This window comes from Phragmites australis, chromosome 9, assembly GCF_958298935.1.
Source record: "Phragmites australis chromosome 9, lpPhrAust1.1, whole genome shotgun sequence".
Lineage (NCBI taxonomy): Eukaryota > Viridiplantae > Streptophyta > Magnoliopsida > Poales > Poaceae > Phragmites > Phragmites australis.
In genome coordinates this window covers 31,354,935-31,425,492 of record NC_084929.1, presented here as the reverse complement: position 1 = coordinate 31,425,492, position 70,558 = coordinate 31,354,935, and the positions used below count along the sequence as shown (strand labels likewise).

General features: G+C 47.6%; 4 protein-coding genes across 10 annotated transcripts in view; 2 read left to right on the top strand and 2 right to left on the bottom strand.

The window, feature by feature from the left end:
- The window catches only part of LOC133929154 (uncharacterized), a 2,497-nt gene extending 512 nt beyond the window's left edge, over positions 1-1,985 (bottom strand). The window contains exons 1-6 of the mRNA XM_062375792.1: positions 1,546-1,985; positions 1,369-1,452; positions 1,115-1,255; positions 679-744; positions 374-541; positions 1-271 (exon numbers count right to left, since the gene is read on the bottom strand). The exon at positions 1-271 is cut by the window's left edge and continues 59 nt beyond it. Of these exons, the coding sequence (XP_062231776.1) occupies positions 1-271; positions 374-541; positions 679-744; positions 1,115-1,255; positions 1,369-1,452; positions 1,546-1,854 (1,039 nt within the window). The 5' untranslated portion in view covers positions 1,855-1,985. The remainder of the gene's footprint in view (positions 272-373; positions 542-678; positions 745-1,114; positions 1,256-1,368; positions 1,453-1,545) is intronic.
- A 1,179-nt stretch (positions 1,986-3,164) lies between these two features.
- On the bottom strand, positions 3,165-8,532 carry LOC133929153 (putative E3 ubiquitin-protein ligase RING1a). Its single transcript, XM_062375790.1, has 10 exons — positions 8,022-8,532; positions 7,802-7,898; positions 5,747-5,805; positions 5,233-5,314; positions 4,969-5,089; positions 4,831-4,872; positions 4,179-4,709; positions 3,950-4,057; positions 3,655-3,855; positions 3,165-3,558 (listed from the first exon to the last, which is right to left on the bottom strand). Exons 1-10 carry the CDS (start codon positions 8,245-8,247, stop codon positions 3,526-3,528), a joined length of 1,500 nt encoding a protein of 499 aa, XP_062231774.1. The 5' UTR covers positions 8,248-8,532; the 3' UTR covers positions 3,165-3,525.
- Positions 8,533-34,323: 25,791 nt separating this feature from the next.
- LOC133929152 (zinc finger CCCH domain-containing protein 36-like) lies at positions 34,324-50,162 on the top strand. Of its 7 annotated transcripts, none has more exons than XM_062375788.1 (9): positions 34,324-34,692; positions 36,803-36,989; positions 37,173-37,369; positions 37,437-38,866; positions 38,952-39,090; positions 46,794-47,160; positions 47,628-47,719; positions 47,815-47,914; positions 49,793-50,162. In XM_062375788.1, exons 1-5 carry the CDS (start codon positions 34,554-34,556, stop codon positions 38,979-38,981), a joined length of 1,983 nt encoding a protein of 660 aa, XP_062231772.1. In that variant the 5' UTR covers positions 34,324-34,553; the 3' UTR covers positions 38,982-39,090; positions 46,794-47,160; positions 47,628-47,719; positions 47,815-47,914; positions 49,793-50,162. The 7 variants fall into 7 exon arrangements, with proteins under 7 accessions (XP_062231772.1, XP_062231771.1, XP_062231769.1 ...); XM_062375787.1 differs by having other exon boundaries at positions 47,585-47,719; XM_062375785.1 differs by having other exon boundaries at positions 47,368-47,719.
- Positions 50,163-60,973: 10,811 nt separating this feature from the next.
- On the top strand, positions 60,974-62,160 carry LOC133929151 (ethylene-responsive transcription factor 11-like). Its single transcript, XM_062375782.1, has one exon. The coding sequence runs from the start codon at positions 61,147-61,149 to the stop codon at positions 61,846-61,848; it is 702 nt and encodes a 233-aa protein (XP_062231766.1). The 5' UTR covers positions 60,974-61,146; the 3' UTR covers positions 61,849-62,160.
- The last annotated feature ends 8,398 nt before the right edge of the window (positions 62,161-70,558 follow it).

Here is a 70,558-nt window from a genome sequence, read left to right as displayed (position 1 = left end):
TGTCTTCAACCAACTCCAGTAAGGGATTCAGAAGTATATTTGCTGCAACTATGTCGTGTGAACCTCTTGAGGGCTGCAAGTCAACGTTATTGGTGGATTTGTTCCCTTCGGATTTGTTGATGGTACTTGGGAAGCATGAAGGCTGGGCATTCTTTGGGACCAAATAAACAGGCATTTGGTTGGAGTGCAAGCCATTCAGCAACAAGTTTTCAGAAGCTGAGGTTACTGCTTGAGGGTCTATGTCTATCCCAGTAGATTGAGCAGCGCCCATCTGCATTCATAAGCCAACAGTGAGTGTATGGAATAGGGTAACACCGCCTTCTTGCAATGACGCTTGACAGCAGTAAACGATAAACACACAAAGACATGACACCTTCAGAGCTGCAATCCCCAAAACTCCGGTGCCTGTTCCATAGTCCATGAAATATTCACCCCCTTTAATAACTTCTCGTAGAAGTACAAGGCACAGCTTTGTTGTCGGATGTTCCCCTGTCCCGAAAGCCAAACCTGGATTGATGATTATATTTGTGGCCTGTGGATCCTGTGGATGGAAAAGGATGAGAAGAAACATGAGTTAATTTCTTAGTTCAACTAGATTATCAGCATAGGAAAAAAATCAAACAACCTCCTTAAGATTTCTATAAAAAAAACTAAATGGAAATAGATTTGAAGGCATACAGGGGGAGTTCTCCATTTAGGAACAACCCAAAGACCATCAGCCACTTCAGTGGACTCGTATGTTTCCTGCAGACCACAAGAGTAATATTTTCAAGTAATCGTGCACCCTATGTAAAGATAAGCAAAAATTGATTCGATAAACAGGTTAGAGCCATGCATCTAGTTATACAAGTCAAAAGTATGTTATTCCACAATTTGAAATATAGATACCGAAAGGATACAATCGTAAAACGGTCTAACTTAGATTGTTGCAAATTTTATGTATTTTGGCCCATTTTCCCCCTACCCAAAATATCGATCCATCTTTTGAGAATAATTGATGAGTGGACAGTTTTTTTTCTTGACTGTGTGACAATTTGGGGACAGAAAGATCGACATTGTACTTCGTAGGCCATGAGCAGGAAAAGTGCACACTGTACAGCATCCAGATCCTAACCTGCACAGTTGCCACCCAATCGCACTGCTTCCCCACAGAGGTTTCATACACCGGGCTGTAGTCCAGACCAGCTGCGCTTGCCGCATTTGAAACGCTCGAGCCCACGTCCTCCCCATCGGCATATATGGAGGTTATGGAGATCTGCAGAATTAACATTTTTGCTTCAGCTCAATTAGCCTAATCGATTGCAGGAAGATCATCTGACAGCAGCGTAGTCATGGGAATTGCGAGTCGCACACACAAAAGGGACTCACTTCATCGAGATTTCCAGCATCGGCGATGTCATCCAGAGTCACGGAGCTAGCACCGAAGCACAAGAGCGCCTCGGAGAGCACTTCCTGGTTCTCGATGTCACAGTTGAAGAAAAATGTGTGAAACTACTCGCGGTAGGTGGAATGGAAGAATCGAAGTGGCCATGAATTTATACTGACAGCGTCCTGCCTGCGGCATCGGATGCGGACGGAGAGGTAAGGCGCGGAGAGGTCGGAGCCGGCTGCGGCGGAGCTGGAAGACGCCTCATCCCCGTCTTCGACCGCGCGGGCGTAGAAGCTCAAGCCTCGCCGGGCGCCGCTCGAGCCGTAGCGGAACGGCGAGGGGCGAGTGTAGAGCGGGAGGTTACTGCCGCCGGTGCCGCTGCTGATGCCGTAAGGGACGCGAGGCGCGAGGGTTCGGGACGAGGATAAGGTGGAGACAAGGCGTCGGAGAGGGGCGCGGCCAGCGCGCACCAGCTGTGGCAGCATCTCGGCGCCGGCGGCACACTCGCGCGCCGCACAGGCCTGAACCGAAATGGGCGGCTCAGTGCGCAGCGTGGTGTGTCGGAATATGCCTTTAGGCTTTTTTTTTTCCCGTTTCCTCAGTTTTTTTGTGTGTGTGCTGCAACGTGTGGCTTTGGCGGCTATATATACGGTATCGTAGTAGAGATATACTTGCATCAAGGATCATTTGCCCTTCATTCTCATTGGGAATTTGGGATAGGTTAAACCATTTTTTTTTTCGAACAATGAGAAGGAACACTGCTTTTTCATTTAAGAAGAAGTTTTGATACGCTGGAAGATTGGTTTTTCTTATTTGGAAGTTGAAATGAAACTAAGTAAAAGTTATTTTTGATAATTTGAAAGGTGGACTCTAATTTTCTTATGGGGTTTAGAACTTTTTCAACAAAGTTCAAACGAATTTGTTCAATAGAAAGTCGAAAGTGTTTACTTTAGAGTTGAAAAGCAGGGGGAGGAGAAGGGGGGTGATAACCATGCTTTCATTATCGTTTTGTTCATTTGTTGCATCTGTTCGGGCTAGGGTGTAGTTTGCCCAGTTTCAACAGGTAAGGAGTTTCGGATGTCTAGTTAATTTATTCAAGATTATTTTTTAAACTTGAAAGTTTAAGAATGTAAAAGTGGACTTTTTTCTTATTTTCTTAGCTGGGCCTAGGGAGGATCCTCCTGCCTCCTGAAGCCAGCTAGAAGTCGGCTGGTGGGAACCGTGACCTGTGCGGTACCTGGCTCCACCGGCAGTTTGAACTTGAGCGTGCTGACCTGTTGACCAAATGAAATGCGCGTAGCAACACCGAAGGAATGCTAGTGGACTGCGCGAGAAACGTGACATGTTATACTCTGTCAGCTTCGCACAGGTCAACTACGACCGGTGAACTTTACTACTCAATATGAGCATATTTGGCAGAGCTTTGACTCTTATATTCAACTTAAATCTAATGTTTATCTTAAATTTGATGTTTGTAAGTAAATATACAATAATTTAAGTAAATATTTTTAGTTTAAAATGACTCATCCAAATATCCATAATGTATACCCAACTTTAACTTTACGAATTTCTAAAGATACAAATATCTTACTTAAAAAAAATTAAAGCTAGAAGGACTCTACCAAACAACCTCCGTACTACTACTCGACTTAAAAACTAATAATTCCAATACTGCCCCCACTAAAGTTGCAGATATTACCATCCACACCTATCTGTGTACCAGTATCAATCTTAACAACTGATTCTAATCCACTGGCACGTGCAGCGATACCATGGATTACGTGAACGCAGCACATAAGATGACGACAGCAAGTCACAAATCAGTTGGGAATAGAGTTGCTCAGTTACTACTAAAAATCAGTTCAAATGGGACACCACCAATACAGAAGGCATAACCAGACATGGCTCGTTTTGCCTGGTTTCAGACTGCCGCTACTAAATTCCATACATTTTTAACCAATGAACCGGGTATACCTCACAAGATATCAGAGCAAATTGAAACAAGTAACAGTAAATAAATAAAAGGCTATTTTGTGCCATTTTCTATATCGAATGCCTTATGTACAAGCTTTCACCAGATGTAGATCCCCAGACCATGGTATTCGAGGCAATTGATCAAATTGATAGTGAAGGAAAGCCGGTGCAACAAATTTGATCTACCCTTGTGCTTTCAGAGAGTACAACAATTCCTGGGGCAGATAGGAAAACAATGCAGTAGCGTCAGAAAAGAAGCAACGGTAAAATAAATATAAGTGGTTGGACAGTCATTTGGAGATTGAGAATACCAGATCGCCTCGACCAGTGGCGAGCAGAGGGTACAGGTCTGAAAGAGATTTCTCTTCCCACAATCTTTCTAAGCCATTAGATTGATCCGGTTTTGTCTCATCTGTACGTGTGTTATTGGTCGCCAAACATTCATCCATGGAGTTTTTCCTGATATATATTTCGACTTCTTTGGGTTGCCGAGACAACTGAAGAGCAACAAACTGCAAAGACGCAGAAGCAGAGCCTTTGCTTATTCATCTTGAGTCAAGCAAACTAACATTGCTTAAGACTAACAAGTTGGCAGATAATGCTCACCTGGCAGAGATGCTGGACAAATAATGTTGGCTGACAACTGAGATAAAGCTTTTCCAATTTAGGCATACTTTGTCCATCAAGTGGAAGCAGAACTAGATACAAGTTGAACTGCAAGAAAGAAAATTCAGCTAACCAAATTGATTGAAGACATGGACTTCTTGTGCAAGTTCTGCTAGCTCAGGGGCACACATATTTAAATACCATTGTATGTGATGTACTTTCTTTTTACCTTACTATCAAATTCATCAGCATTACGGAGGTGGTCCACCAACTTGGCAACACGTCCACCCTTGGCCATCCTTCCACTGGAGCCACTGGCATTGCCATGTCGAGTTTGACTGCGGACGCCATTTTTCCCCCAAGCAAGCATCTCTCCCCGCAACGGAGAAGTAGTCAAGATATCTCTAGCACCTCCTAAGTCTTCATTATCCTCAAAGCTATTATCGATACTGCCAGTGGCCTTAGAAGGGGAACGCCGTGGCACAGGCCATCTCCGAGCTCTTTTGTGCCTTACATCTGGGGAACGATCATCAACAGAAGATGACCCTTTGCTTCCATCATTGCCATTTTCTTCTCTGTCCTCATCATCAAAATCAGTTGGGACAATATCAGGAGAACTAGTTCGCCCTCTTCTCCTCCTTGGCCGCATATTCACCCGAGTCTTTCTTGAATAAGCTGAATCTGTTGCTTTTGCAGTGGAGCGCTTCTTCACAAGTGCTTCTGTTTGTCTCTGAAATGTCTCAGCAATGGATTCTTGAATCTTCCATGAGAAATGAAGCTAATGTCAGTAACAATAAGAAAAAATGAATACCAAATGATCAGGGGACATCATTTCCCTACAGACTTAAATGAATTGCTGATTGGCAGCTAGATAAACCTACCTTTTTGTTGCGAGTCCACTCCTCTTCACTGAAAGCAAGTTCCTGTGGTACTAAGTAAATTAGAAGTACTGCACCAAAACTAGAATGAAAGCTAACCAAAGAAAGGAAAGTGCGATAACTGGAGAACTTATGCATCACCTCTTCCTCATACTTATCAACATCTGGATATAAAGCCAAAATCAAAGCGTCATAGTTAGGATCATCCCTCAGGGAACGTCTACTTGCACAATGAGTGCGGCATGCTGGGCATTCATTATTTCTGCAAAAACAAAGCATCACTTAGATTATCATAGAAAGAAAGTGTACTTTTGGCTCTTGAGACTGCAACCAGGTTAGGCCTCTACTTTTTGAAAAATGACACTGAGACAAGACATTTTAGACAAATAATATCTGGTACCATACCCAAGCCTCATGGATTTATCTATGCAATCCCTACAAAACCGGTGCAAACACTCCATAACCGTCCTTGTCTTCCGAATAATGCCTGCAGAATAGGACCATAAGAGAGGCAGATGGTCAGATATGCACATTTTGCAAGAGATGCTACATACAAATTCAAAATGAAAACCTTACTCAACCTAACTTCTTAATATAAACCACTAATACAAACTTTTTGTAAATATGAGATTATGAACTTGACTTTATGGCTTTTTTCAAAGGGAAAAGGAGAGACATATCCACAGACATGTCCTTATTTATCCTAAGGCAATGACAATTTGCACACTTTGCATACATGAGAGTTTGTGCAATATTGAATTTGCTAGTTTCACCTTTTGTAGTAAATAGTAACTATAACCTCACATCTACATAACAACAGCATCAAACTCCAGTTGCAAGTGAAGTTGTCAGCAGAGAGACTGTACAATGTAAAGAGCAGCTCTGAATCTGAAAGCAAGTAGACAAAGCACATTTGTACCTAAGCATATAGGGCACTGCACTTCCTTCCGAATATCTGTTAATTTCACAAGTATAAACCTGTATGAAAAAACAACATTTAGTTACCGTTCGAAGCTTTTGACTAAAATGAGGATAAATCTATTATTTTTCCTTTCTCACATCAATTACTTATCCACAATTTATGGAACACAAAGAAGTCCATAAGATAATTTACATAGCCAGGACATGAAGAAGGTGATGTTCACAATGGGACAAACCAAATTGAAATTATCAACATTTTTTTCCGCAAACAATTGAAATTATTAGCACTGAAGAAGTGATTGGACACCAGAAAGGGCTCTTAATCTTGCTGGCTCATATTTGACAACCAGAAAAAGAAATAAATACTAGAATATATAGAGTGGCTGAAAAGTTTAGTGGACTCAATAAACCAACATGATCTGAAAGACAAAAATACGATATCTGCAAGAAGTGTGACTACAGAATTATCTGGACTGGATGATGTGTAGCAAAAGAGCTTTGCTAGTGACCAACATTCTCTCCTAATTGGAAACTGTATTGATCTAACAGCAATTGAGGGGCTGAGTTGCACCTACTAACAAGTATGAAATGCAGGACATGGAAATGCACAGTATAAAAGAGAAAAAGAAAAGTAAAGCAGTGTTACCTACACGGACACGGATGTCAGAATCCGACTCGGATTTAGGTGTCCGATTCAGCAAAAAAAAATTGGACACATAAAATACAACTCGGAATCTGACTTAGATTCGGAATATCCGATTCGGCAAAAAAATTGGGCACACGGGTGTCTGATACGGTGAACCTTAAGACATTCGGCTGCAAGGGAAGACATACAAAAACAGGTGATGGGAGGGAGATCATATGCTACTCCATATCACAAGAACAAGAAAAGTTGGTGCACGGTGCACCAAACTGAGATAAGGCCGAAACAGGGTAAGACCTATGGCAGTCATGGAGGTCAGGATAGCAACCGTAGAACAATATACCATAGATTCAGAGCTTGACGGCACAATCCATGACTACGAAAACTGCAACCCTTCCCATGAACAGCTGGAAATACGAAGAACAGATCCCCAGTACAGATGGCACCAGTGGTATAATTGATACCCCCGGCGCGCGCGCGCGCACACCACCACCCACCCACCGGAAGATCTTACATGGGATTGGAATTAGCTTGAATTACACTCCTGAACCATATGTTAAGAGAATGGCTCTCCACGAACCATTCAATATGACGAACACGGCTGCACGGGTGGCAGACTGGCAAGGGGGGCCGTCGCCTGCGCATGTAAGACCATTTTGCGATCTTGTAGGTGAGGCCAGCAGCAACGAACCGGACACAGGAAAGAGTTCGCCGTCGCCGCACAGGATTCAGGAACAAGAAAAATAGCGAGCTGTTCCGATAGGCCGATAGGCAGCTGAACCAAGACGAACAGGAGTGCCGATTCCGCTATGGCTGGCGGCTCCGGTGGAATAGCTTCGGCATGCGACGATCCACCGTGGATGCCGCCCCCCGGCATTTGCCGTCACGAGCACGGCGCCTCCGGAGCCGTGCGACATGACGAAAGCATGCATGCTACGGAAAGACCCCAGGCCTTGGCGGTGATAGGAGCGCTTGTGCCGCCGCCGCATGAACGAAGCAGCCACCGCCAGCGCCGCCGGCTCGACAGAACGAGAACAACTCAAGGTGGCCCGCCGCCACGACGAACCTGAGCCAGCACGAGAGTCGCGATACCACGAAGATCCCATGCCTCGCAGGCGAAGGGAGCGCTCGAGCCGACGTCGCACGAAGAAAGCGGCCGCCACCAGCGCCAACGGCTGGGCCAGACACCTCCCGACGGCGCCCTCCACTACCACCCCCTGAACCAGAGCTAGCGCACGGGGACGCGATGACACGACGACGCCAAATCGCAACGGGAGGCAGAGCAGGAGACGGAGAAGGACATGGGAAGAGCGGAGAGGAAGGAAGGGAGGGGAGAGGAAGGAAGGAAGGGAGCGGAGAGAAGGACATGGGGCGGAGAGGAAGGAAGACGGCGGTTCACGGTTTACTTACTCGTCCATCTCGCCGCCGCTCTGCAACGACTGGCTGTCGCAGTCCTCGTCGCCCCCGCCCCCGCCGTCGCCTTCCTCCTCGTCGTCGGCATCGGAATCTGCCAAGCCCATCAAACGCACACGCCGGTCAGCGAAGCCCATACAGAAACACGCACCGCGATGCGTACGCGCATCGCGAGGAGATGGCGTCCGCGGGCCACGCGTCGTCAAAAGCTCAGTACCGTAGCGCCGGTCCTTCGCCTGCCGCGGCCCGCCCTCGTGCTCCTCAGCCGCGGCGGCTCCGTTCAGCAGCAGCTTCGGGGGCAGCCCGCCGCTGTCATCCGCGCCAGGAGCTTCCTCGACGTGGCCGTCGGGGCCTGGAGAGGCGGACGATGGGAGCGGGCGCTTCTGCGCGGGCATTTCCGCCGCTCGCTCGTCTCGGCGCGCGCTGCGGCGCGAGGCGTTCATGCCGGGAGGGGCGAGGGAGGGAGCGAGGAGGACGAGGGGGGAGGCTGGGTGGTGGGTGGAAGGAAGCGGCTCGAGTCGAGGGAGGCGGAGAGCGAGAGGAAAAGAAAGGCAAGGCAACGCGAACGCGAGGCAGGGGGGCGCAAGGGGGAGGAGCCCTGCCTCCGTGTCGTGTAACTTCGGGTTGGTGCCGATGCGCGTGGCCGCGTGCGCCGGATGCCTCTGGCTCGCTGGCTGGCGCCGCCGCTCCCGGTCTTCTTCTCCGCCCGTTTCTCGTTTGCCTAGTGCGCGAGGTGGGGCCGGGGGCCGCCGTCTTACTGGCGTGGTTCCGATGCTCGTAACCGTCTGATGGAGCAGGGGCTCCTTTGGACCGAGATCCAGCGGGCGCTTTGCATTTCCTCCGCCCGGTGCGGTGTCGTTCCAAGGCAAGAAGCTTGTCTCCGATCACGTGCGTCGGTGCATCTTCGGGTCAACGGGGACGGCAGCGACGGCGTGCTGAGTTTTCAAGGATTCAAGGAGGAAGCGCGATTTTACACGGGGCAATGAGCGGGGAGCATATTTTGTTTCGGATGCTGAAGCTATGACAACGTTTCTAGAATCTAGATTGCAACTGCTGTCGCTGTAATGACTAGATTTTTTTTAACACCGCAGAGGTACGCACAGACTCACACAGCGTTTATGAAAAAACGGAGATGTAAAACTTGCAAATTAATAGAATTACCGTAGACATCTTGCTATCAACAAATACATCATCTATCACTGGAAAAAAAAACTCCATATAATAAGACGTAAAGAGTAAACATAGAGTTAGTTCATATAATAAAAATATAATAGACTCCATTAACCATCTAAACTAAGATTTGATTCTATTAATGACTAGATTAGTCATGCTTGAGTTTTGTGCGGTTGCGTCCTTTGTGTCAGAGGTTTTGTTCATCGTTTATTTGTGAGATACCACTGTACAATGTGTCAGAACTACTGTGCTACAAAGATTTGCTCTTGATGATGTTATGTGCTAAAGGCACCAAAGAATCAAAAATGGGTTGCTACCCCTCCGTTTTACAATATTTTATTCATCTTTCTCGACAGGATCGACGTGACTTAGTGTTTTTTAGCCTGTGTAAACTCGGGCGTCATGATTAAATATTACATACGAATGAAGGAAATATCTTTATAAATGAATCTCCAGGACCTTCATCATATTGGAGCCTTATATCGAATTCCCCTTCCCGCATTACCTATAAACTATCTTGATAATATAAACACACTTCTTAATTTTCATATGCCTCAAATTTAGGAGGTGCAATCAGCGATCATGTGAACATATGTGAACATGTGACGGTTGTCATGGTTAGAGCTCTAGGGTTTGTGACGACGGCTTCCCGACGGAGATTTATTTGCTGTCAAGCGTAGAGGGAGGTCGGCGGGCGACAGACCAACTCAGCAGAGGAGATGGGCACGGGGGCAAAGCGATGACAAGGCAGGGCCGCCACTAGCTACGAGCGACAGAGGACGAAGAGATGGGTGGTGCTCAGGTGAGGGCGAACAAAGAGGGCCCGACGAAGCCAGGTTAGCACAACGGTGAGGGTGCCACTGGAGACAGGTGAAGGAGGTCGGGAGGTGGAGGCGAGTATGTTGGGGACAAGAGGTCAATGCAGAGAAAGGAGGCATGAGAGAGTGGGGGTTTGAAGAAGAGGTCGATTGAACGATTGAGGACGTCGTCTGAAAAAAAAGGGAAAAAACATCGGTCTAGGATAGCATTATTGTATGGCAGGGTCTAATGCGATGAGATAAAATGATTAAAAAAAATTGTGCCTATAATCTAAATAGTATTGCAAAATACACACCAACATGGTTTTTGATTTCTGATATGCTTTTACGGTATGTAGGATCGAGCATTTTTTTAGATGAAAGCAGATATTTTATTCATTTGCTAGATTAGTGTTTATATTCAGAAAAACAGGGCATACAGTGAACCACAAGTGACGGCCAACACTCAGGGAGCAAGCACATCTAGCAAGACTATAAGCTTCCCTATTGGATTCCCTACGTTCGTGCCTAATTTGTACATAATCAGAAGTCTTTACTCTCTCCTAAATGTCTTGCAAAATCATCATATAGTTGCATTTTGGCAATTCTTTGATCTTTCATACCACACTTAGGCAATCTGAAGCAACTATCAACTTTTGAATTCCACAATCTTTTGCAAGTGCCAAAGCTTTGCTGAACTCCATTGCTTCTAGTGTCTCTGGATCGTTCAATCATGTACAAATTACAGCACTTACAGCATGAAAGGATCGAGATGACATCTAGATGGGATAAATAGGCGTTTCCTTAAAAATCAAACAAACTTGCAGTGAATTAGTTAAAAGCGGAGTCTCCGCAAATTTGCGGATTCTCCGCATATTTGTGCGGACCCTCCGCACTTTTGCAAATCTTTCGTAAGAATAGAGGAAACTTGAATGTAAACTACGTCTAATGAGTACGCATAACCAAATATATCTAATAGAAAGTACAAATCAAAGCAAGAACTCAAAAGTAAACAAACCAAAGTGAAGACACAAAATTTTGTTTCCCGAAGTTCGGATTCACCACCGTGAATCTTACGTCTCCGTTGAGATAGCTCCAAAGAGCCGGATCTCTTTCAACTGCTTTTCTCTATCCACTAGCTTGATCTCTTCTCTTGCGGAGGCGAGATCGACCTTCACAAACTTTCCCGCGGCTCACCACAAGCACGGGAGCTCGTCGGGCGACGCCTAGCCGTCTAGGAGGTTTCACCTCCAAGAGTAACAAATGCTTCACGAATTTATTGATGAAGCCCACAAGTGCTAAGGATAGATTGCTCTCTCTTGTACTCTCAAACACAAATCTCTCAATCCAACTATTAGGATTTCTCACAAATCACACACACCTCACAAAGAGGGGTTAGATAGAGCTCTATTTGACTTTGGTTTGGTTGTGGATGTGAGAAGCACCAGCAGCCCCCTCCAAATGAGAAGGATGGGGGTAGAAATACCCCCCCCCCCACACACACACACGCGAACTAGCCGTTACAGTCGGAAAAATGCGAAATCTCTGCAAAAATATGCAGAACCTCCGGACTTTTGCGAAACTAGCCGTTAGTTCAGAAAACTACCCGTTAGACCTGGAATTTGCAGACCTTCCGTAAAAATGCGGACTCCCCACGAAAATATGCGAGGACTTCGCAAAAATACGAACTCTCCACCAAAATTTGCGAACAATCCGCAGTTTAAAAAACAGCCCATGTCATCATATTGAAAACACCATAACTTTTTGCTACGAACTCCGATTTTGATGTTCTTGGACTCTACGGAAAGCTTATTCGGAGGGCTATTCATCCCAACAAAAAACAAGCTCTAAGTATACCAGGTGAAAAGTATTATGACATGTATTTCTCTCAAGTTAGCACTTGGGTTTAATTAGTTTGAGTACCGAGACTTGTCAAACCATTCTATGTCGCATCCCTCTTGATAGAGCGGCATACCTATACTCAAGGTCAAATATGAAATCTATTTTAACCTCTTTAGTTTAGTCAACTTCAACTTTCCACTTCTTTTCAATTTCACTTTATGAGGGTGCAACATTTCCTTGTCTCTTCTTGTTGAACACATCCTCCTTGAGCTTGTGACTTGTGATTCTTCAACACATATGATCAAGAATCAACTTGATATCCTCAAGCCACCTTAAACCTTATAATTCAACAATGATTTGATGCTTGATAACATATAACTACTTATGGCCTTGATCGGTCCTTCGGTGTTTGGCCAACACTAGCTCCTTCTCCATCGCATGGGTTCCTCGGTGCCAAGCATTTTGCTTGCTCTTCTCCACTCGCATGGTCCTTCGTAGCCAAGTCATTACCACACCTTCACCATCTTACCATCTTGAGTCACACATAGCTTTGCATCAACAAGATGCATTCATTGAATTCCATTTCCACAACAACATGATCCTTGCTTGCACCCCTTTCAATATTGTGATCAAACAAGCTTCCATGTTAACTTTCCCTGAATTGCTAAGCCCTTGATCAACTTTCTTCTTTCTTGATTAAGAATACTATCTATGTGACCGAGCAACCTATCATTGTAATTCCCTTTGATTCACCATTGCTCTTGATCATATATCTCTTCATCATCAATATGCACTCATGTATTCTATTTCTTCATTTCAATATCTTTCTTCATATTGATGTTGTGACCAAGCAAGCTTTCATATAAACTTATCTTGATTAACTAAGCCTTTTGATTACTTGTCTTCTTTATTGATGAAGATACCAATTTTGTGACCAAGGAATCTCTCAACTAAATCTTCCTTGATTTGCAAAGCTCTTAAAATACTAAGCCTTTGATCACCTTTCTTCTTAGTGTTGCAATCTTGATCAATCTTTTATGCACTTTCAATTTCCTTTGATTATGCAAGCAACCATATAATTACACTTGCATCCTTTTCTCTTTTACCATTTTTAATCTTTACTCGTCATTTCTTCATTTTTGCATACTTCAGATGACATAAGCTTGACTTTATCATTTGCAAGTAAAAACCTATTCGAGCTCAACAAACTTATTAGTCCTTTAATTGTTTTGCCATTCAATTACAAAAACTCACTAGAGGACCTAGATGCACTTTCACAGCAGCTTACTCACCTCGATCATTTTGGCAAACCACCGCGACTAGTCCTATATGTCTTGAATGAGATACAACAACATCAACGTTAATTTTATACATACCCGGCGAAGGTGGAATCCATTCATGGTATTTAGGAGCATAGATTTCATTTCCTCTCCTTTTTTTTGTTTAAAACAATCAGCCACCTGTAGCTCTTCCATTAGGTTATTGACAATACCAATAGTCCTGAACAGGCTTTGAAAAACTCCTTCATGTATAGCTTTCCTCCTGACCTACCAGATCGCCTAGCAAGTAATTAAAATCCTCAAACCAACCCCTTTAGGAATCTTCTGACACATGTAAAAGACCCAGTGTTGCTGGTCAGATATTTGCAGCGAGGCTATAACATCTGTAATATCATCATCTAACAGAGCCCACACGCATCTGGACATACTGCGATTCAACAAAGCAGGTTCCCATGTATCACCATGTACTCCACAAATTATGCAGGCACTTGATGTAGACATGTTTCTTTTCTTGAGCATGCTAGCAGTTGGGATTGAGTTCAGAGCTAGCCACCAACAAAAAATCTTTATATTTGATGGTAATTTTATGTCCCATAATTGTTTCCAATCCTTATTCCTTCCTGCTGAATCAGAACATGTTGCACGACCTTAAAAATAATCTTCTCTACTTAGTTTTGACTGAATTAGCATGTGATAGGCTGACCTTACTGTAAACATCCCATTCTTCTCATGGTGCCCGGCCCAACAGTCTTGTTGCTTTGACCAACCTAAAGGAATCTGAAAAATAGCTTCACTATCTATCTCAAAGAAAAAATTGTGCACCATATTAGCTTTCCATGTCATTGTGGTGTGGTAAATTAATTCACAAACCTTAGTAGGTGGGTTCTGCTCTCGTGGGCATACAGGCCGAAGCATACCAGTCCTAGGCAACCAGTTAGTGTTCCAAATACCTGTGCTTTCTCCATCACCTATTCTCCTTATTAGACCTTGACTAAGTATTTCCACACCGTCCCAAATTGCTCTCCATGTCTTAAATGGGTTATTACCTAGATTGACAGTAAGAATATCTCCAGTTGAAAAATATTTCGCCTTAAGCAAATGAGCACAGAGAGACTGGTCTGATCAATAATTTCCATGCTTTCCGGGCTAAAAGAGCTAGATTAAAAATTTCAATATCCCAAAAGCCTAGTCCTCCCATATACTTCGGTTGTGTAATCTTGTACCATGCAACCTAGAATGTCTTCCTTTTTCCCATTTTCACTTCCCCACCAAAATTTGCGAAGTAAGGAATTAATATGATCACAAAGACCTCTTGGCAATCTAAAGCACCCCATTGTGTAAGTTGGAATAGCTTGTGCCACTGATTTTATTAACACTTCCTTTCCACCTGTCGAAAGTGTTCTCTCTAGCCAACCTTGAATTTTGTCCCAAATTCTATCTTTTATGTAACTAAAAACACCATTTGTTGATGTACCCACATCTGTTGGTAGGCTCAAATATCTCTCATTCAACGATTCATTTTGCACATGTGTTATAGCCTTTTTTCTTCTTGGATGCTCTGAGAGCAACCCTTGCTGAAAAAAATAGAAGACTTTGCAAGATTGATCATCTAACGTGATGCCTCGTAGAAATGTTTTAAAAAATTCTGAATTGCATGTGCATTATTTGTTGCTGCCTGAAAAAACAAAATGCTATCGTCAGTAAACAAGAGGTGGCTTACTTTTAGGGCTGAGTGTGCTATCTTGATTCTCTGAACATTGCCTACTGTTTCTTCTCCCTTGAACATACATGAAAGACCTTCTGCAGAAAGCAAGAATAAATAAGGAGATATAGGGTCCCCTTGTCTAATTCCTCGACTCAATTTGAAATCTTCTAATCTATCACCATTAAAGAGGATTGAAAAAGAAGCTGAAGTGACACACTTCATAATCTTTTTTACCCAACAATGATTAAAACCAAGCTTTAGCATCATTGCTTCAAGATAATTCCACTCCGCCCGATCATAGGCCTTCACCATATCCACCTTTAAAGCACAAAAAAGCATTACCTTTTGATCAATTTGTACGCATATGATGTAGACATTCATAAGTAACTAGGACATTGTCTGTTATGATCCTTGCAGAGACAAAAGTTGATTGTTCTTTGGAGATGGTATCCGGGGGCACCTGTTTCAACCGATTTGCCAATGCTCTGGAGATAATTTTGTAGACCAAATTGCAAAGGCTAATGGGACGAAACTGGCTCAAGGATAGAGGGTTCTGAACCTTTGGACTAAGAACAATGAATGTACTATTAATATCATTTGGTAAGTCATCTTCATTGAGAACTTTTAGCACTATCCTAGAAAGATCTTCACCGCAAACATCCCAGTTACGTTGGAAAAAATGAGCTGGAAAGCCGTCAGGACCAGGCACCTTTGTTGGAAACATTTGGAAAGCGTTGTCTTCACTTCTTTCTTATCAAAAGGAGTACATAAGAAGTTATTCATATCATTTGTAACCTTCCTACGTATACAATTAAGCACATGAGATATATTTGTTGTACCCTCTAACTGAAAGAGATGTTTGTAAAAATCAGTAGCCATACCATGCATTTTATACAGGTCTGTGCATTCAGAACCATCTGCCCGGTTTAGCTTAGAAATTCTATTCCTAGCTCTTCTTCTATTCGCCCATTGGTGAAAAAATTGGTGTTATTATCGCCTTCTTGGAGCCAAGAAATACAAGGTCTTTGTCTCCACATGATTTCCTCCTAGTAATTTAGCAAAATAATGTATTCCACATCTTTCCTTTCTTCATTAGATATCTGTATTTGGGTTGGATAAGAATGTATCCTTTGAAGTTTTTTCTTCTACATTCTCAGCTCCTTACGAACTGCACCAAAAGTATTTTCTCTCCAAGAATGAAGCTCTTCTCCGAGGTGAATCAACTTATCATTGAGCTCCTTATCTGTATTGCAATGTTGACTATTTTTCCAGACTTATTGAATTAAAGGATCTAAACAATTATTTGTCTCCCACATTAATTCATAATGAAAAGGTTTACCTCTCCCGTGGAGTGGATGACTTCTATCCTCTAGTTGGAGTGCAAGAAGAATAGGACAATTGTCTGATTTAACTGCTGTCAAGTGATGAACAACAGCTAACTAAAAATGAGCACATCACTCCACAGAGTCCAAAGCCCTATCTAGCTTGACACGCACAAGATGACCACCAGCAATTTTTTTCTCAAAAGTCCAGTCCAGGCCAAAATATCCAATATCACACAACTGGCACACATCTACTGCTTCCCGGAAGCCATCCATTAGGTAGACCTCCCTCTCATTAGGTCCCAGTTGTTCCTCTCTCCTGAGAATTTCATTAAAATTCCCTATATAGAGCCAAGGTAGATCTGAGTCACCCTTTATTTGTTTCAAAATGTCCCAGGTGCGAAATCTCAAAGATCTATTTTGTTCCCCATAAACAAAAGATATCCTCCATGGAAGACTCCCTTGTTTCCTGATTTCTGCATCTATGTGATACTTTGAGAATTTCATGATGGAAACATCAAAACCATTTTTCCTGTAGGCTTGAGCATTTATGCGGTGTGGACATGGTTTGATTGGGTTAAACCTAGTAAGGTAGTTGGGCTGGCTAGACTCCTAGGCCCAAGTTATTTGTTTGTTCATTCTATTGACATGTTCTAAATTGCTAGGCCTTGCCTAATATCAAGCCGGTCCGCCTATTCAGACGCAGACAATTGATCAGCTCAAATTGCGAAGTAAAACATGTCGAATAAATAAGAACTTATTTATTTATATATTTTTATTTTTTAATATTTGCAAAAATACTCAACTATTTTAAAATATTGCACATCTAAGCTAATGTCGCCCGTTGGATGGGCGACAATAAGGTTGGCCAATGAGCTAGCTCATCTCGTCAGCGAAACAAGCAAAAAAACGTCAGCTCAGCTCAACTCGTTAAAAGCTCGAGCTAGCTCGTTTGGCTTGTGAGCCATTTTCCATCTACGCTCTTTCGATACGCCCGCGAGCAGGTTGCTGCCATTTTCCATCGCCGCCAGCCAAGCTCGTCGTTGTCCAAACCAAACCAGAGAACCCATGTGTAGCATCGAGCTCACTTTCTGAGCATGCCATCCGTGGCCTCCAACCACCTTCCATACCATCTAGCGCACCGAGGAAAAACATTTGGATCTAGACAAAGAAAGGAGAAATTTTTGCAAAAAGGGAATGAACAATCCATCCATGCAAACAATACCATCCTCTTCTCACAAAGAAGGTGTGCTCAATTGACGGAGCAAATCGAGCCTGCTTGCTTGTCGGATAAAGGGTCGATTCGATTCGTCTTGTAGCTCGGGCTTGGTGGAGATGGCGTCCACCCTACTTCTTGCTGCTCGGGTTGGGTAGAGACAGCTCAGAGAAGTAGATTCATCGGCGGCATCAGAGGAGCTCAGCAGCAGTGTTGAAGAAGATGGGCACTATCGGTGTATCGGAAACCAGGGGTCCCTGAGTCCCGAGACCAGGCCGGCCGTCCGCCACGTGTCACCATCCCGCGAGGTCCCCCCTGCAGGATGAGAAGAACCTAAGTTCCGGGAGAAGGTGCTCGGGGCCGTAGCCTCTGGTTCCCGAGCACCCCAGTTCCCCGATGACCCGCAGAGTCCAAGTACCGGGAAGAAAGTGCTCAGAAGGGTTCCCACTCACCCCCGAGTACCATAGTCCCCCGATGATCCAAACAGCCAAGTGCTCGGGAGAGAGTGCTCGGGGCTTCACGTGGCAGCCCCCGAGGACTCGGTTCCCCGAAGGTCCTACCGAAGTGCTCGGGAGAGAGTGCTCGGGGCTGCACGTGGCAGCCCCCGAGGACTCGGTTCCCCGAAGGTCCTACCGAAGTGCTCGGGAGAGAGTGCTCGGGGCTGCACGTGGCAGCCCCCGAGGACTCGGTTCCCCGAAGGTCCTACCGAAGTGCTCGGGAGAGAGTGCTCGGGGCTGCACGTGGCAGCCCCCGAGGACTCGGTTCCCCGAAGGTCCTACCGAAGTGCTCGGGAGAGAGTGCTCGGGGCTGCACGTGGCAGCCTCCGAGCACTTGGTTCCCCGAAGGTTCGCGCAAGATCTCCCAACGACCCGAAGGGTCCCATCGGCGGGGTGTCAGCCAGTCAAAGGTCCAATGCCGCATTTAATAGGCACGCGCGGCCTGACATCCTGACATCCTGACATTCTCAGTTGCCCACGCCCTAGTGTCAGACCCTGCCATGCTTTAGCAGGGGGGCGTGGGTCCATTAAATGCACGGGTCCCGTCCCGTTTCATCCGGGTGCCTCGGGATAACGTTGCCAGGATCGAAGCGCTCCGCCTGCCACCCTGCCCTGACAGAAGAACAAGACAGGGTGGGCGCACCGGGCACCTCTATGGCTGCCCAGTGGGCCCTCTTAATGGCACCGGAGGACGTCCACAGTGGCGGGTGGTCGGATGCGCGCCGCATTTTCCCACCGCCCCTGTCACTTCGCCAATACGGAATGATGACGCCTTTCTCCGTGGCGCCTTGCCACTCGCGCCCCCTCTTTCCCATTTCAGGATAAGTCGAGGTCGGCGCGTGCCTATAAAAGGAAAGGATGGAGAACACATGAAGACCAAGTTCAAAAAAGCTCACAAGAGATACGAGACGAGACATAGAAGAAGCGCGACGAACACGATAGAAAAGGAAGACAGTGAACAAGAACATCGAAAACAAGCTTGAGCAGAGCTAGAACACGGGAGCCTCAAGCTCTCTGTAGGCAACACACCCTTGTAACCAGATACATCCTTGAAGAATTCCCTTCAAGGAAAGATATAGCACTCACACAGGAGTAGGGTGTTACGCCCCCGTGCGGCCCGAACCTGTCTAAACCCCGGTGCATCTATCTCCTTTTTGCACTAGGTCGATCATCCCCCACCACCAGCCGTTGCATTTATTTCCGTTTCCATTTATTTCCCCGACGAGCTCGTTCAGGATCATCCCCCCGGCCGAATCTTTAAAAAGGGGTCTCTCGGGATCCCTGCGACAGGAGTTCATTCTCCGACAGCTGGCGCGCCAGGTAAGGGGGAATATCCCTGGATTTGTTCGTTTACTTTTTTCCACAGGAAAAGATGGCTGGTGGGCACCGTCTCCAGCGTTCCGGCTCCACTTCCAGTGACAGAGTGCTGCCCGACGCCCGGGAGAGCCCAGTCGCTGCTGCGTTCCAGCAGCAGCCGCTATCCACGTGCGCGGTTTTTCCCGCCCAAGGGGATCAAGGCGCTGGGCCCAGCAGGGCCGCCGCCGCCGCTGCTGATGCACTTTCTGACCCCCAGCAGGAGGTCGGGTCCCCGGCCGCTAGGTCCGCCTCTGGACCTCGTCGGGTGCCACTTCGGCGCAGGCTCGCGTTCAGCGAGGCCAGCCCGGGGAGCGCGCTGCTTGCGGCGCATGCTCTCCTCAGGCACCCGCCCGTTCAGGCCACGCCGAATACTCCGGAAGGCCGGTGGATCCAAGATGTCGTCGCATTGGTTGGCACTGCTCGCCGCCAGGTGCAGGCCGGGAGTCCTCGCACCACCTCTCAGCGTGGCACCACCAGAGCCGGCTCCTCAACGGGCAACATCCGCACGGGCCGAGTGGTCTCCAGGCGGAGTGCCGTCCCCCTGGCCGTGTCCGAAGCCCGGGACCTCCGTTTGCGTCTTGACGAGCGGAGGGGCCACGAGGACGCCCGAGTTACTCTCGAGCGCCAGCGGGAGACCCGGCAGGAGGTCGGGGCAGAGGACCAGGCTTCCTCTCTCTCGGCCCAAGGCCACCGGGAATCCCCGGCTTGCCGCCACTCGCCACCAAGGACCCCCGCTCGCACTGCGGGGTACGGCACCGGCTGCCGTGCCTTCACCGCCGAGCTCCGCCGGGTCAGGTGGCCTTCCAAGTTCCGCCCCGAGCTGCCGGAGAAGTACGACGGGTCCATCGACCCCGTCGAGTTCCTCCAGATCTACACAACGGCCGTCCAAGCGGCCGGAGGCAGCGAAAAGTTTGTGGCCAACTTTCAGGGCACATTTACGCGCCCCGGCTTGGAGTGCGACCTCCACGCCGTCCAACAACAGGAAGGGGAGACGCTGCGGCGCTTTATACAGCGTTTCAGCCAGGTTCGCAATACTATTCCGCGAGTGGCCCCCCATGCTGTTATTGTTGCTTTCTGGCAGGGCGTCCGCGACGAGCGGATGCTCGAAAAGCTAGGTACGCACGAGATCGAGACCACTGCGGAGCTCTTCGCACTGGCCGATAAGTGCGCCAAGGCTGCGGAGGCCAGGGCGTGGCTGCTCCTCACCCCGCCACCGACCAGCCAAGTTCTTTCCGCTCCGACAAGTGGGAAAAGAAGAAGAGAAGGAAGCGCGAGGCCGCTCCCGTCGAGCCGACCTAGGGCCCCGCCCATAGGGCGCCGCAAGAGCCCGACCGCCGGCAAGAGCACCGACCGGGCGTCGACCGACGTCCCGCAAGGGCCCCTGCTAGGGCTCCTCCTCGGGCCCCCGTGCCCACGAGGGCCCCGGCACCAGCTAGGGCCCCGGCTCCCGCAAGAGCCCTGGCCCCCGGCCGGGCTCCTGCTCCAGCGAGGGGCCCCGCTCCCGCGGGGCCTGAGCCAGGCAAATGGTGTCCCATACACCAGACCAGATGGCACGACCTCACGGAGTATCGTACGGTCAAAGGACTCGTGGAGCAGCGCCAGAGGGAGCGCGACGAGTCCCGCGGAGGAGGCGATGCTGAGGTCGCCCCCGACAACGCCGAGCTCGGTTTCCAGGAGCCCGAGCACGCCGTCGCCTTCATCGACGGAGGCGCGTACACACCTTCCTCGCGCCGTGGCATCAAGGTCATGCGACGCGAGGTGTGCTCGGCAACCCCGAGCGAGGAGGCCGCTAGGCCCCTGAGGTGGTCGGACGCTCCGATTACGTTCAGCATGGCTGATTACCCCACAAGTACTGCAGCCGTGGGACGACTACCCCTGGTGGTGTCCCCCACTGTCTGCAATGTTAAGGTCGGCAGAGTGCTGATCGATGGTGGTGCCGGCCTCAACCTCCTCTCCAAGGTGGCTTTTGAGAAGCTGCAGGTGTCCTCCAGGCTCCTAAAGCCGTCGCTCCCCTTCTGCGGAGTGACCCCCGGGCACTCCCTGCCCCTCGGGCAGGTCGAGTTGCCGTGACGTTCGGGAGCCGGGACAACTTCCGCACGGAGTGCGTCCTCTTCGACGTCGCGGAGCTCCCTCTCCCCTACAACGCCATCCTCGAGCGTCCGGCGCTCGCCAAGTTCATGATGGCCGTGCACTATGCATACCTCACGGTTAAGATGCCGGGCCCCACGGGCCCCATCTCCGTGATCGCCGACTCCGGCGGCGCCATCTCCTGCGCTGAGCAGTCATATACGGCTCTGGTCTCAGCGCAAGCTGAGGTCGATGGCTCTACAGGGGGCCCGGGACCCTCTTCATCCAAACCCCGACTCGCCGCCGATGCCTCTGTTCCAACGAAGGAGGTCGTGGTGGGCGAAGGCGCTACCCAGGTCGTCCGGATCGGCGGTGACCTGGGCAGCAAATAGGAAAGCACGCTCGTCACCTTCCTTCGGGCTAACGCAGACGTGTTTGCCTGGCAACCGTCCGACATGCCCGGGATCCCTAGGGAGTGATCGAGCATCACTTGGCGGTGCGTCCGGACGCCCGCCCGGTGAAGCAGAAGGTCCGGCGGCAGGCGCCTGAGCGCCAGGAGTTTATCCGCGAGCAGGTCAGCAAGCTCCTCGACGTCGGATTTATCCGAGAAGTCCTCCACCCCGACTGGCTGGCAAACCCAGTCATCGTCCCGAAGGCCAACGGCAAGCTCCGCATGTGCGTGGACTACACCGACCTGAATAAGGCTTGCCCTAAAGATACCTTCCCCTTACCTCGTATTGATCAAATTGTAGATGCAACTGCGGGATGCGATTTTTTATACTTTTTAGATGCAAACTCTAGGTATCACCAGATTCGCATGGCCGTAGGGGACGAGGAAAAAACTGCTTTTACCACTCCGGCAGGGACTTATTGCTACATGTCAATGCCTTTTGGCCTGTGCAACACTGGATCCTCCTTCCAGCGCGCTATTCGTATTACCCTTGACTCGCAGGTTGGTCGCAACGTCGAAGCTTACATCGACGATCTTGTGGTCAAAACCCGAGACCGCGCCACCCTGCTCGAGGACCTTGCCGAGACTTTCAACAGTCTCCGCACTACCCGCCTCAAGCTCAACCCGGAGAAGTGTGTCTTCGGGGTACCGGCGGGCAAGCTCCTTGGTTTCTTAGTTTCTGGCCGAGGAATCGAGGTCAACCCAGACAAGATCCGGGCCATTGAGCAGATGCGACCCCCGGCTCGACTCAAGGAGGTCCAGCGTCTCGCCGGCTGCATGGCAACCCTCGGGCGCTTTATCTCCAAGCTTGGGGAGCGCGGGCTCCCCCTCTTGAAGCTTCTGAAGAAGTCCGGTCATTTCGACTGGACGCCGGAGGCCGAGCAGGCCTTCCGCGATCTGAAGAAGTACCTCACTTCGCCACCCGTGCTGGTGTCTCCCTCCGAAGGTGAGCCCCTACTGATCTACGTTTTGGCCACTCCCCAGGCCGTGAGCATGATGCTGGTGGTAGAGCGCGATGAGTGTTCAGGGCCAGGTGCTGGGTCCCAGCTCCCAGAGGCCCCCGAGCACTCACCTGTCCTCGCGGCTCCCCCTGGGCAAGGGGTCGAGCCCGAGCACACTGCTCCTCCCAGCCAGGGAGTCGAGCCCGAGTGCCCGGCCAGCCCCGACCATGCCGCCGAGCCTGGGGGCTGCAGCAGCCCCCCGGGTGGAGCCGCCGTCCGGGCCCGCCGGGTACAGCGGCCGGTGTACTTCGTCAGTGAAGTCCTCTGGGAAGCCAAGACAAGATATCCCCAGGCTCAGAAGCTGCTCTATGCCGTGCTCGTCGCTTCCCGGAAGCTGCGCCACTACTTCCAGGCGCACAAGGTCTCCATGGTTACCACGTATCCATTGGGACCCATTCTCCGAAACCGGGAAGGCACCGGGCGCGTTGTCAAGTGGGCAGTGGAGCTGGCGGAATTCGACCTGCACTTCGTCAGTCGCCAGGCGATCAAAAGCCAGGCGCTTTCCGACTTTATGGCAGAGTGGACGCCCGTCCCCTACATCGTCCCAGAAGAGATCTCTGCCTATCCCGGGCACGTCGTGCCCGGGTACTGGGTCATGCACTTCGACGGCTCCCTCTCGCTGAAAGGCGCAGGGGCCGGAGTGGTTCTCACCCCCCAACAGGTGAAGAGCTCCGGTACGTCGTACAGTTGCAGTTCCGCGCATCCAACAACATGGCGGAATATGAAGGTCTCATCGCCGGCCTCCGGGCTGCAGTGGGGCTCAGGATTCGTCGCCTCCTGGTCAAAGAGGACTTCCAACTGGTCGTCAACCAGGTATCCAAGGAGTACCAGTGCACGGATCCTCAAATGGCGGTGTACGTGGCTACGGTCAGGAAGCTGGAGAGGTGCTTCGATGGCCTGGAGTTACGGCACATCCCTCGCCGCGGCAATACTCTGGCCGACGAGCTCTCCCGCCTGGCCTCCTCCCGTGCGCGCGTCCCTGCCGGAGTCTTTGAAGAAAGACTCGCACGGCATTCCGTCCTGCCTGCCGAACAGGATGAAGGGGAAACCTCGAACTCAATTCAGGGGACCCCGGCGGTGCCCTCAGTGGGAAGCCCCGTCAGGGCGCCGCCGTCCGGCGAGTGCGCTGCGCTCGCCGAATGTTCTCAAGATGCCTCGTGGATGTCTGACATCTGAGGGTACTTGAAAGAAAAGTTCCTACCTGGGGATGAGACGTCTGCCGAAAGAGTTGCTCGGCAGTCCAGACGCTATGCCATAGTAGATAGGGATCTCTACCGGCGTAGCGCAGGAGGTATCCTCCTGAAATGCATCTCCCGGACAGAAGGCGGCGATCTTCTCGCTGAGGTCCACGAGGGCTAGTGCGGTGGCCATTCATCGTTCCGCACGCTGGTTGAGAAGGCCTTCCGGTAAGGTTTCTACTGGCCTACAGCTCTACAGGATGCTTCCGAGCTGGTTCGGCGCTGCAGGGCGTGCCAGTTCCATGCAAAGCAGATTCACCAGCCAGCTCAGGCTCTTCATACCATTCCCCTGTCATGGCCTTTCGCGGTCTGGGGTTTGGACATTCTGGGTCCATTCCCCCGAGCAATCGGGGGCTATGCATACCTATATGTCACCATCGACAAATTCACCAAGTGGCCGGAGGCGGTTCCAGTCATCAAGGTGACCAAGAACACGGCGCTCCAGTTTATCCGCGGCATCACCAGTCGCTTTGGCGTCTCGAACCGGATCATCACCGACAACGGCACTCAGTTCACGAGTGCCCTGTTCGGGGACTACTGCGAAGACCTCGGCATCAAGCTCTGCTTCGCCTCTGTCGCTCATCCTCGGAGTAACGGGCAGGTCGAGCGCGCCAACGCGGAGATACTGAAGGGCCTCAAAACCCGGACCTATAACGTGCTCGCCAAGCACGGGAAGGGATGGGTGGACGAGCTGCCAGCCGTGCTATGGGATAATCGGACTACGCCAAGCCGCGCCACCGAGGAGACTCCATTCTTCCTCGTCTACGGCGCCGAGGCGGTCCTCCCCTCCGAGCTCACTCTGGGCTCCCCTCGGGTGCATGCGTATTCTGAGGGTGAGCAGGAGCAGCAAAGGCGCGACGACGTGGACTACCTGGAAGAGCGCCGGCGGCGGGCCGCCGTCCGGGCGGCTCGGTACCAGTAGAGTCTGCGGCGTTATCATCTGCGCCATGTCCGGGCCCGATCTCTCGAGGTGGGGGACCTAGTTCTCCGACGCGTCCAGTCACGCGAAGGAATGAATAAGTTGTCCCCTATGTGGGAAGGTCCCTTCACCGTGATCGCGGTCCTGCGAGCAGGTTCTTTCAGGTTGGCGACAGATGAAGGGCAGCCACTCCCGAACCCGTGGAACATCGAGCATCTCCGAAGGTTCTACCCGTAGATGGTCGTGCTCGCAGCTCAGGTCAGCCAGGCCGGGGGCTTCCCCCCGCCCAAGCAGACTGAGGGCTCCACCCCTTGGGTAAGTCACCGTCGCCCAACCTTGTAAACATTGCACATCTCTTCTTGTCTTGAACTGCGTAACCAAAGCGACTTACTCTGGATGGATAGGTCTGACGAGAGCCTAGGTCAGTTCAACATTTCAGTAGGCAATCGCTATGTCAAATTATTTTTCTGGATTCCGTATGTTTAATCTGTCTGGTGAGGTGCTCGGTTGTGCGAGAAAAAGTTCGCTCTCTCATTTTCCCCGTTGATAAAAGAATCCCAATCGGTATGCATGCAGGCAATTGCCGCTGACTTATGTCCGGCATGGTAGGCTGTGGTGTTCGGTGTCATGACAGGCTCCCGGGCACTACCGAGTTCCGGGGCGCTCTGGGTAATCCTATCGCTCGAGTAGTCCGGAGCTCAGGCCCCCGAAGCGGGCTGTCGGTGCTCGGTCTGGTCTATCATACCCGGGCGCCACCGAACCATAGGACCTCTGGGTTATGCCTCTGTCCGCTCTTGTCCGTTGGTTTGGGTATTCAAGAGGTCTCGAGTCGAAAACAAGAGCAGTCTATAACAAGTACTGCACTAACAGAGCGCACCAGGCAAAGAAATTCTATATTCTCTCTTAAGTCACAGGCCGACAATCAAGAGCAGCTCGACCGCGAGGGCTTCGATGCCCCGGTCTCGTGTCGGCCCCAAGGGTCCTCGGGTGGTCCTACCACTTAGGCATGAGTGGTCGAGATCACCCGACCCCAGGAGCCTCGTGTGCCTCTGGGCGCTCGGGCGCTCCGCTGAAAGAACCAAGTCCCGCTCAGAAGCACACCCCTCCTGGATCGGTTGGCCGGAAGGCCGACAGCTGTCCGGTGAGTGGTTATATTCAGACAAGTCTGCTTTCAATAAATTTATGTTCCCGAGTCATCCTCGGGAGCTCTCGCACTTTAATCTGTTTGGTGAGATGATCTCCTCGCGCACAAAACCCTACTGCGTGTCTACTTTTTCCTGGAACGACAGAGCGGTTTGTAGAAAGGAGTACCGCGCGTACGGTAATGTCTGACCGAAGCCCTTCGTGGTGGTCGTGGTGTTCGGTCCGCTTTTAAGGACCCCGAGCACTACCGAGTCCTTGGGTGCCCTGGGTAATCCTATCGCTCGAGCTGCTCGAGTAGTTCGGAGCTCAGGCCTCGGGGGCGGGCTGTCAGTGCTCGGTCCGGTCCGTCTTAAGCCCGGGCACTACCGGACCACGAGGACTCTTGGTCACATTTCCGCCCGCACGCGTCTCCCGTCTACTAATTGAGTGGTCGCGAAGTGAAAAAGTGTTCACCAGGCACGGCGTGTTCCGTGCTGGATCGATCTATCTCCCGAGCAAGGAAGTTCGTGTCTTTGTTTTTTCACTTAGACGACGCGGACTCGCGAGAGCTCGAGGGCTGACTGCGCCAACAAACAGCAATCGGGACAACTTCGTTCTCGGGGATGGAAGGTCAGAAACGGTCCGACTGAGTACTCCCCGGGACTTCAAGGCAAAACATCAGAAGGAACATCAAGCACTCAAGAAACTGGAGTTGCGAACCCAAAGAAAAGCTGCCACTACATTCACAAGGCATATACAAAGCGTTTCTAAGGGATCACTCCTATATTTACATTCATCAAGACAACAAAAGAAAGAGACAACTACAAAAGATCTAGTCGGCGGCGGAGGCGGCGGCTGAGTCTTCTGAGTCGTCCCCGGGGGCTGGCAGCGGCGGCACCTCCCGCCTGAAGCCGGCCGCCACCACGGCGGTGGTACTCTGGACCGCTTCCCGGGTGGCCTCTCCCTCAGCTTCGACCACTCCCTCCCGCGCCGGCTCCAGCGGGAAGTTCGGGTCCCTGCTTCGGTAGCAGGCCAGGACGTGCTCGGCCACTGCATGTGCCAAGCCACGTCCCTCCCGGGCGGCAAGTTCTTGGACAGCCCAAGGCAGGGCCTCAAGGCGCTCGCAAACCTGCTGGAGCCCTAACACTTGTCGTGCAGGGCTCTCGCTCTTCTGGTCTTCAACGAGCCGCCCGAGACCGCCCTTCTCCACGGCCCGTCGCATCCGCCGGAGTATATCCTCCAGCATATGCTGCAGGTTGACCCGCGAGACAAAAGCGGTCTCAAGCTTCTCCTTGGCAGCCCGCAGCTGCGCCTCAAGTCCCTGGTCCCCGGCCGGACCAGAAGAACCGCCAACGGCTGCGGGGCTGGCCGCCTGCTTCGTCTTGGCCACCATCTCGGACAAGGCGCGTTCACGGGCGGTCAATTCCGCCTCGTGCTTCGCGTTCTCCTCCGCCCTGGTAGCAGCGGCCGCTGCCGCCGCAGCGGCCTCGCCCTCTCGACGACTCAGTTCACCTTCTCGGCGACTCAGCTCTCCCTCCCGCCGGGCCAGCGCGTCCTCCTGTTGGGCCACCGAATCCTCCCGGGCGCCAAGGTCTGCCGCTGACAACTCATTGTCCACCTCCCGAAGGGAGATGTCCTCCTCCCAGCGGCAGATGTCTTCTCTGACTTTCCGGAGGTCGTCTTCCCAATGTTGGAGATCGGCGCGCGTCTTCTCGGCCGCGTCCTCCTGGCGGGTCAGCTCGGCTCGCAGCTCCTCCGCCGCCTGCTCGCGAGCTGCGACTGCCGCCTCCCTCTCCTGCGCCTGCCCCATCCTGGCAAGGGCCTTGGCAGCCTGCTGCCTCGATGCCTCAGCCAGGCGGGCGGCGTCTTCTCGTTCCCGCGCGGCTTCTGCCCGCGCGGCCTTCAAAATTTCTTGCTCCCGCGCGACTTCCGCGCGGGTGTCTTCAAGGAGCTTCTGTTCCCGTGCGGCCGCTGCGCGGGCCTCCTCCTGGGTGCCCGCCAGCTGCGCCTTCTCCGACGCCAGGCGGGCGCGCTCGGCCTCAAGCTCCTCCTCCTTGGCGTTCACCGCCGCGCCCAGCCGCCCGACCGCCGCCTGGACACCTGCGCGCTCGGCCTCAAGCTCCTCCTCCTTGGCGTTCACCGCCGCGCCCAGGAAGGGGTCGGCGGGCTGGCCGGGCGCCGGTGGGGCCCAGGCCTCCCCGCAGATTGCCTCCGGGGGGTCCGAGCTCTCCGCAGGGCCCCGCACCACCATCCGCCCCGGGCTCTGCACGCCCGGGGTAGGCTCCGCCGGCGCCGAGGACTCGGATGGCGGCCGCGTTCCCACATCGACCGCCACGTCCGCCGGCCCCGGCAGGACTTCTACCTCCACCGTCGTCCGCCCCGGGCTCTGCACGCCTGGGGTAGGCTCCGCCGACGCCGAGGACTCGGATGGCGGCCGCGTTCCCACATCGGCCGCCACGTCCGCCGGCCCCGGCAGGACTTCTACCTCCACCGTCGTCCGCCCGGGGTAGGTTCCGCCGGCGCCGAGGACTCGGACGGTTGCTCTGTCCTCCTATCGGCCGCCGCCTCCGCCTCTCTCCCAGTGGCCACCACGACTATTGGCGCCTCCACCGTCCCCGCGCCCGCCTGCGTCGACGCGGCCGGCGGGCTCGGCTCTGGCCTCGGCGCCCGCGCCCCTTCAGTCGCGGTGGCGCCCGCGGCCGGCCTACGGGAGAAAGATGAAGATCAATGTCAAAGCTCAGTTCGGGCAAGGAACGCCCAAGAAAGAGCAAGGAAAGAAACTCACCGGTACTGCCACTTGGCCGCTGGAAGCCTGAAGTCCGGGTCCGGCGGCGCCGGCCCGGATTCCTCCCGCCGCCTCTTCCGCTGGGAGCTCGACGGGGCCGCTGCGCGAGTCTCAGGCGCCGGCGCAGGCCCCATCCGCACCAGCCGCGGCTCCAGCACCGGGAATGCTGCCACCGCCGACGGCGACGGTGGAGAATCCGGCACCAGAATGAGGGCTCGGGGACGCTTTCCCCGGTCCCCCGGCGCCACCTCCACGGCGATGTCGGAGGCGCCCTCCTCTCTGGCACGGCGGCTGCTGCCTGCGGCGGCCCCGTCGCCAGCCCGCACCGAGATGATTGTGGCCTCCTCGCCGAGCAGCTCCTCCAATCCGGGGAGTTCGGAGGCCTCGGGGCTCCGGCTCCTCGGCCGGTCTACGGGCCCCTGGGCGTCGAACTCCGGCAGCCGCGCCATGATTGCCACCCGGTCGGGATTGGCGCAGAGCGCCATCTCCGGCCACGGGAGTTCCGCCCGGCCCATGTCCTCCACTCCGGTGATCACGCGCGTCATGCCCCGCAGCTCCGCCGGGCCCAGATCCCAGCTTGCGCCGATCTGGGTCCTGGTGATGTCCTCCGGCCCGGTGTAGAACCAACTCGGCCGGGCCCGCTCTTGCAGAGGCGCCAGCCGACGGCGCAGGAAGTCCACCACCACCATGATGGAAGTCAGCCCGGACTCGCGCAGCTCCTGAATGCGCTCCAGCACCGGCTTCAGCCTCGCGTCTTCTGGCGGCGGCACCTCCCACGTCGACCTCCGAGGTTCCGCCGCCGCCTCTGGCAGTTCGAGGCGCTCGTGGGGGTCGACGTCGACGAAGAACCAGTCCCGTCGCCACTCCTCCCACTTGCTGCGCAGCACCTGGGGAATGTAATGATCCCCCAGGCCGTCCCGAAGCCGAAGGTTGCAGCACCCCGCGACGTCCGTCGTGGAGTGCCCCCTCTTCTTCCCCACCGGCCGAAGGACGAAGAAATGGCGAAGCAGCGTTGCCGAAGGCACCACCCCGACGAACATCTCGCAGAGGTGCGCGAAGATCGCCAACACCACGACGGAGTTGGGACTCAGGTGCACCAATTGGATGCCGTAGGTCTCCAGCACTTGTAAGAAGAAGGTGGAGAACGGCGGCACTAGCAACTTCCTGATCTTGTCCGCCGCCTCCTCGTTCCTCAGACGAGACTCCGGCAAGATGCTGTCCGAAGCCTTGTCCCGGCGGCCTCCTCCGACCCTTGTCATCTCGGCAAGAATGGAGGTGTTTTGGTGGTGGAGGAAGGGAAGGAAGAGTGCTCCGGTCGCCTGAGAATTTCTTAAGGGCTTCGGAGCACGAAGAAAGCAAGAACAGGAGTGCAGGCGTAAAGAGGGAGACGGATCGATCCCATCCCCCTTTTATATCTCAAAAGTTCAAAAATTGCCGCCCAACGGTTCGCTCGGCGAAGCGTCGCCTCGATCGACGCAACCGCCAGGCGAATCTCCCGCCGATCGTGCGGCGTCAGCGACTGCCAGGCGTATTTTCCTCGATCTGCGCGGCGGCCGCGTGTGCCGCCCGTACGGTCGTCGTACCCTTCGGAAGTTGTGTGGACACGCGTCCACTCGTTTTCCCGTTGGGTCGTACTTGAGGTCTGGGTCCGCAAGGGCCACCTCCCGAAAGCCTGCCATGTGGCGTCGACACCAGCCTCGGCCTCGGCCGCGATGAAGGGCACATCCGCAGTCTCCGTCCCGTCGCCTACCAATAGGCCCGGGGGCTACTGTCGGTGTATCGGAAACCAGGGGTCCCTGAGTCCCGAGACCAGGCCGGCCGTCCGCCACGTGTCACCATCCCGCGAGGTCCCCCCTGCAGGATGAAAAGAACCTAAGTTCCAGGAGAAGGTGCTCGGGGTCGCAGCCTCTGGTTCCCGAGCACCCCAGTTCCCCGATGACCCGCAGAGTCCAAGTACCGGGAAGAAAGTGCTCGGAAGGGTTCCCACTCACCCCCGAGTACCATAGTCCCCCGATGATCCAAACAACTAAGTGCTCGGGAGAGAGTGCTCGGGGCTGCACGTGGCAGCCCCTGAGGACTCGGTTCCCCGAAGGTCTTACCGAAGTGCTCGGGAGAGAGTGCTCGGGGCTGCACGTGGCAGCCCCCGAGCACTTGGTTCCCCGAAGGTTCGCGCAAGATCGCCCAACGACCCAAAGGGTCCCATCGGCGGGGTGTCAGCCAGTCAAAGGTCCAATGCCACATTTAATAGGCACGCGCGGCCTGACATCCTGACATCCTGACATTCTAAGTTGCCCACGCCCTAGTGTCAGACCCTGCCATGCTTTAGCAGGGGGCCGTGGGTCCATTAAATGCACGGGTCCCGTCCCGTTTCATCCGGGTGCCTCGGGATAACGTTGCCAGGATCGAAGCGCTCCGCCTGCCACCTTGCCCTGACAGAAGAACAAGACAGGGTGGGCGCACCGGACGCCTCTATGGCTGCCTAGTGGGCCCTCTTAATGGCACCGGAGGACGTCCACAGTGGCGGGTGGTCGGATGCGTGCCGCATTTTCCCACCGCCCTTGTCACTTCGCCAATACGGAATGATGACGCCTTTCTCCGTGGCGCCTTGGCACTCGTGCCCCCTCTTTCCCATTTCAGGATAAGTCGAGGTCGGCGCGTGCCTATAAAAGGAAAGGATGGAGAACACATGAAGACCAAGTTCAAAAAAGCTCACAAGAGATACGAGATGAGACATAGAAGAAGCGCGACAAACACGATAGAAAAGGAAGACAGTGAACAAGAACATCGAAAACAAGCTCGAGCAGAGCTAGAACACGGGAGCCTCAAGCTCTCTGTAGGCAACACACCCTTGTAACCAGATACATCCTTGAAGAATTCCCTTCAAGGAAAGATATAGCACTGACACAGGAGTAGGGTGTTACGCCCCCGTGCGGCCCGAACCTGTCTAAACCCCGGTGCATCTATCTCCTTTTTGCACTAGGTCGATCATCCCCCACCACCAGCCGTTGCATTTATTTCCGTTTCCATTTATTTCCCCGATGAGCTCGTTCAGGATCATCCCCCCGGCCAAATCTTTAAAAAGGGGTCTCTCGGGATCCCTGTGACAGGAGTTCATCCTCCGACAGGCACATCTCGATGTCTTCCAACGAGGAGGAGAGGAGCACGTGGCGAAGGAAGCTACAAGGGCTCTTGGCGATGAGCCGACGGCCCTTATGATGGATCTACATCAGAGGAGGTCGAACGTCGGTTGGTGGTGCTGTTTCCCTCCGGCGGTGGTGCTCTGGTCAGTCGTGAGGGGAGGGGAACAAGTGAGGGAGATGGGAGAGCTGATACGATGGGGGAGCTCGGCTCCTCTCACATGCACACGACAAAGTCTTGGGCCAATAGGGACTTGGGTCGGATTGGCTGTGGGCATGTGGCTGTGCGGCTTGCGAGCAGCTCATTTGGCTCGCGAGCTGCCTCGAGCCAGCTCGTTAATTCAAATAAGCAAAAACTCTGGCTCGACTTATTAGATTTTGGAATGAGCCGAGCCGAGCTGAGTCAAGCAGAACCAAATACGAGCTGAGCTAGCTCACAAGTTTTGAGCTTTTCGTTCAGCCCTAGGCGACAACAAGGCGATAACGAGTTAGAAATTAAATACCCTGTCTGACGTGACGTCTACGTCAACTTATCGCCCAACCAACTTATGAAACCTTTGCTGTTGCCCATTAGAAGGGCAACACATTTGCTGAGCCCGCTGGAAAAAGTATTGTCCGTACTTGTCACCGTTGGAAGGACGATACCTTCGTTGGACCCACTGCAAAATATATCGGCGTTTCAACGAGCGACACCTTTTCATACTAAAATTGGACTTTTGATATTGCATGTAACCTGAAAGCTACTGAAAAAGCTTTCGTACTGTTGCATACTTGCATGCATGCACCATATGGGTGACATCTTTTGCTTTTGGACTTTTGTATACTAAAAAGGCTAGCAGCGAAAAGGTGTCACCCGTTGTGGGCCTAGCAAAGGTGTCACACTTCTAACAGGTGATACATTGATATGAACGTCACGTCGACCATTTTTGACTGTTGTACCGTGAATCTCATAAAGTGTTATCCATCCAATAAACGATATTAGCTTAGATATGTAATATTTTAAAATAATCGTGTATTTTTATAAATATTAAAAAATAAAAATAAAAAATTGAATAAACGATCTAGCGTTTTCTTTCTTTTTTTTAAGAGTTTTATATATTTCTAGTGGGGAACATTACGCATCGGGCACTTAAGTACTCAATAGATGGAACTCCAGGTAACCAAACAACAAAAGAATTAGAGGTATTTGCAAATTTACCACTAGTTTTTTATTTTTTACAAGAATGTCACTCGAATGATAGTTCTGATAGTATTTTTGTAATTTTTTAATAGTAAATTTAAAATAACGGTTCAAAACAGTGGTAAATTTACAATTACCCAAAAAATTAATATGCATACCATGCTAAGATATTTCATGAGCTCCTCTATTTTGCTCATGAAGTAGCTTAGCAGGACTTCAAGCCGAACAATCAATTTCAAGCATCGTCGGGCCTTAGCACCATTAGTACGCGATGGAGAGGCCTTCCAAGCACGATGCAAACTCCACTTCTTTACAGTGGCGAAGGAAGAGTGGAGATGAGTCTAGTGCTAATAGCTCTTAGGCGCTGGTGCATATGACTTGGGCAAGATGGGTTGCAAATTAAGGGAAAAATATTCAGACCCTAGTGCCAGGGCATGCCCAATGTGGCTTCACCCCTGCTTCTTCGGGCGATACAAATACTAAACCAATTGTTGCTTCCGCACTACGGATCACTAAAAACTTTAATGATATACTGTAGTACTAAAACATATAGTAGCTAGATGTAAGTTTTGTATTTTCTGAGTTATTAGATCGATGTAAAACTAAAAAAATAAACTACAGATTTACTTTCACCTAATTAAGTTAAAATAAATTAATTAAATAATGATCTAGAACTACCTATTGAGTATCCACTGCATCTATAATATTATCAGAGAGCCTGTATCTATCATTTAGGCATTCAAAAGAGCATCGGATATGATGCCACATCAAGGTATCTCAAGAGTCTCATGAAACCATTGTCCATAAATAACAATGATGTCTAACCCCCATGATTTCATTTTCGTCTTGGCATAATCTATCTCCTTATTTTTTTTGTATGAATCTATCTCCTTACCTAAAACGTCATTCAAACTCTGTTGTGACATTGTCTACTCTTTCCCTCCCACATCTAAAACCGTATATTTGTTGTCGAGATTACCAAAGTACCTTGGCTACGCTATACGTCCAATTTGTAGTGCAGAATGATCCTCATCAACATATTCACGCTTTGCCTTATCTATCAAGAGCGGAAAGCACAACTTGCCATTCCAAGTCCAACGCAAGTGCGAAGATATGTTTTCCAACGCTATCGCTCCTATAAAAGTGATCGGTTTTGACTACAAACATTGCTCCACCATACTTCATGAAATTAGACACCATATCAATATCTCATCCTCTTCTTACGATGCTTTGTATTTTATTTATCAAAAATTTATTTTGGGTTATTAAGCGTATACAATGCGCAATTAGACGAGAACGAGACCCGCGCAGGGAAGAAAATTTTATATAAACCTTAAAAAAGATTCATACGAGATTTTAGTTTATACATTTTTTTCTGATATAATAGCTGAGATGTGCAACTAAAAAACACTTTTACGTACAAAAAGGCCTCGCTTTATAACAACAGGCGAGAGAGCCAGAGAGGCGACATCGCCGCCGTGGCAAGGGCGAAGGGGTGGGGAAGAGACCGTGGAAAGGCGGGGAGAAACTGAAGCGACCGGCGAGGTTTAGCTCCCAATCCCCACCTCACCTTGACGCCTCCGCCGCATCCTCCCACCCCTCCTCCGCCAAACCCTTCTTCTCCTCGCCGCCGCCGCAGCCGCAGCGTATCCTCCGTCCGGATGGCTAGCGCCGGCGGTAGGGTTCGGGCGACGGATGAGATCCCGGAGGCGGAAATGGGCATCGTGGAGTGGCCGCAGGAGGAGCCGGAGCGGGTGGGGTCGAAGAGGATTAGGGATTCGCCCTACGGCAAGGCCTACGGTATAGCGCTATGCGCGCTCTCTGCATGCATGCTTTAATGGTTCACCTGCTGCTTCTGTTTTGATTGCTGTGTGGTTACATCGAATGCTAGATTTGTGCAGGCGATTTGTGGATGTGATGTGCAAATGGAAGAAGTATGCTTTTTTATGTGTTCGATGATTATAAGTTGGGATCGTTTCGTTGTTAGTTCTTAGGTTTGCTTGGTTGCGTGGAAGGAGAGCCCGGGAGAGGTGATTTGGGTTGATGCTGGTTTGGCGCTGCGGGGTATTTGTAGAAGGATAGAATTTTGATATGCAGTTATTTAGGGTTTGCCTTGGCATGCTGAGGTGAGTTGCATTGCTGAGCCTTTTATTGTGCGCTATATTGTTTTGATAGATGGATTTAGATGAAGTTTTGCAGCTGAGTATCAGTAGCTATGTTGTTGTACCATTGTTTGCGCGTGATGTCGTCCTTATTACTAGTTGCCATAGCGGTGGTGGAGCTGGAAGCCATTTTGTTAATCTGGAGAGTAGCTGATTTAGTATAGTAGTGATTTGGTTGCTGGGCTTTATAGTATTCTGAGCCATGTATTATGAGATGAAGCAATGTGGTGTAGTACTGGCATTTAGTTGCCCCTTTCTAATTATTTTGTGGATTATGTCAGTTTTGTCGTCATGTGGATTTTGATCTATGCCAAGTGCTTACATACAAATGTGACGTGCGATTGATTGTTTTCAAAGCATAACTTTCCTTGAGAGGGTCGTAATGATTCAATGAAGATCAACTGTTCATCTTCCTTGTTTTGGTTTTGTCAATAATGAATCAGCTTTTTCTTGATTAATATATTAACAAACTGTTCTGCACGACAAACTACACAGGAAAATCCTTTTGTTGTTTTTTTGTTGTTGTAAGGAGCATCATATTTTTGACTAATGAGTTGACCAAACGAGCACATTGGCCAGAAGTGCCATCTCATTGCTCATCTGTTAATCAAGTGATCGTGATGTAGTGGTGTGAGGGAAGGTGTTGCTTCTGTTCTTAACTCCTTACTGGAGAGAAAAATAGGCATTTCCCCTGGCTTAGGTACAGTACAAGGTGCACCCACGACATTGTGTTTCACAGATATGAGGATGAAATGGACAAATCTAATAACTTCTCGTGTACTACAGCAAGAAAGAATAGTTGCTATTTGTGGGAATTGTAAGTTTGAAGTGTATACTTTCTATTGTGACAAGTGCTATTATGACAAACCAAATTTTGCCTGTTATATATTTATAACTGAGGTCTTTGCCTCATTCCATTTGGACTTCAATACTTTTTACCGATCATTGGTCTCACAGACTGAATTAATGATGTACATTGCCTTTTGTCTTCTGTTGTTACATCCATGCTGCTTTTGATTGAACCTCTTGTATAACATTGTATTTGTTTACTCAAGGCAAATGTTTTGTTTCCTATTTTTTTCTGTTGGGATGGGGGCAGGGTGTTAAAACCCAACAAAATTAGAAATAAAATATGAAACCACCAAGTTCAAATTTAAGTGCACCTAGGAGATCTTATGATGAACTATCTTCAATTAAGCGATTTCATGGATGTAGAGGTACTCTAGTTGCAATCTTGTGAAAAAAAGAGGGAAACTTTTGGTGAGATGCCAGCTATATTGTTAGGGTAAACATCCCGGGAGGATAGCCGGGTGGCGTCGGATGTTGGGGGAAGGATTAGATCATAGATTGGGGAGACATAATATTGGGGGAGACTTACAAGAAGGGGATTGAGAATTAGATTAGTTTCTCTTGCTTGATTACAATGGATGTTGTGCTCTCCTTTATATAGGAACCGGCTCTAACAATCTAAACTAATCAATCTTATTTCTAACTAATTTAATCTTATCCCTAACCGGTGATACAGTAATGGGGGCTACAGTTGCCCGCTGGTGAATAGTAATTCCAACACATAACATATATGGTATATGTATTGGCACTTAAACTACTTGGAGTGGTTTGACAAATTGATAGAATATATCATAATGGGACTAAGGTGACTTTAGGTGCAAATTTTTGCTGAAGATTTCTCAGGTCAAATGTTTTCAAGTATTGAAATTGGGATCTAATTGTGACCATACACCATCTAGGTTTTTGTGGAGTGACTACTGCTGAGAAGAAATCAACACTGCAGCTTCATGATGATTATAAATATTTGAAGAAAGCTCGCAATGTTAACCATGTACATGTGAATTCTGATGGTACTTCTAAAATTGGGGGTCAGTATCTGCATGGTACACATGGCTTGGAGACAATGCCAAATTCTAATGCTTTTAGGTATGTTATTTGTAACTGCTTCTCCTGACTCCTGTAATCACTCGGAGTTTTAACGTCTGAACAAAAAATTTATTGGGTGACTATATTGTTTGATGAATGACCTACTATTTTTTCTGTTTTATCCTAAAATGATGAGATTTGCATCTAATTCACTTTATTCATTTCACCACATACATTGAGTAGCTCATCACCTGGTGAAAATCTGGAGAATAAAACCAAAAGGCCCACCACAATATGTACCTTTTATGCTCAAGGTCGGTGCAAGAAAGGAAATAGCTGCACCTTTCTTCATGAAAGAGAGAGTACTGGTTCTGATAACTGGTGGAGCAATGAAGAAAAGGCCAGTCTGCTTGCACCAGCTGGTTATGGAAATCCTAGAGGTATGAGCTTCCTAACTAGGACAATCTTTGAGGTCACAAACTTCTTATTTCTCCCTGCTGTGCTCAGGTTCCGAAGAAGGGTCTCAAGTACATCTATCCAACTTGAAAGTGCCTCAGTTCAAGGATTCAGAGGGTTCATCGAAAAATGAACTGTGTCAGAACCTTATTCGCGTGTATGATAAAGGTAACAGGGTGTTGGCACATCTTGCTGATAAACAAAACTCTCCCACTCCAGGGGTTTCACAAGGGATGCCTTGCAGTATTGATGATTCGTTGACTAAAAAGCCTATCAGTCTTATAAATGAGCTGGTGCAGAGTCCAGTAGTTCATGAGAAGAACCACAAACCTTTCGTGGGACACTATAGTAGTTTGGCCGCTGAAACCTATTTGGATGGTAGAGGTACCTTTCCAAGATTGCTAGATGGAGGAAACTTGCAGTCTGTTGCGGGCAAGGGAAACAGCCTTAGTGATTCCCATGTCTCAAGAACTTACCTTGATGTGAACACCTTAAATTCAGACCATCGGTATGCATCATTTGGCCTGTCTATTTCATCTGATCCTCTCCAGCATAGTGATAAGCTATCAGCTTTTGGTGGAATAACTGAGAATCTTCCTAACACACATCAGAAAGAACATTGTTCAAACCATGGCTCATACAGCTCACATAACTTAACAGGATTCAGGAATGCAGGCTATGCTACCTCCGATCATTCCTTTGGTAACCCAACTCTCCAAGCAAATTCTTACCAAGGAATACTGTCTCATCATCTGTTCACATCTGGTATCGAGAAAGTTGATCTCCATAAATACGTTGATGTTGACAAGGGCTGTGGTACTTCTAGACCTGCATTACTTGTGAGCAGTTCACCTCAACCTTCTATCGTGTCAGCTGGGTCCCTTTCTCCAATCAAGGATGAGGTTTGGGAAACATCAGTGCCTTTTGTACCTTCTTTTAGTTTTCCTGATTGTACAACACCTCCAAGACGTCAATATGACCCGTTTGTTGACAGTGTTGAGCCCTCCAAAGTTGAAAATACAACTAATCTCAAGTCCTCAAATATATCCTGCAGTATATCAAGTCAGCATACGAATCAGTATGTAATTGCTGATAAATCATTGAATTGTGACGACAAACTGACCAGGAATATGTCTGCCAAAAGATCAAATGAACTTGCATGCTTGATTGCATGTGATAGAGGACGCAGCTCTAGCCTGGATGATAAAAATAGGGTGAAGGCTTGTGACAGAAAAAACGATGCAGCTAGTAACAGTGGGATAACAAGAGAGTTTCGTTTTCGTTTGGCAGAACATGTAAAGGAGTTGGTCAAACCAATTTGGAAGGAAGGTATTCTGAGTAAGGATGCTCATAAATTGGTAGTGAAAAAATCAGTCGATAAGATTATTTCCTCGATTGAGCCACATCAAGTACCAACTACTGAAGAGCTGATGACCAATTATATAACCGCCTCTGGATCAAAGATAGAAAAACTTGTGAAGGTAAAATATCTTGAACTTGCAGGTCAATGGCAAATCTAGCCATCAGCCTCATATTATTAACTTCTGTCTATTTATTTCATTACAGGCATATGTTGATAAGCATCGTACAACATGAGATCCAACCTTTTAGAAGTTGAATTGCAGCACCACTGAGATGAGAGCTTGGGCCTGATGTCCTACCAATGTGGTTAACCTACATTTCTAGGACCAAGCAGTTTTTATTGGTATGGTAGTTGTTTTCGAGTAAGATATTATGTTGCTTGAAACTTGTTGGTTTTATAGACTTCAGCCTGGACTCCCTGATAGTAACTGAACATGGTAGATATTTAATTTATGTCTGCATGTTAGCTGAGATGACATCTAGTGCAGCCAAGGACAAACTTTATCGCGTGTCTAGTTAATCTATGGAATATGGATTAAAGAATGATGCTTACTGCCCCCCCCCCCCTCCCCGCTTGGTGAAAGTACCACCTTCATTCTTTTTATTTTCTGTGGTAAAAGATGAAAAGTTTTCTCGTTTATTGTGTTATAGGATTTTAGACTTAGTAGGACTAAAACAGAGCATATGAGGTGCAACTTAAGTGCTGCTAGGCATGAGGGAGATGTTAGTTTGGAAGGACATGTAGTGCCCAAGAAGGATATCTTTTGATACTTGGGATATATGCTATAGAGGGATGGTGATATTGATGAAGATGTTAGTCATAGAGTCGAATTGGGGTTGGTGAAATGGCGCCAAGCATCTAGCTTCCTCTATGACAAAAAGGTTTCACAAAAGCTAAAAGATAAGTTTTATAGGATGACAATTAGACCTGCAATGTTGTATGACACATAATGTTGGCCAACTAAAAGGTGACATGTTCAACAGTTAAGTGTAGCAGGGATTCATATGTTGTGATGGATTTATGGTCAAACGAGAAACGATCTTGTTCGTAATGATGATATACGTGATAGGGTAGGGTGGCACCAATTGAAGAATATGGTATCTAACATCGGTTGAGATTGTTAACATATCCAACAGAGGCCTCCAGTGCATATCGAAATCCTAAAGCACTTTGATAATGTAAGGAGAGGTAGGGGTCAACCAAACCTAACATGGGATGTGGCAGTAAAGAGAGACTTAAAAGATTGGAATATACCCAAATAATTATCTGTGGATAGGAGACGTGGAAATCGGCAAATCACATGCATGAACCATGACCTAGGCTATCAATCTTCTACTTTTCATCTATTATTACTAATAACTTTTTTACTTCTATATCCTCGTTGGTGCCTCTTATTGGGTTTCATCTCTAGCCTACTCAAACTTGTTTGGGACTAAAAGGCTTTGTTGTTGTAGTATAGGATTTGAAGAGAAGACATAAATGTTCCTAAAGTGCCCTTACCTCACTTAGTGTTTGATACAATTGACAAGATTCAACTATTTGTTCAATAGTCGTATTACGTATTTCAAGAGACAACTTTTAGGTATAAGGCCATATTTTTATATTCTTAATGCATATAAAATATCAAAATAAAAATGGGGGCATTAATCACAACCTTCTCATAGTTCTTTCAAGCTTTATTAGATAAGTAGGATGATCAACACTTTGAAATGGAGCACTATTGCAAGTGAGGATGTAAAGAAAGGATGATATGATCTAGCCATGTGATAACCTAACTCCTAGAAAGAGAGTCAACATTGCTTATAAATAAGCTCACTATGGAACCCTACTCGAAGTAAGATTGCAACCTTATTAGTTGGTAAGCATTCTTATCATGTTACGATTTTTTATGAATTTGATGTGTGGATGTTGACATGGCCATGCCGTGGCAATGACTTAGCAATCGAAATGGCAAAACGCCATAGATATGCTTCTCCTTCCCTCTACTCCCTCGCTAGAGCATTGCTACCATGACTTTCTTCTCCACGGCCAGTGAATTCACTTCATTGACTCTAGTGAGCCTATCGCTGCTCAACTCTTCGCCTTGCATGAGTATTGCTTCCTTCTACACGCATTGTCTTGTGATCGTGATGCCTTTCATATGTTGTCGTCGAGATGTTCGAGTACCTCTTCTCTCCTTACTCCTGCATCGTGATTGTTGTTGTGGGCACCTCTGCTTGGGTGCGATTCTCGATGTCCTCTTCCTCGTTCAACAGTTGGAGCCTCTTGTCTAGGTTGCTAGCTCCCTAAATTTGTGATCACCACTTCAATATTCTTCAAGTTGGTCACATATTTTCCACTTTCTACTCCCTGTACCTCCCAAATCATTTACCCCTCGACCCTATTACCGCATACAAGCTTGCTTCGGTACACCATCACCGCCTCTGGTTCTCCATCGCCTAGGTATCATAATCCGTTCCAGTGTGAGATATCTGTAAGGAGTAAGCCCTAAACTTGAACACACTATGCTTGCTCGCGAGCCTTACTCTAACTCATTTGGAGTGACATTTACTTCTCTAGTTTGCCACTACCCGAATATGGTGGCAACTGTGTGTACTCTGCCGCTAGCCACCCCATAGTCTGATGCTCACATCCCCACATGGTTGCTTGAACCATTATCTCTTCAAGTGCTAGCTCATAGTGGTCAATGTAATGAATGAAAAGAGCATAGAGGATACGAGAGTAAGATGCATGTAAGAGTTGATGACATGTGGGCCAACTTTGTTTCGGGTGAGGAGGAAGAACATATAGATGTTGACTTGGCATCCACATATGTGAAAAGTACTTTTGAATGGGTCAAGGTGGTAAGTTGCCTGGTATTACGAGTTGCAAGTTATGTTTCACACAGGTTGTTTAGCTTCGGGTTTGTTTTGTTCGTCATCTACGGCTTCAGAGGAGTCTTAAATCATATCTTGAACGTGTAATATCAAGATTGTGGTGATAAGATGGTAACCCGAACCTAAGGTGTTGGTTCCATTTTGTGGTGCGAACTTACCTCTTGATTTGATAACTTTGTCATTATCCCCCACCTATACTTTATAGATCACATTTGCCTACCATCGTGTATCTCATTAGCACCATTGCATCCATAACAGTTTACCATCATGGAGGGTGCTTGTTATCGTGGCACCACATGATTTTGTTATATCTTTTGAATGTTTTTGATTGAGAGCTTTGAGTTACATATCTTGGATGCATTGTAACCATCGAAAGGTTTAGGCCCATGGATTTGAATTATCAATCTATTGGTTGCATGAATGGACCTCTTGGTTACCGATTTGCCACTACCACATGTCTTCCACATAAAATACATGTTGTATCTATACTCATGAATTTGTGGTCTCTCGTAGTTGAAGATTTGTACGAAGGATTCATGAAGCTGAGGTTAAGGAAGCTTTAAAAAGATGAAAGGAGGCAAGGCGATAGGCCTTGATAGTATCTCCATTGAGGTGTGAAGATGTCTTTGAGACAGCGATAGCATGGCTAACTAAGCTCTTTAACCTATTTTTTTTGTCAAACAAGATGCTTGAAGAATGGAGAAGTATATTAGTATCAATCTTTAAGAATAAGGGAGATATTCAAAGTTGTAATAATTACCATAGAATTAAGTTGATGAGCCATACAATGAAGCTATTGGAGAGTTATTGAGCATCGCCTAAGAAGAATGACGGACATTACCAAAAACCAATTTGGTTTTATGCCTGGGAGGTCGACCATAGAAACGATTTTCTTGATAAGGCAATTTATGGAGAGAGATAGGGAACAAAAGAAGGACCTGCACATGATATTCATTTACTTGGAGAAGGCTTACGACAAAATACCGAGAAATGTCATGTGGTGGGCCTTGGAGAATCACAAAGTCCGAACAAAGTACATTACTCTCATAAAGGATATTTACAATAACATTGTGATAAGTGTTCGGACAAGTGAAGGTGTCATCGATGACTTTCCGCTTAAACTAGGACTACATTAAGGGTCAGCTTTGAGCCTTTATTTATTTTCTTTAGTGATGGATGAGGTCACAAGGAATATTCAGGGAGATATCCCTTGATGTAAGCTCTTTGCTGACGATGTAGTGTTAGTTGACGAGAGTATGATAGGGGTTAATAGAAAATTGAATTTGTGGATATATACTTTAGAATCGAAAGGTTTTAGACTTATTAGGACCAAAATCGAATATGTGAAGCGTGATTTTGGTGATACCAGGCATGAGGGGAGAATGTGTTAGTCTCAGTGGAGGTGGTTTCTAAGAAGGATACCTTTCGATATTTGGGATCAATGCTATAGAGGGAAGGTGATATTGATGAAGATGTTAGTCATAGAATCAAAGTCGGATAAAATGGTGCTAAGCTTCTAGCATCCTCTGTGACAAGGGTGCTACAAAAGCTAAAAGATAAGTTCTACAGGATGGCAATTCAAACCGTGATGTTGTATGACGCCGAATGTTGGCCAACTAAAAGGCGACATGTCCAACAGTTAAGTGTAACAGAGATGCATGTGCTGCGATAGATTTGTTGCAATACAAGAAAAGATCGGATCTGAAATGATGATATACGTGATAAGGTAGGGGCAGCATCAATTGAAGAAAAGCTTTACCAACATCAGTTGAGATAGTTTAGACATATCCAACGGAGGCCTCCAGAGTCACCTATGCATAATGGGATACTGAGGCGCGCTGATAATGTGAAGAGAGACGTGGGTCAATCAAACCTTAACATGGGAAGAGCCTGTAAAGAGAAGGAATAGAATATCCCCAAAGAACTATCTAAGAATATAAGCGCGTGAAGGTTAGCAATCCACGTGCTAGAACTTAACTTATACTTTAGCCTCCTTGTATTGTTATTACTTTATTTTTTACTATTACTAGTACATTTATTATCATTATTATTTTCTCATCATCTTTTTAGTTGGATCTTGTGGGTTTAATATCTAGTCTACTCCAACTTGCTTGCGACAAAGATTGCGTTGTTGTCGTTGTCGGTATCGTCCACTAAGCTGACTCGTCTTGCAAGGTGTTGCTTGTAAACTAAACATTGGTATAGCATGCTGAGTTGACATGGCCATTTCCACGACCCCCATACTGTGCTATTGTGAAGCGCCCATGCTTCTTGGTAGCACGCTGTTGTCCAGATTCAAGTCATCGGTTAGTGAGCCATTGTGCACTTGTAGCAAGTCCCCATGGTGCCATTACCATTGAGCTATTACACCTCACTAAAACACCACGATCACGGCCAGAGAGGCCCATGTGCTCCTATTGTTCTCAATTTCTCACGGGCCTAAGAAGACGTCAACATTGACGATGCCGTGAGGTGCCAAGGTGCTTTGAAGCACGTCATTGGCCCTAGTGTCTATGCATTGCATGGATTTACACTCTCTTGGCTTGGCCTTGTGGTGGACTTGGGGGTTGACGTAGAGGGACAATAGATGCTTACATGTCTACGTTGGAATAAGAACTTAAATGACACTGTGATTGAATTGATGAGTTTGTACAAATCATTCCATATTCACAATAATTTCCTTAGTGATGTTGTGTACCATGGCCTTACCATTATGCTGCTAAATGCTATGTTATTAAAACTAAAATATAGGCACCATTCCACTCATACCTCCTTGTTCTACCAGGGGCAGTTCCCTATTCGCTAGAAAATCTTTGTGATGAACTGGAGAAGTGAGTGTGCACAAAACTTTAACAAGTCAAATGTTGAAGTTCAGAGTTTTAATGTCAAGTGTCTGTTTGGAGTACATGTTATTGGATCTTGCTCGTGCGAATCACAAGGTTGGAGCAGAGCCTATATGGTCCTACTTTATGCTTTCTCGTCTACAAGTGTTACCCTGATGTTTTTCTTTCTTTCTAGTGAGTGGTTAGGCATTTTTCCAGTGGCAAACTTCCTCTTTTGTTAGGTCACATAACTAATCTGCCCTCTAGTTGATGATTCTTCATGTTAGGTCACATAACTCTTCATGAAGATCAGTAACCTTTATCTCCTTTGATATCATATGGAAAACATATAATAGCTAAATTTAGTATTTTGTCAATGGGTATACATTACAATGGCTATACCCAAGAAAGTAGACCTATATTGCGAAATGGAGGGAGTATTAGGGGTTGTTTGGTAGGGCTACAACTCTAGATTTGCTCTATAGATTCACAGTGGAGCAGATCCATCAGTAAAGCTGGAGCTGCCAGTGTGGGTGTTTGGCTAGCAAGTTGGCTCCAGATCCGTGTTTGGGGTGAATTATCCATGCTACCCTTGATTGTGAAGTTCACCATCTTCCCCAACTCTACCGGCACAAGCACGCGATGGCCTTGCCAGAGATCGAGATCTCGCCGCCATCTACACCACCACCACCGTCTCTTGCCCCACCCTACGCCTGTTGGCGACCTCGCCAAACTTGAGCCTTGAGCTGCTCCGCGCCGCCTAGAGCGGCAGCTCGTGAAGGTGCTCCTCACGGACCTGTCCGCCCCTGACCTCGAGGCCGCTGCCACGGCTGGAGGGCTCCTCACGGACCTGTCCGCCCTTGATCTCGAGGCCGTTGCCACGGCTGGAGGGAACACACCTCCACGTGGCCTCCGCAGGAGGGCACACAGAGCTTGCATCGCTCCTTCTCACTCCGCACCTCGCCGCCATGCGCAATGCCGCTCTTGACACCTGGTTCCAGCTCATCACCTGTGTCAGGGCCCACAAGGTCGTCCTCCTTGCGTGCCTTGAACAGGGCCATGAACAAGTGCGTTGAGATGGCGCTGCACGATGGCGAGTTGGGAGGGGGTTCGAGCATTGGTGGGGTACATGATATGGCAAAACGGGTAATATCCACATTTGGAGCAACGTTTTGGTCGCTCCATAAAATTGCATAGGGAATGGGGGCGATCCATGGATCTGCCTTAGGAAAATATGGAGTCGCCTTGTTTGGTAGGGCTTCGCCCAAATCCAGTGTGGATCTTAGATCTAGAGCCCTGCCAAACACCTCCTTAGTGATAAGGGATAAGCATATATAGTAGTTTTGGTCAAATCTTATGGTATGCATTCATGAACAATTTAAGAGTGCACATATGAAGCTACTAAGGAAACAATTACATCAAGACTTCACCCTTGCTGAAAATTCCACCCCATTTTTACATAAACTAATTTATACCATAAATTATAGTAAATGGCTTGTGGTCCCTCCTTACCCTTCAATTTTGCTTAATTATTTCCTATTTAGCTTTGGATGCTTTGATTGACCCTTGTTCTGGAGCCTTTTACTGCTCTTTATTTTATTGTCCAATAGGAAATTAATGCCAGTAATTTTAGTGAACATCCATTAAAACCTGTCCTTTTACATTTCATTTCCCTATATAGGCTGACTGTACTATACCATTCATAACTCAACAGCCTGCTTATCATAGTTGTGAATAAATTCATGTGATAATAAGATCGTAAGCAAAGCATTATGGGCACACATTTATTGTTGTACAGTCTGTCAGCCATAGGCTAGAATTGCAAAAGACGCTGCCAGTGAAATTACACTATGAAGGCTTTTGTTGCCAGTTTTTGGTTGCATGGTGCTCAGTTCCACATTACATTGCAGCTTTGGTGGAGCTTAGTGTGGTCGCTAGCAGCCTGGTACAAACCTCCAAACACTATATGGCATCTACTGCACTTTTTTTTTTTGAGAAAGCTAATAATGGTTGTTAGTAAGCAACCCATGGAGATTTCATGTTATATACCTTCACATTCCATTTAAAAGCTTTGCTATGTAGCATCTGAGGATTTGTATGACCTTCTAGGGGCCATTTACTGTGCCTCTTTTTTTTTCGAAAACAAAGAAACTGTTACCAATTTTAGTGGACCCTAGGACCTTCCATATCTGTTTGCAACGCATTTGATAGTTTCCCTACCATCCTCCATTGATTTGTTGACCCTTGAACCTTTTATATTTATATTCCACTTATTAGTTTTACAATCTCACACGCACGTGTCAGTGCATAGCGTATTTTGTGCTATGATGTGCTTATTTCCTCACAGGAAGAAGACTGAACGTTCTTCAGTTGACAATGGATGCGCAAAAATGCTCAGGGGACCTGCTGAAGCAAACAAGAGCAATTGATACTAGCCCCTTCCATTTCATCACTGCCAAAATTAGCATGTATGAGGCTGTTTAAATGACCAATGGTATTGAAGATAAATGTCTCATGATTGTTTCCGACTATGCATGCATCCAATTAAATGTCACAGTGTCAGGGATCTGTATGGTATGTCCAGGCATACAAGATTACAAGGGGGTAGCTGATATAAGCTTGCCAAAGATTTTGCTGCAACAGGAACCTTCAGAATCTTGTGATTCAGAGGGAGATGACATATAAGCTGGGTGCTCCCAGAAGATTCAGCCAAAGTAATGTTTGTTTACGCTTAGTCTCATGTGTTCTGTTCTCTTGTGGTGACAGGGCTTCAGTTGAATTGTTAGTCAAATGAATGGCCACTCTTATAAATTGCATTAGGTACACAATTTACATATTAGTGGGATGCATCAACTTCTAGCCAATACAGATTGCTAGTATTTAGTACCTAAGATCTAGTACTTTGTTCCATTATTGTACAGATTACAGAAGAGGAAGAGCATATTAGGATTGATCAGATGCTGCTGTGTATGTGAACCATTCTGTTTAGGCCAGGCCATTCAGAATATTGTACTTCATTAAACTATGACTTGAGCATCCTTTGTCACAAAGTGCATGGCAAATGATTCCTCGATACAACTTCCTCCTGGAATGCTGCGTGGCTTATACTAATGGTTGTTCTTTGACTAACTGATGTAGCTTTGCATGGTCAACCAATCAATTCTTGTCTACTTGACTGTAGTATTGGAGCAACTCTTCCTTCCTTTTGCTTGAAAACAAAAACTGTCTTCCTTTTGGTGTATGGAAAAAATATGAAGGCTCCAGTTAGCTCGGGTAAATTGGCACGTAGTCTTTGGCTCTTTTTTTCCTGTTTCACGGCCTTATTTCTTACATGTACATTTACTTGATAGCTTCTTTTAATGCTCCAGGATATTGTTGTGGTCATTGTGATGCAGCTATAGTACAGGATGACAGAGGTGCCGATTCAGGTAACACCAGAGCACATACATTACTTGCTGAATCAAAAAGGTCAGTGCTATACCATTCACAGTTCTTTTTCAATCTTACAATTTGTCATTTAGTAATTAGCTGGTGGTCTGGTGGAAGTTCAGATTTTCTGGCAGTTATGTTTCACTCTCCACGCTATAAAATATTTGTTTTTATTACCCTTGTTGCATTTTCTTTCTCCCCTTTCATGCGTAGCGTTGAACCATGTATGCGATTTTGCAACCTTTTATAGTAGGAACTTACCAAACATCATGAAAAAAGTATATATTGCAACTCTAGTATTATATTTGTTTTCTAGCCTTCTAGGCATTAAATTGTTTTAGTACATTTTTTTTCTTTCTAGGATTGTTTATTGTGTTCTACTTAGCCTATTTCCTACATGTTACATTTTCAAAGTTCTCAAGCCTGAATCACCCAATGCTTCTCATAAACTATTAGTTGGTTCTGGATTAGTTTGACCAAGTTCAGATTGTGTGCACTGATGGAGCGAGGGTCTTACCACTTAATGACTACTAGTTTTTAAGATATGAACTTGAAGTTGGGTTTCTTGATGCACAATTCATATGGACGAGAATACCATCACCTATCTACATAAAAGAAAGGAATTAATTAACCCAGTACCATCGCAAAGATGTATGAATAACCCAGTACCATCGCAAAGATGTATGAACTGGGAAGTACCATCCAATGTGAAGCTGCCATCTGGGGCTTGGGGCCACATTGCCGCCATTGACAAATCTAGTGCTGAAATTATATGGCGAGAAATAGTTTTGTGAGATTTAGTAATGACTAAAATCCGCAATTAATAGTTTCACCGCAGACAGGTCCCAAGCATGATTTGGCCCAAGTATGACTTGTCATCTACATGTAATCCATGACTGACTCTGTATAAAGATCAATTTTCAGACCAGCTCCTAGAGTAGAATCAGTGTGAGCTCTATCAAATAGTAATTTGCAGTTTTTAGCTCACAAAGTAATTCTACGAAAGTGATTTCATGGAATGAACTAGATACTAGGAGATAAAAAAATTAGCTTTCTCTGGTTCACTTCTATGACAGAATCACTTCCTCAATATAGTTTATTTTAAATAATTATTTTCAGTCATAGAATCACTTTTTCTAGATAACCATTTGCCTAGAGAATTTGGATAAGGGGGAGCTCTACCAAATAGACCCTTTTTCACAGAGTTCATCCTTGCTTATATTCATTTTGTGTATTGGCTTGTGTTCTGAATACGGCGCTTTCCTTGCAATTCCGTAGTGTTCTACTCACTCTGATTGCAAATGTAGGTTATTTTAGCTTCCTCAACTATTCTTTAAATATAAGTCATTCTTGAATTTCTATGCATTTTTTTATCTTTTATTCCCTTCTTGCCCTTGTTTAATAAATGCTACAACTCTCATAAATAAATGAGTTGTCTTTTCCAATACAGAATAGATAAAGGGCAATGATGTCATTTGATTTATTTTCTTAATCCTTGTGTACAAGTCTAAAACGACCTATATTTGCAATCGGAGGGAGTATATGACATGGTAGTATTGTAATTAGAGCATTGATGGTAATAGCAATTTCATTATCTCTATATCTGGTTAAGCCAATCATTATGTTTTGGATTAGTAGACTGTAATACGATAGGGACAACTTCTCAGGTTGACATGTTATGCTATGTTTGGTTGTGCAATCGTATTAGAACTGCAAACAAAATGGGGCAGCTACTCGGTAGCTTCTGTTGGATGAATAGTCTTGCTACCAAATAGCATGAGGTGTTCCTACATACTACTCGGCTATTCTACAATTAAATGATTGTTATACTAGTAATCCTATCCATTCCATGGGATTGTTAGATTTTTAATTTTTCTAATTTCGATCTAATGATCCTTGTGTTTCAAATTCTTGTAGGCTGTGGAATTCAAATGACGTGTTGCTCTTTTACAAGGAAGATACGCACTTGCTGCTTGCATCTGCTTTCAGTTATCATGCAGCAAATCATAACAGAACAGTGGGTATTTTTTCACCAAAACTGATTACTGTTGGTGAACTCATTGTTTTGGCTGCCAAGGGTGGCTAACAGAACAGTGGTTATTTTTTCACCAAAACTGACAACTGTTGGTGAAGTCATTGTTTTAGTTGCCAAGGCCGGCTTAAGGTTTGGACTTTGGAGACGTTGCAAATTGCTATGAAGTTGAAAATGTTACTCCAGTGCTATTTATGTGTCCGTCCACAATATGGGTTTGATTGGATATAAATATGTGAGATAATTTGGAGTGCCTTTGTTTGTTTCAATTCTTCGGAGCCTTATGTACAAATATTCCGGTGAATCTTGGGTTGGGAAGGTTTTTCCCCGACTATTATCCAAGTGGGGCTGTAGTGTGTATTTCTAGTGATTTGAATGTGTATTTCATGATGGTAGTATTTTCACAAACGAAGCAGAGATATAAGTGGTTAGTGGGATATGTTGTGGCATCAATTGGTCATTTTAGCTATGTTTGTATAGCATATACGATGCTGTTACATCTGGGTGATGTAACCTGTCGTTGTGACCACACTGTTATCTCCTGTCGGGTTAGTGCAAGCAAGCAAGCAAACCTTGCTGGAGGGCAAAGCTGGCCCGCTTTTTGCGTGCGAACTCATCATGGTCTACTGTCCGATGTATACAGGTCACTCATCCAGTCGCATAGGTGTTTCTTCATCGCTTCGTCAGTGTCTGTTCCATTGCATGGAACACCTTTGGTTCAGTTTCTTCCTATATCTGTAAAACATCGGTCTTGTAATCACACTGTTTTTCCTGGTCATCCTATGTGGCGATTCAGCTTTCTGCATTTTATTTTCTCGAAAGCCTGTAATTAAATGAACTCGCTTTCAGTGATTTATGCTGATATGTTTGAAACTCCCTGCGGTAACAACTGGCCATCTGCGGTTTTGCATTGTTCTTTCAGAATATTGTAAATGTTAATTTTTAGTGATAAATATAATATCACTTTGGTCCCTGATAGCAACTGGCATCAAGGACCGTGAAAATATTATACCGATTTTATTGTTTATGTGGTACTGTAGTGTCAAATCTTGTCTATACATTTATTTAAAAAGAACAGCTCACTAAAGTCACCCTGACTTCAATCTTATCTATACATTTAAAATAGAATGGCTCGTAATGTTTTTAAGTTGCCGTAACTTTAAATCCTCTGTATCCTGTGAGATCAGAGAACCCGATTCGCACGGTGGACCTGTATCGTTCAGACAATCGCACCAACTACGCGGAGTAGCGTCATAGCATGGCAACAGTCAACAAGGACACGCGAAGATAGTACTACTGCCTCAGTGATGAGGGCCAGGAACGTTCTGGGCGATTTCGTACTGTGCTGGCCCGACACGTACGGCGGATCCATGTTGCCAGATGTTAATCACCTGCTGGTACAGTCGAAAGCAGTCTGCGCCTCTGCGGCACACATCGAGCCTCAAACGGGACCCACCACGATTTTGCACAAATGATCCCTCGAATCCAGAGTCTGAAATCCACGGACCACGGACTCGCGCACGGCTGAGTCAGCTGCTGCGGCGTCCGAAATTTCAGACGCCGCGGCGTTTTCAGAGAAGAATCGCCGGGCAGAAAACGCCGGCGCACCACGACGCGTACGCGTAGAGTTGTTGGCGACTCGGCGACCTGGAGTCAGACACGGCAACGACGACGCACCTCACCTCGCGAGAGAAAAAGGCGTCCCACCCCGGACCCGGGCGGCCACTGACTCCTCTCAGGCTCAGCTCACCTGTACCAATGTACTCCCTCCGTTTCAGTGTATTCGTCACTTCTTTTTACCGTCAACAGGCAGCGCCGCGCCGGCACGCACGCACGTTTGGTTCCGCGCCCGACGGGGGGCCCCGCCGGCCCGGCCCCGGCGCGAAAAATATGACTAGATTTGGAGAGGCGGCACGTACACTGCAGGCGGTGGTCGCTCTCTCTGGGTGTCCTCACCTTTCCCCACGGCGCGCACGGATTATTCCACGGCGGGATCCGTTGCGTGATCCGCCAACAATGCCACTGTGAGCTTCGTGGCCCGGCGCGCGGTCCTCGGGGTCGTTGGTCACCTGGCTGTGCAGTGGAGTACGGGCGTTGTGATTTCTTTAAGCGCAAGTGTGTCGGCCAGGTTAGATTAGCGGCTAATCCAGATCCGGCGCTGCGTGGTGCGCGGCCCGCGGGGTGCAGCCGCTGGCTACGCGCCAATCCCCCCCTCGAAAATTCGACTGTCAGCTACCAGCGGGTGCCAGAATGCTTTGGTTTGGTTACGTTACCTTGTGCTCTGCCGTGTGACTGTCTCATGTCTGGTACTGTACTAAATTATGTACGGAGACTGTTAACAGAAATAATCATTGCATCCAAAACAGTGTGTCCTGCAACGGCTTTACGGTCAATAAATAATCGATAGTAAATATATGTCTGCACCAAAACAAGAGGTAAGAGAGAACGGCAGCACATGTTTATAAAGGATTTTTTTAACTAAAGTCATCAGCACTGTCGTTCCATGTAAGAAGTCTTGTATTAAAAGAAAGGAAAAAAATGCAAAAACCCCCTAAAGTCACTTGGATTTTAACTTTATCCCAAAAATGATTTTGTTGCAAAAAAAAACCCCAATAGTTTGGTTTTATTGCAAAAACACCCCCAAAAATTCAAAAAAATTTAAAAAAAATCACAAAAAATTTTAAAAAAAACTAGAACAATTCTAAGAACTTATGTGATTTTTTTTTCAAAAATGATATCCTTTGCATCATATTTCATGGAGAGTAAGTTTGAAAAAAAAAGAAAAATGTGCAGCTCATTTATTAATTCGAGTTAAATACATAATTAATTATCTACTAATCCAAAAATCATGAAACCAATTTTCTTAGTCTTATTACATGATCCTCTATCTTCAAAAAATACATGAAATCTTGAAATAGTTATTGTAACGTGCAGGATTGAGTAAATATGTTACAGATAGATTAATTCATAACTAATCCATAACACCCGCAAAATTAGTGAAACCACTTTTATTAATTTACTTAAACAATGATTTGTGTAGGAAAAATAATGGTAGACATGACAAAGTTTAAAAAAAAATGAGTTAATAAATGAGCTGCATGTTTTTCTTTTTTTTTCCAAACTTCTTCTCCATGAAATATAATGCAAAGTATATTATTTTTCAAAAAAAAAATTCTCAGAAGGTCTTAGAATTGTCTCTAGTTTTTTTAAAAAAAAATTGTGATTTTTTTTATTTTTTGACTTTTTTTGGGTGGGATTTCAACAAAACAACTTCTGGGGAGGAAAGTCAAAATCCAAGCGAGATCAAACACAGTCGGTTAATTAGACAAAGTCAGGCTAAAATCACAAGCACGGATCGCAGTACCATGCTACCAATGACTTTGGTGTCGATTCCTCACGGACACGCTGTCCACAGAGTCATCCCAAGCTGTAGAGCTCTCCACGAGCCAAATTTTGGGGGAACAGACAATCTGGCAAAAGGAAAATTTTGGAGGAACAGACAATCCGGCAAAAGGAGCCTGTGTGAGGACGGGAGGGCGGGACGGAGATGAGCTCTATGAGAAGAAGGTTAGCGTTTGCATGTTATGAGCAAGAACAGGTACCAACTAGACCCTTGGCAGTCGCGAGTCGCCCACTACACCACCCTTGGATGTCACACAACGCCTCTACATGTGGTGTAGGACCAGGCTGTCACTGCCCAGAACACTCTGATGCGCAATGTCAAACGCCATCGAGCATATCGCCCACCATCGCGTGGATCCGCCCGCCACTGAGTAGATCTGACCGTTGTTGCACAGATCTAACCACCACCAAGCAAACATGCATGTCATTGTGCGAATCTAGTTGCCACCATCGTCATGCACAACACCAACACCACCACAACGGAGAGGAATGGAGGGAGGGAAAGGGGAGACTATGGATGAACGTCGCTGCTGGCCGCCGCCATCACTGGCTAGCAGTGGCGGTGGTCGTGCAGGTTGCATTGGCGTGTAGCGTTGACGAAGGTATGGGTGTCCCCACATTGCCCCGGCCAGAGGCTAGGAAAAAGGTTTGTTGTGAGTGTTTGGCAGGGATTATTTGGAATCCAAGAATGATAAAACGCAATAGTTTGATATCAAAGCGTGTGCAAGATATAAAAATTGCAGCAATAATCGTTTGTGCAAGGCACAACAATTTAAAGTGGGATTAATACAAATGATTTTCCACAAGGTTGGATCTCACCAGAATCCTAAAAATTCTTATGAAACAAGTTTGTTTCATATGTTTTTCATAGGCCAACGTACAACGTTGGACGCCATCGAACAAATCCACCCACCACCGTGTAGACCTGACCGCCATCGAGCAAATCCAACCGGCTGTCGCACAGATCTAGCTGCCACTGAGCAAGCTTGCAAGCTACTGTATGGCTCTAGCTACCACCATGGTCATGCACAGCACCACAACCACTGCAACATAGAGGGATGGATGGAGGGAATGTTGGTGATATGCTCTAGAGGAATCATCAATTCGGATTAGATCTGTACGCAGGCTTGATTGGATTCTAGTACATTAGGGATTTGTCATAATGGGTCACCAATGTAGAAGACCCATTAGTGTGCTCTATATAAGAGGAGGCAGGGGTCGTGAGCGCTAAGATTCTGTCATCCTAAAACCCTGACCGCACCTCTTCTCACTTCCCTATAAAACCCTAGGTGGGCGCAATGCTAGCACACCGACATACAACGTTCCATCCATATACGTGTGGATATTGTGGGGGCGATGCTGCCATTGCTGTGGTGTTGATCAGCGATAAAAACGTTAGGACGAGATCGACTACTTCCTCTTCGTAGTCGCTGCTTTCTTTTTGTCGTCGACGAGATCGACTACTTCTTCTTTATGGACGTGCACGACTCTTTTTCCACTGCGCTACACGTTTAGCGGCAACGATCTATAATCTTCTACTAGCACGATATTCTAATTGAACACGATAAAGAAATTGTGATTTATCATATCATAGCCTACCCATTCTCTAACAGAAAAGTGGAGAGTATGCGCACAACCATACCAAATGATTTCCCCTAAGTTTTGAAAGGTTTCCATGGGAATGTTTTTCCTGCAGATTTGAAATTACCATTTTTTTTGTTTGTTCCAAAAGAGCCTATGCAATAATTTTTTCAGTCAGCGGTCACGCGCTCACAGAACAAAGCACTGCCACCGTAGACAGGGTTCCTATACGGCTAGCATGGTACCACTTCATTTCCGTTACTCGTTAATATTTTTGACTATAGTAATTTTGATCTTGTATTTTTTTTAAAAATACAAATACTTAAAAGTATAATAAAGTATATTTCACGATAAATCTAATAATACAAAAGTTTTAAATATCTATAAACTTTTCTTAAAAAAATACTATATAAAAATTGCTACAATAAAAAACCTGGTGATAAGTATATGGAAACGAATATAGTATGATTTATCGTTCCTATGCACCACTGTCGTGATTACACTGCACCTATTATTCTACTCCAGCAGTCCATGGGCGGATCCAAGGGCTGGGGGCTCAAGGCTCACTACTCTTAGGATGAGGAGTAGAAAGGAGAAGAAGAGAAAAAAGAGAGAAAAGAAAAAAATAATCCCTCTAGTTTATTTTCTCCGGATCCGTCGCTCCAGCAGCCCACGCCAAATTCCTCCCCCAACGACTACGTTTCGGATTGAGCGCAATCGTTTCGAAACGGAAAAAACTCTGGTGGGTAGGGGCCGACGAGGCCGACAGCGTTACCTCTGCACGCAAACCCGTCCCTAAAGCCGATTTCAACACCTGAAAACACGAGCTTTACTCCTCAACCGATGTCCAAGATGCGCGCGCCGCCTCCACGGCTCCACCTCACAGATGGACAAGGCAGGGCGGCGACCGTGCCTGGTACGCGATTCCGCGCGCGCCGATCCAGTGATCCTCGACGAGAAAGTGTGGCAGCGTCGCAAGCGTGTGGTGTGGCGTGAGGGCGGCAAGGATGTGATGAGGCGTCGTCACGCGCCCACGGGACGTACGTCGCGACTGGCGCGTGACGGTGCGTGCGGGGCCCCGCGAGCTGTCGGTCCACGCGCGCGCGCCTCCACCGCTTTCAATGCGAGAGGTAGGGCGGAGGAAGCGGTTGGTGGTGGCTACGACTCCGATAAGACTCCAACCTCGCGATGCAGGCACAACGCGCACGCGCAGGCGCGGAGCCGGCCGATGCCGACACTTGGCGGGGCCCCACCTCCTCGAACGGTCCGTTCCCTCTGGCCGCTGCCGCAGTGCCGCCTAACGTGCCGTGCCGTCGTCACCTGCCCCACTCGGCGTTTTACTTTAGCCAACCCCCACTTTACGTGGTGACTACGGGCTAAGCGGCGGGCGGCTTTATCGGCTGTGCCCATTGGACGTCACGCACCCTGCTCGCGCGCGCCGACGATGCGGTTGCCGAGATATGATCCGGGTGACGACGTCGAGAGGTGCGGAGCGAGACGGAGGAGACAGGAGGTGCCGTGCCGCGCTGAGCGAGAAGGAAGCTGGCGTCCAGCAGCGAGTGGTCTACTTGCCTGTGAGCGCACGCGGGCGGCGAGGGGAGGTTGGTTGGTTGGTTGCCCCCTCACGGCTCCGAGTGCCGCGCAGACCGCGGCTCGGGACGCACGGATCGTGATGTCGCCCTTGCGCGGGGCCCACGCCGCCCGTGACGTGCTCCCACAACGTGCCACCCGCGGTGGGCCCGCGAGCGGCGGCTTTTATGCCTTTTGTTTATGGGATGGGATCGAGATCATTTTACAGCCCGGTACCTCGCTCAAGCGCTTATTGAGTCGGACTCCAATCGCTATTTTATTGACGGCATGTTGATTCTTGATAAAAAAAAAAAAAAAATCTAGTGCATGGTATACCGAGTTAACCTTGCCGAGGCTGGCTGCTACGATGAACTCAGTTCTGTAGTAGAACGATGTTTAAATAGCTGGATTCAAGGTTGCGGGGTGGATAGATGGATTGCACTAATTCATATTATCCGATACTTATATTAGCTGAAACATAAATATGGTGAGTAAAATTTATATTTGAAATGGATACTGATACGGATATATTTGGATTCATTTTTATATATGGATTTAGATATGGCATCTGCAATATTGTTGAATACGGATATAAATCTAGATATTGCATGTATCTATATTTAACTATACACCTCTCTAGAATCTAAGCGGCAAGTCCGCTCTATTCCACTATATATTCTGATCCAAACTAGTATTGTGTATCTAAGATAGTGTTTTATTGGTTGTACAAAGTTGAATATGATATGATCATCCTAGATGTACGGAATAATCTCGAATGAGATGGTGCAATTAGCATGTTTGGTTGTATATATGGGATGCACATATGAATATGTTTAGTTGCTAAAAAGATAAGCAATATATCTATTTATAATTTAATTTCTTCATAATATGATAATCTTATAATTATGATTATCAACAAATTATTCAAATTAGGGATGACAACAAGATTCGTGGGTTCGAGTCCTGACGGGTGCGGTTCGAGGGCTAAATCCTACCTACGGGTCTCGCGGGTCGGGTACTTGAATTGTAGCAGGTTAGACGCAAATTTATACATACGCCTGTGGGAGCCCACGGGTCATCGAACAAGCTGAATAACACCCAGCTGGCCAGCCTAACTCATCCCACGACGGCACGCCTAGGTAGCCCCTTCAGCTTTCAGCAGTTCGGCCTCGCATCCACGCCCACACGACCACGCCTTCGCATGCCGCCACAGCACCACTTTGGCCTCGCCTCAACGCACCACGCCCATGCGTCCACGTCGGTCCCCTTCTCGCTGCTCCCTCCTTCACGCTCGCCATCTCTACGCCCGGCGTCGTGCCACCCTCCTGCACAACTCGGGCCCTTAGCGCTCAGCATCGATGCTCCTCCGTCCTGACATCGCTCATCGCCCTCTCCGCGATTAGCGTCTCCCCCTCCGCGCTTAGCGTCGTCGCCCCTCTATGCCTGACCATCTACGCCCAGGCCTCCCCGCACGTCTCTTCTCGCTCTCTGTCGCTTCGTAAGACTCGACAGGTCCCGGGTTTGGATGCGGGAGCATTTTTCAACCCGATTAGTATTTTGTGTGCGGGTCAAGTTTTATGACAGAGGGGTTTTGGCTAAACCCGTCCTTGAGTTGTTGTCATCTATAATTATAATTGCTATTAATATTTACTAATTATAATTACTTATAATTTAATATATCACTATTCATCACTAATTGTCCATATTAATACTTAATTATGACTAATATCATCTAATTGTAACTGATGCATAGTTAATTGATCTTAATTATCTCTAATTATCACTAAATATATGTAATTATAGAAGCTGACAAAGTTTGTATGAGGTCTTTCAACTAATTTTCCCCGTATAAGATGATTCACCATCTTGATAAAATATTTTTAAAATCTATGCCATCGTATCGTGAATAAGTTGATACCGTTTATCCAATTAAACACAGAAATACCAACACCCGCGTCACCTGGTACAGGTACCGTACATGAACCAAACACAACCTAAATCTCAACTCCAATCGCCGGCCAGGGGCTCCTCCAAATCTCCAATCGACGGCAGGGGGCTCCTCCAAATCTCCAATGGACGGCCAGGGGCATGCCGCCACCCGCCAGCACAAAGGTACCCAGCTGCAGCAAGAGGATTGGTGACTCAGCACTGGGTGCTGGCGGCGACCCGCACCTGGTGAGGAATAGGCAGCGTCGGAGAAGAAAGAGGCACAGGGGTGGCCGATCCACTAGTCGCCGCACTTCGCAACCTCGTGAGTCGTGAGTTGACACCGTCGCCGTCCAAACACAGCTGCAATACGTGCATGCTTATGTTCAAGATCCTCTTTAATATCTGGTAAGTGCGTAACATTTCTACTATTTTGTATTGTTCTCTCAGCTCACTCCTTTGATCCGATTTTCACTTCCCATCTGTAACATGTTAGGAGCAAAAGGGAAGCATTTGCGTAGAACTAGTGGAGCTGATTAGCCATGGTTTACAATGTGCAAGGGCAGCCAAAAATAAGCCGTTACATCCATGTATACGAATGATTATTAGCTGACCATGTAGACCGATCTGCGGTAATTTCAGTATTAAATTTGTTTCTTGTAGATTACAATGGGATCGGCAACTAGAAGTGAGCCAAGTGACAGTGTTAATAATACGAATACAAGTGATAGTGCCAATGACAGTGGTACCGTGGGTGGGAAGGTTCGAAGTGTTGTCGGTGAGAATGCTGAAGAAGATAGTGGTGCAGCTGGTGCTGGTACTTCAGTAGCCGGGGCTGCGGCCAGCAAAGTCAGGGGTCGAAAGAAAAAAACTTTCAAGGTTTGGAAATATTGCACTGATTTTTGTTGAAGAAAAGGTAGAAGACAAGGTTATCAAGAAACATCTGGCAGCATGCAACTATTGTGATGTTGTTGTTTGTGCTCAAAGTTAGCAAGCTAGATACCATGTACTTTTATCTATTTATTTCGGATCAAAGTGATGTATCTTCGATTCTTGACGATTTAGCTTGTCTTAGTATAGAATGACAAAGTTGAATAAAATGAAAGTATATGTTACATCTATTCTCTTTTAAATATCATTTTAGTCTTTAGCACATAGAACAAGGTTACAATAAAATCTTTCATGCACGATATATTTATCCCTCTTAATTTTTCTAATATTCAATCAATAGCATATAAATCACCAATTCACCACACTCATTAAATTAAAACTCTATTTTACAATAGCCTTTAATGTGAGCACTCTAGTAAAACACCACATTGAAAACCTAAAATGACATTTATGCAAAAACAAAATCAAAATTCAAAACAGTATCTAATTAAACTCCAACTAGCAATTTTTTACTATTAGATGCTCGCATTCATTTATACATCTCATCGTTGTGTTGCAATGCTACTGCTGATCACAACACTGTGGACATGGAAGGTAACTAGAGCTTGTTCTATTGGCTTCCTTTGTTTTTTTGGCTAAAGTACTAATGTTATGCAATGGAAGTAGGAACAAAATTTAGTTCACTATGATGGGCAGCAGTGACACTTGAGTTATATATGTTGTCAAATGTCAATCTATTATGACTTTTTCATGCTGGTGTTATACAAATTTATTCCTCTTAAAGTATTGTTAAAGTTGTGGGATGTTTGCATACAACTGAATCGAATAGATATTCAGATGCAAATTCGGATTCAAGCAATCCGATTTGTATTCACATTTAAAGATATTCGAATTTAAACTCATATTCATATTAAAAATAGATAGAAATTATTCAATTCGAATTCAATCCGTTTTCACCCCCAAACTGAGTGAACCACCACCAATGAGAGATCCTATAGACCTTTTTTGGTGAGACGGATCCTGTAGCCCTTCTATTGCATCTAATCTACTCACAGCATCTTCCTTTTTAAACTCACAGTAAATTTGCATGTTTTTATAGGAATCAGTTCATTTATTTTTGTAGGAAATAGGAAATTTTCATTGTTCTGTCTTTGAATACACTTGATCCATTCATGTTTGACCTGATCCCCTCGCCTATGGTCGAATGGCTTCCACCTCTCAACATCGAATGGGCATTGCTGGCTAGGGCCTCAACTTTACCCTAACTTTTTAATCAAAATTAGCAATGTGGCACACGATAATATTTCACTTATCTTGACTCTAGGAAATTATATTTAGGTAGCTTTATACAAATGTTGAACAAGTTCATACAAAACAATCTTCAGGAACAAAACAGAACATGTTTGGAAGTGGGATTGCCTTTTCAAATTTAAGTTAAAATCATTAGATTTCAAACCGTAATCACCCTTTTCAACAGGCTTTAAGGGAAAGAGGTCTATCCACGTTTATGAGCGGAATGCTGCCGAACCATGCATCCCACCTTGGGCGTGAAGCATTTGATCCCAAACCGCTCCCCACACCGCGCAATTTGCTGCTCCTCATGGGGGTGGATCGTAAAAGCGTCTTGCCGAATTGAAATGCCGCCACGCTAAAGACGAAGGGCGGCGGCGCGGACAGTCAAACTTCTCCCTGACTACGCCCAGTCTTATTCCCTCTTGCCGCTCCACCACCCGCTCTCGCCATTTCCTCCCTTTTATTTTTTAACCCCCTCCTCCCCAGCTATAAGTCCCTCTGCCCCCGCCCCTCTCCCACCCAATCCTAGACGTCGACCACACGCACACGCGTCTTCCGCAGAAGAAAGAACAAGGCCATGGCGCCGAAACCGTTGGAGAAAACGATGCAGCCGGCGGTCGCAGCGGCCGAGCTTGCGATTAGCGTAGGCGGCGGGGCCGGCGGCCCGCACTACAGAGGCGTTAGGAAGCGGCCGTGGGGCCGGTACGCGGCCGAGATCCGCGACCCGGCCAAGAAGAGCCGGGTGTGGCTCGGCACGTTCGACACGGCCGAGGAGGCCGCGCGGGCGTACGACGTCGCCGCGCGCGAGTTTCGCGGCGCCAAGGCCAAGACCAACTTCCCCTTCCCTTGTTCCATGCCTCCAACGGCAACCGCCAACGGCGGCAGCCGGAGCAGCAACGAAAGCACCGTCGAGTCCTTCGGCGGCGACGTGCAGGCGCCCATGCAGGCCATGCCGCTCCCGCCGTCGTTCGAGCCTGACCTGTTCCACCGCGCGGCGGCCGCGGGCGCCGGCGCCGGCCCAGGTGGCGTGGGCTTCCCGTTCAACAGCTACCCCGTGACCCACCCGTACTATTTCTTCGGACAGGCTGCGGCTGCTGCCGCGGCCGCGGGGTGCCGCATGCTCAAGCTGGCGCCGACGGTCACCGTGGCGGCCGTGGCGCAGAGCGACTCCGACTCCTCGTCGGTCGTAGATCTGGCGCCCTCGCCACCTGCCGTGTCGGCACGGAAGGCCCTCGCGTTCGATCTTGATCTGAACTGTCCTCCGCCGGTGGAGGCCTAGTCGCCGGAGTTTAGCTGATGACTGTCAGTAGTTTCTTCGTCTTTTTTTTTCCGTGGAAGAAAATTCCGTGCACTTACTATGCTTTAGGCTTGCTTAGCAGAGGGAGGACTTTTTTGTAAATAGTTTTTCCGCCGGGGACTTAGCTTTAGCAGAAGATAAAAGCTGTAGACGTATTGTCACCCAAGACAGGTCCTGCCGGCGTTGTTGTGGACCGGATTATATATTATGTAATTTGATGGTCATGAGAAACTACTTAGAAAATCCAAAAATTGTATTTTATCCAAAAATGAATAATCTGATATTCACCATCCAGACTCGCTCATGTAACGACTCCATTTCAGAACAATGCAACCACCAAAAATGATGCATCATTTGAGTTTTTACCCCAGGTAGTTGGCACGACCCGTGGTGGCCGCATCGCTGTCAATTTCACGCGTGTAACGCGCTTGTATACACAGTTTACTCGACTTTCCCCAACACTATATTGCATAGAGGGGAACAATCAGGTGATCGTCGAATCCAAGTTGGAGTGATATGTGCTAAGTATGGGTATGTGTATGCCCATATGATATGTATGTGTATGTGTATGATTTATCATATTACCGGCAGGGTTAAAAAACCGTCGGTAACCGTTCAAAAATTGCGGTTACCGACCTTTCCGATCCGGTCCGGTTTCAGAAACCGAACGGTAACCGAAATTTGAATTCAAAAAATAAAAAATTCAAAAAAATTCAAAAAAAATCTTAAAAAACTAGACACAATTCTAAGACCTTCTGTGAATTTTTTTTTCAAAAATAATGTCGTTTGCATCATATTATATAGGGAGAAAGTTTGAAAAAAATGAAAAAATTGAAGCGTGCGGCTTAGTTATTAACTCGCGTTAAGTAAAAGTGTAACATGCAAACACATATTTTTCTTGTATAAAACATATTTTAAGAAAATCTTTAAAATTGATTTCACTTTATTTAGAGTTTTATTAAATTCTCTATGATTTTTACAAAGTTCACAAGCATAAAGTGAATATGTTAAGAAACAGCACTGTAATTAACTTTTTCATGTATACTATTATTTTTTCTACGTAAATCATAGTATAAATAAGCTAATGAAAGTGGTTTCACTAATTTTTGAGGTGTGATGGGTCAGTTATGAATTAATCTAGTCGCAACATATTTACACCATCATGCATGTTACAATAACTAATTCATGAGTTTATGTATTTTTAAAAGATATAGGATCATGTAAGAAGACTAAAAAAATTAGTTTCATGATTTTTGGATTAGCAAAGGGTAAACTATGCATTTAACTTGGTTTAACAAATAAAATTTCTCACAGAAAATTTTGAACTTTTTTATGAGTATAAATACTTTTATCATGAAGATCATGTTACAAGGAAGCCAACAAAATTTGTTTCACTTGATTTGAAGCTCAGATGAATTAGTTATTGATTTTACAAGATTGAGCTCTTTTTTAGGTTTTTTGTTGAACTGCGCTGAAATTTGATAAAACCGCTCGATAAATCGAGAAAACCGAGCGATTACCGACCCAAACTGCTCGGTAACCGACCAAATAAAAAATACGAGAAAATCGCTCGGTAACTGACCCAAACCGCTCGGTAACCGACCAAAACCGAGCGGTTACCGAGAGGGCAAAAACACGATTTTTTCGCAAAAATTCAAATTTTACCGAATGAACTTTCTCCGAATTTTTTTGAATTTTTAACCGGTAACCGCGGTTACCGCGAGATTTCGGTTACCGCCGGAGCTCGGTAACCGAGCTCCGGTCGGTAACGTGAACCTTGATCACCGGTGTTTTGTCGATGGTCTTGGTTTTATCTGCTAAGGGATTGGAGTCATTGCTATCCCTTTTGTGGCATGTGGTTTTGGGTCACAGGTTTCTTTGCTAGTGGCAATAGAGAAGTGTTTCCCTGTATTTGAGTCGGCGATGCAACTGCTGATACACTTTTAATGGTTCAATGTATTTCAAATGTGGTTCTGAAGTGCCCGACGTTGTCACGTTTCTAAGGCTAGAAGTTGGTTGACGGTCTCAATAAGAGAGGGTTACTCGAGAGTCTGTGAAGGTGGAGACGAATTAGGATCTGTGAAGGTGAAGACGATGCAAGAATCTGGATGTGTTTTTATTAATATTTTTTATTCTCGCGGGTTCTTTAATTTCAGAAAGTGAGATGTATTTTGCTCCAAATTGATGTAAACCAAAAAAAATCCACGCGTGTAACACAAGCGGAACCGCTACAGTATCGTGTCGACGGAGAATATTATTTTACGTACGTACCTTTTGAAGTCGTTTTCTTGGCGCGGCGTTATCCAGCTGCACGGTGTCAGGATTGCAGGGCCAAAAAATAATGTTCCGGCCTACGTGCTCGCCAGGACCAGGCTGTTTTTACCGAGAGATGTGTGCTGGTGAGGCATATGGATAACGAACATTAAGCGTAGAAATCAAACAAGTAATCAATTAATTTAATCCGAGCGGCGGCAGACCTGCGCGGTGCTGGGGCGGATGGATCTTTCGGCACGATCCTCCCGTTCGTGCGCTGGGCTACGCGATCTTTCCGTTCGTGATCTCGGGAGTAACGTGAGCGTGTGGGCGCCACGTGTGCGCGGCGGCGCTGCCGGCCACTCCCTGGCCCTGCCGGCCCGGGATCCGCCATGCGCGGACCGATCCACGCACCAGTCATGTGGCGCGGGCAGGCGACGAGCGGACCATGCCGTCCGCGTGGGTGGCGCCCATTCGTTGGCTAGCGTCGGTGCTGCGTGGTGGCGGGCGCGCGCGGACGGGGCGAGGAGAAGGAGGACCCGGCGCCGGCGTGCGTGGTCCGCAGCGGCAGACAGGCGAGGGCCCGACACGCAGGGGAGATGGGCGGTATCGGGGCGCAGTGATTCGCGCGGCGGCCGTTTCGCCCTCGCTCTCGGGAGCGGGGCCCGCGTCCACCATCGGAAGGTCGCCGCTTTCGTCGCGCACTTGCCGTTCCTTGGCCTGTTTTTCTATTGCTTTCCCCGCGCAACCGCTTTTCCCTGTCCGTGTTCGCGATAGAGGGATCCGGGGAATTAGTTGCCCCGCTACCTACGGACTCCGATCCTCTGCAGTGAAGTATAGTTCACAGTAACGATAAATCTTAGTTATCGGATCGGAAATTAATATTCTAATCAATCGAGGAATTGGTTGCCCTGCTACCTACAGACTCCGATCCTCTGTAACGAAGGATCACTGCAGAGGATCTATAATGATTTACAGTAACGGTAAATCTCAGTCATCTTATCAGTAGCGAACGTTCTGAGCAATAGTTTCAGTAAAATACTACAGTGTAAAATCCTTCTAATAATATTATCAAAGTATTGAGTAAGGAGACGTCATAATTAGCGAGCCTTACAAAGCGTATGACGACCGATGTGATATTTTCTAAACCTTAGCCCATCGCGCGACTAGCATAAGCTCGCACAACCAGCGCAAGGTTTGCACGACTAGCCTTTTTGTGATATTATGATATCTCACGATTAGCCATTGCTAGTCATGAGGCCAGTACTTACCTAACTCATCTAATCGCATTTATTGTTATCTACTAAAGTATTTCCTTCCTAAGCCACCCCATCCAGTGAACAAAGTTATGACTAACACGGTTGGGCACTGTCCCGTCCTGTAGCATTAAATGGTACGGATGGGACCTTGCGGACCGGCGCAGCACCGCACGGCTGATAAGACAAGGTCTGCAGAACGACCAGTCAAGTGGATTATTTGCCGGTAGACTTGCGGGCGTAAGAACATGACGACTTGGTAGACGATCTAATGGCGCAAGGTGATAGGGCGGGTCGGGCAGTCCACGGTTAGGACAGACACTCAAAACTTTCATGGCAAGTTAGGCTCACCCGGTTCTCCAGAATATGATCCAAGAGTTGAATATCTAGTTAGACATGGTTCTATTAATTAGGACCTACTTGTAAGTTCTCTATCTGCTATATAAAGAGAGGATGACCCGATTTATAAAGGAGGATGGGCAACTGTCGGAGGATGAACTCCTGTCGCAGGGATCCCGAGAGACCCCTTTTTAAAGATTCAGCCGGGGGGATGATCCTGAACGAGCTCGTCGGGGAAATAAATGGAAACGGAAATAAATGCAACGGCTGGTGGTGGGGGATGATCGACCTAGTGCAAAAAAGAGATAGATGCACCGGGGTTTAGACAGGTTCGGGCCGCGCGAGTGCGTAACACCCTACTCCTATGTGAGTGCAATATCTTTCCTTGAAGGGAATTCTTCAAGGATGTGTCGAGTTACAAGGGTGTATTGTCTACAGAGAGCTTGAGGCTCCCGTGTTCTAGCTCTGCTCAAGCTGGTTTGTGATGTTCTTCGTATCTTGATCTGGGCTTCTAATGATCCCTTTTTGGCTTGGGACTGGACTTAACTTCGTTCCTTGTCGAACTTGGTTTCGCACTTAGTCTTATGCTAGACTTCGTGTCCCTTCATGTGTTCTCCCTCCTTTCCTTTTATACACACGCCGACCTCGACTTATCCTGAATGGGAAAGAGGGGGCGCGAGTGCCAAGGCGCCACGGAGAAATGCGTCATCATTCCGTTTTGGCGAAGTGACAGGGGCGGTGGAAAAATGCGGCGCACATCCGACCACCCGCCACTGTGGACGTCCTCCGGCGCCATTGAGAGGGCCCACCGGGCGGCCACAGAGGCACCCGGCGCGCCCACCCTGTCTTGTTCTTCTGTCAGGGCAGGGTGGCAGGCGGAACGCTTCGATCCTGGTAACGTTATCCCGAGGTACCCGGATGATACGGGATGGGACCCGTGCAATTAATGGACCCACGCCCCCTTGCCAAAGCATGGCAGGGACTGACACTAGGGCGTGGGCAGCTGAGAATGCCAGGATGTCAGGATGTCAGGCCGCGTGTGCCTATTAAATGCGGCATTGGACCTTTGACTGGCTGACACCCCGCCGATGGGACCCTTCGGGTCGTCGGGCAATATTGCGCGAACCTTCGGGGAACCAAGTGCTCGGGGGCTGCCACGTGCAGCCCCGAGCACTCTCTCCCGAGCACTCCTGTAGGACCCTTCGGGGAACCGAGTCCTCGGGGACTGCCACGCGGCAGCCCCGAGCACTCTCTCCCGAGCACTTGAGCAGATCCTTCGGGGAACCGAGTCCTCGGGGGCTGCCACGTGCAACCCCGAGCACTCTCTCCCGAGCACTTGGCTGTTCGAACCATCGGGGGACTATGGTACTCGGGGGTGAGTGGGTACCCTGCCGAGCACTTTCTTCCCGGTACTTGGACTCTGTGGGTCATCGGGGAACTGGGGTGCTCGGTAACCAGAGGCTGTGGCCCCGAGCACCTTCTCCCGGAACTTAGATTCTCCTCATCTTGCAGGGGGGGACCTCGCGGGATGGTGACATGTGGCGGACGGCCGGTCTGGTCTCGGGATTCAGGGACCCCTGGTTCCCGATACACCGACAGCAACCGATTCACAAGCACTCATAACAAAATACATATGATAGCGCTATTATCATTCGGGAGGTCTGAACCTGGATAACCCCAGTGTTCTTGAGTTCAACACACATCGACGAACGCACATCTTCAGCGTTGTTCACACGCCCTTCGACCGATACACCTTGGAGTCATTGTCAGGGATTAACCTTCGACAGTTTGCGCGTCAGGTAGGGGTGCATTTCTGTATTTTGGTAGGTGTTTGGGATCAAATTGGGCTACCCATGGCTAGATCCACGGCAGCCACTGAGTCCCGTTCCGAGGACCCCGATAACCGCGAGGTATTCATCATGGGGAATGACCTGGATGAGCCCGATGTGCTCTAGGAATAAGACATCGAATCAGAGTCCTAAGGCTCCGAGGCCCAACGAGAGGTTTGCATAATAGTTCCTGCAAAGAGACTCTCGTGTTCTGGGTACCAGCGATGATCCCCAGGCCACGCACCTAGAGGGGAACCAGATCGGAGCCGAAGATGGGAAAACTTTGACATAGCCCCAACCACCACAGCGTCGAACGGAGGAGCTGCTGCAGAGGATGTGGTCTTTGGCAGCATCGTCACCAAGGCCGTCATGCCACACAAATGTCGGGGGCTCCCCCACGCGATATGTCACCACTCCACGCCCGATAGCTCGACTATGATGCCATGACGCCTGCACAGAATTTACAGATTATTCGAATGCTTCTTAGCCACCCGCTAATAGCAGTACCGGATGGTTCACCAGTGGTGCCATGATTGCGTGATCTCGCCCTCCTAGTTGAGACCGCCCAATGCCAAACTGCGGCGGCAAACACCACATCTGTCGCCAGGATTAGTGAGGGTCGTGATCGCTAAGAATCGCGATAGGCTCCATGGCACAAAAGATCTTGTCCTCCCTCAGCGTAGCGAAAATAGCCTTATTAGGACATACTTGTATTTTTTATGATTAATTATAATATAATCAATGGGATTAACAAGTTTGTCAAGAATATATGTTAGTAGATCTTATGGATGCAATACATAAAGAAGCTACCGCAGCCAGGATATAGTTTGATTGAATTGGAGAAGTCTTAGGAAGATTAGCCTCACCGGATGATTCGTTGCTCTTGGTGTTGAACTCACTGGAGCATTTGTACCAAAGAATGTTGCAGGAATTGAAGTTGAAGATCAAAGCATTTAATGGTCCAGTGATCAATGTATTGCACACATCGGACAATGAACAATGGAATGGGATAGAAGGAGTTCAACACATCGAAAGGTCCGGTGTATGTGTTGTACACACCAGAGGCATAACACCAGACTAATTTACATAGAGAGGGTGCCAAGTGTTGAAAAACAAAGTTTAAGACATCGGATGGTCCGGTGATGGATGCTGTGTACACCGAAGTATTATTTTCAGGGAGGGTTGCACTAGTTCGGTTGGCTAAAGTCAACTCACCAGATAGTCCAGTGATGAAGTGATATGCATCGGATGCTTACACCGAAGCAATTTACACAGAGAAGAAGGAAAATCTCGGATGGCTCATGATAACTCACCGGATAGACCGGTGATAGAGATGAATTATATACCGGAGTGTATAGTGTTCACAGAGGCTTGAGTGGGGGTTCCAACGGCTACTTTATGAGAGTGTGCTCACCGAATGATCCGGTGGTAGTACTATTGTTCTCACCGGATTATCCAAGGTTAACAAGTTTTTTAGTCATTGGGTTAACGGCTAGTACGTGGGTTTGAGGCTATAAATACCACTCCACTCAGTCGTTTAAAGTTGATGGAGTACTAAGAAGTTAATGCACACATGAGAAAACATCCAAGCTACCAATGTGCTTAAAGTGATCATTCAAGGTGATTAAGCACACTATTAAAAAGTGATTAGTGCTTATAGGTCTAGAGAGTGTGTTGCTAGGTGATTGCTGCCTAGATATTGGATAAAGGAGTGATCCAAGCTTGTATCTCTTGTTACGCTGACACCTTAGAGTCTTGCTGAATCGTCGGCAAGCTTGTTGACCCTCCGAGTTAGTGTGGAGCGACGTCAAGACGATTATGTGGGGACGAGGAGACCCTTACCTTTGTGGCTCAAGCTCCAAATTAATCACGGCGGCAAGGGACTAGAAGAGAGGCTTATAGTGAGGCCTTACCTTGGTGGCTTGGTGGCTCATCCGGGTTGAGACATTTTCTTCATGACTTGGAGGCTCAACAGCCGTGACCGGGTGTCGTCCAAGAGCATATTCATGGTGGAGCTCCAACATGGACTATAGGTGCTATTTATGCCATCGATACCACGTGATAAAAATTATTATGCCGAGGTTTCTCTCTACCTTATTTACGTTTCCGTATTTACATTCTTGCAATTTACTTTACTAGATAGGTTGCAAGCTCTTTTGATTGGTAGAGTAGACACTAGATAAACTTAAAGCACATTTAGATAGAAGTTGATATAGGTTTATCTTGGGTAGTTTTTGGAGCTGGATAGATTCTAAGTGTCCTAATTCACCCCCCTTCTTAAGACATCATAGATCCCTACACTCAGCAACACGAAGCACTCGGAGACCCCCCGCATCGAGACAGCCAACCCTCTGACCTGCATGACTCTTTGTGCCAACGCGACCTCCACGGTGTTATTCAAAGGCAGTTCACCACCCGAGCGTAGGAGGGCCGCACCCGACGAGAGTAGAAAAAGGACAAACAACCCTACCACTCACCTCCCCCACGTAGGGAGACGTCAGATTCCTCCATATTGTCCCCCTAGACCATGTGACCGTCGTCTCTCTCCACGAGCACATGCCATCACCCATCAGCGGGTGGCTCCCTATTAAAGGATAGGGTGCAACACCCTATTAGCTTGATTGTGAGAGATACACTGGCCGGATATGTTCCAGTCGGTTCTAGCTAAAAAATATGATGGCTCAACTAACCCCGAGGAGTTCCTGCAAATCTACACCACTATGGTGCAGGCCGCGAGGGGGGGGGGGGCACGAGAAAGTCATGGGCAACTACTTCATGACCACCTTGATCGCGTTAGCCCGGTCCTGGCTTATGAACTTTTCGCGCGAGTCGGTTCACTCCTGGGAGTATCTGTGCGACCAATTTATCGCCAAATTCCAGGGGACCTATGCTAGACCCGGCGTCGAGGATGACCTGTACCTGGTTAGGAAGTGACAAGGTGAGTCGTTGCGAGAATTCATACAATGCTACACCGAGCGCCGAAACACCATTCCAAGGATCACGGGTGAATCCATG

Bases quoted from the DNA above. Each gene is read 5' to 3' on its own strand.
- LOC133929152 (XM_062375789.1), top strand. From the start codon at position 34,554: ATGGCTAGCGCCGGCGGTAGGGTTCGGGCGACGGATGAGATCCCGGAG. The intron at 36,990-37,172 runs GTATGTTATTTG...TACATTGAGTAG, and splicing joins CCAAATTCTAATGCTTTTAG to CTCATCACCTGGTGAAAATC. The intron at 37,370-37,436 runs GTATGAGCTTCC...TGCTGTGCTCAG, and splicing joins TGGTTATGGAAATCCTAGAG to GTTCCGAAGAAGGGTCTCAA.
- LOC133929151 (XM_062375782.1), top strand. From the start codon at position 61,147: ATGGCGCCGAAACCGTTGGAGAAAACGATGCAGCCGGCGGTCGCAGCG.
- LOC133929153 (XM_062375790.1), bottom strand. From the start codon at position 8,247: ATGAACGCCTCGCGCCGCAGCGCGCGCCGAGACGAGCGAGCGGCGGAA. The intron at 7,899-8,021 runs GTACTGAGCTTT...TGGGCTTGGCAG, and splicing joins GGCGAAGGACCGGCGCTACG to ATTCCGATGCCGACGACGAG. The intron at 3,856-3,949 runs GTGAGCATTATC...GCGTCTTTGCAG, and splicing joins TTGTCCAGCATCTCTGCCAG to TTTGTTGCTCTTCAGTTGTC.